Below are 72,089 nucleotides of genomic sequence, written 5' to 3' on the forward strand. Positions count from 1 at the left end.
GAAAGGCTGTCATGCGAACCTTCCAGTAGTCATAGTTAGTACCATCCAGAATGGGTGGCCTATTGACTGATCCTCCCTCCTTGTTATCCATGAGAACTTGAATAAAACTCCCTGGAGCTCACCCAACCAGAACAGGGTGCCTGCTCTGATGCCAATTGTAATTCAGGTTCCTTCTGATGCGATTGTTCTGCGCGATGCTGGGACAAGAGGTTCGACAACCGCTTAACAGTAAAACAAATCTGAACAACAGAAACAATAACACACAGTAATTGTTAACCCAGTTCAGTGAAAACTTTCACCTACGTCTGGAGGGTTTGCACCCAAAGAAAGGAAATCCACTATCTCAAGATTCAGGAATTACAGACACTCATGAACAACTCAGTTCATAGTTCACTTCCTAATCTACCCAGTGTATTTCTACTTAGAATCTCAACCTAAGTATGAGAGCCCCTCTCACTTTCTCTCAATCACTGCCACAGTGATTGGTAAACACAATGAACAATCAGAGTTTGAATGTAATCAAACAACACAGAACCCTTCTTTGCTTTATAGAATCAGTGAGCAAAGAGGATTCACAAATAACAAAGAACGAAGCACAATAACAAATCCTAAAACATTCGATCTCTCTCTATCAGCTTCGGTCATCTTCACGTTTTAGGTCTTCATCCTTTTATAGACTTCAGCAGCGGCAGCATGGGCTTTAGGGTTGACATGGGCTGAAGAAACAGATTGCAGTAACAGCAATTCAAAAACGCAATCTTGATAGATTCGGTTTCTTATTGCACAAGATAAAGATAGAAACCAATCTTTTAACAAAGATTGTTTCAAAAAATAACAACCCAACAAATAAACCCTTCTGGAATAGCTACTTGCTCCTCAAGTAACTCAAAAAACATATCTTCAGTAAATCTTCAGAGGGCCCACAATAGAAACACAAGCTGAGAACTGATGCCCTAGCTTCACGAGATCTGATGCCACGGCATCTGCTTCGACAATCGGTTGTTTTGACAAAATGCACGACAACATGTTCCAACAAGATGCTTGATTGGCCCCTTTTAATGTTGTTGAAGCCATGATGAGCTTTCGTGATGTTAGCACAACTTACAACTCTGGCAGAGTCGGTTTAGTTGTTTTATGGGAGCGCTGATTAAAGATGATTTATTTTCTTCGCTCAGAAGCCAATCAGTTTATCTGGGTTTTGGGGTTTTTAGGCTTTTGTATGACTTTTAGGGTTTTGCATCATGTTTCTTTGCTGGTATGTTAGCTTCGAGTGTGCATGCTTGTTCTTCATTTTTTGATGTTTGTGTGCATTGCTGTAACACTCTTAGAAAGTTGTTCTCGCATGTTGTAAGTGCTGTTTGGTAACCCTTGAGGTTTTATTCTATGCATTAGGCATCTTTGAAAAAAAAAACATTACGTCAGTACATATTCTTGGTCTTCTTACAAGCAGCTCATACAAACATTTCAACGACTCCAGAGCCGTAGCCCGTAGGCACCAAGAAAAACCAAACTGACTTGAGTTTAATTTACAAGCTTACACAACTTGGACCCGTAATTCTTCGGTCCTGCCACTTTCTGATTAGTTCTTGCTCTTTTCTTCAATATATATAGTACTAAATTACACTCTTATATGCACTTTTTTTCTCCGGAACTAATATCTAAATAGGTTTGTATAAATCAGAACCTCCTGAGATGTTTCCTCCATGGGAAAAATCATATGCTGAGTGCTGACGTTGGTTGTTTTGAAATTTGAATACATAAGATTTTTTATTTGAGGTCCTCTTCCACGTTTGAATGTGCCCACCAGAATATACATTTGAGTCAAGACACCAAATGCTACCAATTAACCACCCAATACCCATGTCCCATGCCATGCTATAAAAAGGACTCCCTCCTTCACAAGTATCACTCATTAACTACCTACTTCACAAAGACCCAAAATTTGAATTCTTAGTCTCTATAATTGCCTTCTTCTGTTTTCAATTTTACAAAAGAAGATGACAAGCACAATCCTTAAAACTCAGACCTACTTTGTTCTCTTCCTGTTCATGAACCATGTCTTCATGGTCTTAGAAGCTCGTCCATTGAGCATAATTGAGAAAGAAAACTCAGCCACAGGAGAAGAAGTGGTGGTGGATTTCTTTGATTGGTTATCTGTGGGATTAGGAGAAATCAAGCAATCTGGGCCAAGTCCTGGTGTGGGACACAAATTCACCAACAGTGACACCCTTGGAGGGATTAAGGATTCAGGTCCAAGTCCCGGAGGGAAGGGTCATGAATTTACTGACAGTGAGACCCTTGGCGGAATTAAGAACTCTGGTCCATCCCCTGGCAAGGGACACTAATTAATGTGTTCCCTGCACAGGCCTGCCACTTTTAGCAGCTGATCAAGTTTCTCAGTCAGATTAATTAATTGATTCATTCATTTGTTTTTTGTTTTTCTGTTATCTTTTTTTGTTACTTCACTATTCAATTCATGCTGTAACAGTCCAATTAATGTATACTTTAGATGGTTCTGAGTTCTGACGAGGTTTAACTAATGCTTAATGACTCAACATTTCACTGGCACATCGATTAATTATAGTAACTGAAAAGCAAAACTAGATTTAGTTTTGATAAATTATCAATCCAAACATGAATTTGTTGCTGTTGTAATTCAAAAGTTAGCATAAGCCAGCCCGCTCTAAAAGGGTTAAATTACCGCCGACTTATACGACCAACATCAATGGAAATTGGAAAGTGTTAACTTCAAGCTGTTTAACATCACTCACAATGCCAACTAGGGATGGCAATGAGTCTCGGACTCATAAGGTACCCGCTAAAAATACTCACAATGGGTAGGTAAAAACCCGCTAGATGGGTATGGGGTTGGGTATGGGTAATTACCCGCAAAAAATAATGGGTACGGGTGCGGGTATAGGTACTATAGTACCCAACCCGCCCCATACCCGCACACACTTTGTTAGTTATTTTTATTATAGATACTACACACTTGGAAGTATATATATCAACAAACTTAATTAAAGTTATAACTTTCTAACTAACTCTTTTAAAAATGAATGATTTCAGTTATTAAATATTTGAATAGTCTTTTGTATTTAATGCTCTTTGTTTTATAATAGCTGTTATATTATTTTCTATTTGGTGAATAAAAATTGTATTTTCGTTAACTATATTGCGGGTAATGGGTATGGGTACGGGTATATAGGTGTCAAGAGGGTACGGGGACGGACATTTAAATTGTTACCCACACGGGTATGGGGACGGGTACGGGTATCTTCTGAAAATGCGGATACGGGAATGGGTATTATAGTACCCTACCCAAACCCTACCTATTTGCATCCCTAATGCCAACGCTAAAATGTCTATAACATCAATTTTTGTATTGTTAACCTAAACTTTCAGCTTACATTGTTGTGTGTTTTTCTTTTAGTCTGAATTCATCTTATCGATGAAGCGATAAACAAAAATACCAACATCCAAAATAGTATAGTTAAGTTATATCCCTCTGCTATGAGTCCTTCCAGCTATTGCAGGAAAGTTATTTCTCTCATGAAAATCACGACTTGAGAAAGTTGACTTTATATCCATTTGATAAGGTCAAAAGTCAAGTGTCCCTTCTATTTAAGAGAATCATTGAGTGATGCAAGAGAGATCGTCTCTTTGTATTCAATAGCTTCTTTCTGTGTAATAAAGAAATCCACGTTTCCCTTGAAGCTTTTTTTTAAAAAAAATCTTAAACACCTATTTAAATCCAATAGATTTAGAATCATGAAGAAACTTCGGTGATAGTGGTAAGAGCTGAGGACATATGAGTTAGGGAGAAAAAAGTCTAGAGATCGATGTCTGGAAATGTAATTTATTTTTCCAATGTAAAAAAAATCATGATAAAGCACCCATACCATTATTCTTAGTCCACTCTTCAAATAGATTATTATAAAAAGTCTAAATGTAATTTTTATTTGGATGTGGCGTGCATCTTATGTTAAAACTATTATCTTTCAAAAAATAATAATTATAAATAATGGATAGATCTTCTAAATCTTTGTGAGTGTCTACTGGAAGAACATTACCACATCACTAATGCATTGATTAGTTTATGAGAGAAAAACAGAAATAAAAGATGAGCAAAAGAAAAAGAGAAGAAAAGGATAATTTGTAAATTATTTAGTGTGATGAGAAGTATTAGCAACATATTTTTTTTAACACAACTTACACAAAGCTCTCTATGATTAGTATATTTACAAATTAGTCAATATATTTCTCCCCCTTATTAAAAATTTAGGCTTAAATACTCTTTTGGTCCTTGAAATTGTAAAGGGAATCAAATCTGATCCCTGTAAAATTTTCGCATCAAATTGGGTCCCTGAAATTGTTTTTTTAATCTAATTAAGTCCTTTTGCTCAATTTTGACTAGTCAACGGTCCAGTGGAAAGCCTAGTCAGCTAAGGATGGCCACATGCACTTTTTTCACATCAATTTTAGTCCCTTAAAAAATATTTTAATCAATTTTAGTCCTTGTTCTTCCACCTTCCTTTTCCACCTTCTTCCTCTTCCTCCATAACTCAAATCCTTAAACCTAGAAATTCAAAACCCTAAAAAAAACTATATGTTTATCACATTCACCTTGTTCTTCCTTTTGAATTTATGTGATTTGAGTTATGGAGGAAAAGGAAGAAGGTAGGGATGGGAATGGGTCTTGGACCCATAGGGTACCCGCAAAAAATACCCACTATGGGTAGGGTAAAAACCCGCTAGATGGGTATGGGGTTGGGTATGGGTAATTACCCGCAAAAGGTAATGGGTATGGGTGCGGATATGGGTACTATAATACCCAACCCGCCCCATACCCGCACACACATATTATTATTATTATTATTATTATTATTATTATCATTTTATTTTTTTTATTTTTTTTTAGTATTATATGAACAAATTAACTTAAGCTATAGCTTTCAAACTTAATTATTTTAAAAAATAGGTGACTATTTAAAGTATTCATAATCATTGCTAATTTACTCCCACTTATTTTTAAAAGGCTTAAATACTCTGTAGGTCCCTGAAATTGTACCCCGTATCAAAATAAGTCCCTGAAAAAAAAATTTCCGATTCCGGGTCCCTAGAAAAATTTGTTTGATCAAAATAAGTCCCTACGCCAGAGAAGACAGTGGTTGCCTCCTCATTGTTTCCACAAACCATGAAATAACATGTTTAAAACACTCCTAGACCTTCATATATCTGATCTGGGCGAAGAAATCGCAAGAAACAAAGCTAAAACGAAGAAACCGAGAAGCTCCATAAATTCCGGCGAGAAGAAATCAACTTGCGACTGGCCTTTTCTCTTCAACTGTGACGACCCAGCCCACGAGACCACCACCACTGAGTTCCTGAGGACGAGACGAAGCCGGCCCAACACCCTGGTCGTAGCGCCGCCATGACCGTCGTCGTCAACCACCGTCTTCTCCGGCGTAGGGACTTATTCTGATTAAAAAAACAATTCCAGGGATCCGGAATCGGAAAAAAAATTTCAGGGACTTATTTTGATACGGGGTACAATTTCAAGGACCCCTAGAGTATTTAAGCCTTTTTAAAATTAGTAAGTTAATAACCTACAACTTTAGGACTATATTATAAATCCAAAATTAAAAATTAAGTTATATCTTTCTTGCTTATTCGCTCTAAAAAAATATATTCTTAGTTGAATGATTTTATTTGTTACGTAGATAATCTTTTGTATTTATATTAGTGTTTTTTATTTAAAAAGTTAGTTGTATTTTTTGTTTTCTATTAAAAAAAATAGTGAAAAATATATTTTGGTTAGCTAAATTGCGGGTAATGGGCACGGGTACGGGCATATAGGTACTCAGAGGGTACGGGGACGGGCATTCAAGTTGCTACCCACGCGGGTATGGGGACGGGTACGGGTAATTTTTTAAAACGCGGGTACGGGGATGGGTACTATAGTACCCTACCCAGACCCTACTCATTGTCATCCCTAGAAGAAGGTGAAAGTGGAAGAACATGAAGGTGGAAGAACAGAAACTAAAATTGATTAAAATACGTTTTAAGGGACTAAAATTGATGTGAAAAAATCCACGTGGCCGTCCTTAGCTGACTAGGCTTGCCACTGGACTGTTGACCGGTCAAAATTGAGCAAAAGGAGTTAATTAGATTAAAAAAACAATTTTAGGGACCCAATTTGATGCGAAAATTTTACAAGGACCAGATTTGATTTCCTTTACAATTTTAAGGACCAAAAGGTTATTTAAGCCAAAAACTTATTAAAATGTGTGTTGACTTTTGTGTTTGAAAAATGTGTTACTAGCATTCCTCTCCTTCTGTTTAGTTGCATTTGATTGATCAGCAGCAGGAGAGTGAGTTCTTCGCCGGTGATCTGAAAGCTTGGGTTATGAAGAACCTATAATCAAATTGTCTGCACTCGCTGGGCAGAAGCGGCCCTCCAGAGTTCGCTCTCCTCCTTTGGGCAATATGGAAGTCGCATGCAAATTTTGTCTTCCAGGGAGCTCCGTTTGATTTGAGGTGCTTGATACCTGTGGCCATGAAAACAAAGCTGGACTACGCCCATAGCTTGCGTGTTCTCCAGGATCCAGTCGCGGGTAGCGCTCGTCGTTATGAGATGGTTGAGATTGGTTGGGATCCCCCGCCTGATGCTTGGCTAAAATGCAATGCTGATGGTTCTGTTCGTGGTCCAGCCAATTCAGCGGGTTGTGGAGGTGTGTGTCGCGACCACCACGACAACTGGGTGTTTGGTTTTAGTCGGAACCTGGGCTCATCCAACGTCCTTTGGACTGAGCTTTGGGCGATATTCACCATGGTGACTCTGACCTGGGATAGAGGTTGGCGTAGGATCATGGTTGAGAGTGACTCTCTAGTTGCAGTGAATCTGATAAATGAGGGTTGTGCTATCCTTCACCCGTACGCGTCCCTTGTGAATCAGATCCGTGTCTACCTGGCTCGGAATTGGAATGTTGTTTGTGTTCATGTCCGACGTGAGGCGAACCAAGTTGCTGATTGCCTGGCAAATGCTTCTCATGCCCTCAGTTTGGGGTTACACTGCTATGAAACCCCTCCTCCTAGTTGCTTGAATCTCTTGTTATTTAATCGGTTGGGGATCACTTTCCCCCGCACTATCTTAGTATAGTCCTTTTTAGCTTTCGGGCATAGCCCTCCATGTAACCAAAAAAAAAAGTGAGAAGAATGAATGTTACCTTGAGGAAAAATGATTTTTTACAATATATTTATAAATAAATTAATATGTATGATTGTAATAGAGAGATAAAATGGATATAAGTGTATGAATTTATACTCTCACTCATTTCTCCAAATGAAACCCATAAAAAAGTGTAGTGTACACCACATATCTCTCTCATATATCTTTCTCATGGATACCAAACAAGAGTGATGTCATTCACACTTAGAAACACTTACACCTACTGGGCAAAAAAAGAATTAGTACTTCACAATCAATTAAATGAGTTGTCTAAATCACCTAAACTAAATATAGTGTTAAATAAATTATCCTAATTTTAGTTGGCACAATAATATTTTAACCTGTGTCATAAGCAAGAATTTCTATGGCGTTTGTCATATATTGGCCCACCTAAGAGATGATAGTTTTAACCAAAGTAAATCTTTGGTGATTTCAATCCTTATAATTAAAGCCTTTTTTTTGATAACCTTATAATTAAATCCATAAAATCTATATCTATATACTTTAGAAAAGAGGAAGGTTGTGAGCCCCACTTAGCTGATTTGGCACTCCAAGAATAACTCTCACCCAACCTCCCTCTTTGCTTGACAAGTGTCAATCCCTCCTTCATTCTGAGCAATTTATTACAAGCCCATTTTCTTTGATTTAGGTAGTGAGGTCCATCATCGACAACCTTGATTTTGCTTGATTTTTTGTTTTTAATGCTAATTTTTTTTTTCATTTAAAATATAAATTAGAATTGATTACATTTAATGCTTGACTTTTTATTTATTAAAAATAAAAACCGTGAAATTGAATTTGAGATTCAAATTCATACAAGTTTTATTTTTGAAGGTTACAAAATTTAATACTGATATTAATTATGAGAATTTGATTTGATTTATTTGATTAAAACTGTTTTACTTCTCTAAAATAAAAATTCAAATTTGAATAAAAAGAATTAGAATTGATTACATTTAATGCTTGACTTTTCATTCATTAAAATTAAAAACCATGAAATTGAATTCGGATTCAAATTCAGACAAGTTTTATTTTCGGATGTTACAAAATTTAATGTCGATATTAATTATGAGGATTTAATTTTATTTATTTTATTAAAATTGTTTTAATTCTCCAAAATAAAAATTCAAATTTGAATGAAAAAAAATTGGGAATGTTCAAATTTGAATCAAAATATTCTTTTAATATTGTTTTAATTAGCATTGATTCCATTTAATGCTATCGAATTTGAGCATGTTCGAATGAAAAAAAATTCAAATTTAGTCATCATATTCAAATAAAGACATTGGAATGAAAAAAATATATTTTAAATGAAAAGTCAATGGAATATTCTTTTCACCTTTAGTCATCGTTAACCCTAATTTCAACTCAACTATATATACTCCCTTAAGCTGCCCCTCTCCTCCATCATTCCATCTATTTTACAACACTTGATATCTTTGAAATTAACCTTTTTTCTGATGGCTGCTAGAATCGACGATCTTGCCAGAATCGGCGCCTCCAAAGAGAACTAGACTATTGTTGCAAAGGTGAATCGTTTATGGCTAAGTCCGAGCTTATATGGTTCAAAGCTTCCCTTTTCGATGGACATGGTTCTTATGGATGACAAGGTATAGCATTTTTTTAATTACGCACCCTGTTTTAATATCAATTTTTTATGGTTGGCAAATCTCTTATCTTTTTTACTTTTTAATTTCCAGGGTTGTGAGATTCATGCTTCAGTTAGGAAGACTCTGATTTATCGATTTCAGTCTTTGCTAAGTGAAGGACGCGTATATCAGATTCATGCTAAGTGAAGGACGCGCATATTTCACGCTTTCTCCATCTTTACTAAGACACTAGCTGCGGGAGAAATTGTCTTCTGAAATATGAAATTAGTTGAATAAATTTCTCCATCTCTACTAGGCATAGCCCACAAATTTTCTGGTATGTGAAATTAGTTGAATAAATTTCTATCTGTTCTATTTGATGACTAATTTCAACTGTAGTAGTTTCACCAAAAGAACATTGGTGCTCACATTTTAATATTTTCTATGGCTTTAGTTTAAAGCAATGAGAGTTGGTGTTCAACATGAAATATATTTGTTGACACATGTCAGAAGCATGTGAAGCCTTCATAATTTAAATAAGAGGAATGCATATATAGATTTTTTGGTTCACATTTAGTTTCAGGAAAGCATTTTGAAAGCTTAATTTGATTTTGGTTTCTGTTTAGTCCTACTACTCTTGCTTTGCAGACTAAAAGTATTGAGGGTCCTAGGTGCAAAATTTTCAGCTGATTTTGTTGCAGGAACTCTAGCAAATGGATCTAAATGTTCGTTAGAGTTTGTTTGTTTCTGTAGATTTAGAGTTAGTGTGTCACTGAAGTTTATCGGTTTCTATTTATCTCTTTTCCCGCACAAACTTTAGAGACAAAGTTGGGGATACAAAGGTTTTGCTTTGCTCATATATGCTTTTCATTTAGAAAATTGAATTGGTATAGTTGAGACGTTCAATTGATATATCTGATTATGGATATTCCACTTTCGGATATGCCTTGTCTAAGTATTTTTTCTTTTACGGATATCTGAAAAACTCCTAAAATTTTCTATCTTTTAGGATTTTCCTATTTTAAGAGCAAACACTAAGACTATTTATTTCTTTATTTGCAAATACAAGCACACCAGCTTCATACTTTTTCTTATGTTGTTCCTTTCATTGTGAAATTGTTTTTGTGAAATTGTCCTGGATGAATATAACCATCACTTGAATTGAACTGAGGGTGTTTAAGCTACATATTAGGCAAGGAACTGGAGTTGAAATAGAGAAGTCATTGAAGTGGTGAAGAGAAAATACATTGAGGATTATGAGAGTGCTTGGCTTGGAGGAAAGAGTTTGTTGCTGACAGCCTGACACCATTGTAGAAGAAGATTTTTGGGGTTTAATGAGCTACAAGGAAGATTTTATCAAAATCGATGAAGTTATTTAATAGTGTAAAACAATAAATTTCAGTAATTGGCATTAAATATTTTCACTGAATGCAAATTTAACGGTGGGAGCCTTGACAGAAGGCATTCACCTCCATGTTATGGACTCTTTTCCTTTTGTGGGTTTCAAGGTATAAAAAATTTAATAGTGTAAAACAATAAATTTCAGTAATTGGCATTAAATATTTTCACTGAATGCAAATTTAACGGTGGGAGCCTTGACAGAAGGCATTCACCTCCATGTTATGGACTCTTTTCCTTTTGTGGGTTTCAAGGTATAAAAAAGATGTGAATGAATTATTTACCCCCATGTTAGGGACATGATAAAGGTTGAAAGATGAATTAATGAACTGTAGTAGTATCTCTTTTTTACAGTGTTTGTGGTGCTTCCTTTTTTTTACCGTGTCTGTTAGTGATGCTATTTAATTTCTGATGCTATCTAAATTGAGGAGCTGAAAAGGAAAATTGTGCTACTTGGGGAGTTAGAAAAATAAACAAAGAGGAGGTTAAAAGAATAAACTGGATAGTGGGTTAATAGAATATTGAATAAACTAATAATTGAAAAATATATTTAAATTAATGTTATAATTTTTGGAATATATATCTATCTATCTATAATAATATTCAAATGAGAGGAGGTTAGAAGAATAAACTAGACATGTGCATTTTCCACAAGGATTCGGCTGAAGTGTCCCTTCCCCAACAAATGAAAGTTTATTTTTCATTTGATTGAAAATATATTTTAATAATTTCAGTTTTATAAGTATTTTCAAATTTTAGAGCGTGTCCATATTCAAAATCTTATTATTTATTTTTTCTTTTAAATGATTTTTTTTTCTCCTCAATTGTAAGGAAAAGTTCTCCATGCATTGCGTACCAATCACATAATGTCGTAAGAGCATTAAAAAATATTAATATATAACATATTTTTATTTATGTTTAGGTTACAGGGTGTAAAGCTCATAGAGGGAATATTTTAAATAAAAAATACTTTAGTGTAAGAAAAAGAAGCTTTAATATAATTTGTTTTTTTTAATGTTTCTATAAATAATCTTAAGAGTAAATATATATTTAAGTATGAAATTTTAATAATAGAAATATGTTATAAAATATTTTTTTATTTACGTTCAAATTACACGGTAAAAAACTCATACGGGAATAGACTTTATACAATATTATTTTCAAATTTATAAATAACTTTAATATAATTTCACTCATTTTTCATAATTATTTACTAATGTTAGATGTGTATGTGAATATAAGTATTTTCTAATTTCTTAAGTGCATTGTTTTCTTTATCAATCATGTGAAAAAATTATGTGCATTGAACGAGTAAAAATGACCCAAATTGATTGACAGTGAATTTGCTAAAGTAATGTATAGGTACATGTTTAAAAGACAAGAGAAAATTATCCATGCAGGGTAAAGAGTTAATACATATTATATTGTTTTATGTTTAAATTACAATGTTATAAGTTCTAATGGGGAAGAGCATTTTACATGATAATACTTACATGTAAAAATTAATAGGAAAATAAATTTTGATAATATTGCTTTATTTTACAATGTAGTTTCATATTAAAAGTGTTTTGCATAAAACTAAAGTCTATTATTATTTTAATTTTTTTCAAATTACAGGGCAGAAAACTCCCATGAGGAAGAACATTTTAGCACAAAAATGCTTTAATGTTAAATTTAATAAGAAAATAAAATTTCATATCATTTAATAACACTTTTCATACTTATTTTGATAATTTCAGGAGTAAATTTATGTAAAAAAAAATTAGATTTTGTGTCGGTAGTATTTCATATATTATGGCGTGGTGTTGTTTTATTTTGTTTTTACAAAAATGGTAGAACGTAGAGAAAATACAGGGCAGGGCGTCAGTGCCTTGCTGGAGAGGCTAGTAGAGGCCCACTCCTAGAAGGAGCGTCGGTGGATCTCCCCGAGGAGGGTTGCCTACCAACTAGAATTTTACTGACCCCAGGGGATTATAACCCTCGATCTTTGGGAGGTGAGAGCTAAATCTAGAACCTAAAGTCAGTTGTGCCAACCCATGTTGGTTGTGGTGTGGTTTTATTGAATACTCATATTTGTCATATTTTAATTCCATCAAGTTAAAATCTCAGCAAAATTGAGTTTTTAGCATGTCAAATTTGTATAAACCTATTTACTAGTCCATGTCCCAAACACAAGAGAAAATTTCAACGTGCAACACATGGGTAAAATAATAAACAAAGTGGCAAGAGACTTGATTTTATATACACATCAAATTCCTTAATCTAGGGGATTTATGATTTTATAATCAATTTTCATCTATATTGTGCCAACCCATTTTGGTTGTGGTGTTGTTTTATGGAATACTCATATTTGTCACATTTTAATTCCATCAAGTTAAAATCTCAGCAAAATCGAGTTTTTAGCATGTTAAATTTGTATAAACCTATTTATTAATCCATGTCCCAAACAAAAGAGAAAATTTCGCCGTGCGTTAAAAATCACTAGTAACAATATAATTTTCATAAAACTTTGCATGACTAATAACCTCAAGTGTCTTCTCTTTCTTGAATGTGATTCAGGATAGACACAATGCTTGGTTGTCCGCGGTGTTTTATATCTTTGGCCTTGAGAACTCTTATCTTGCATAAATCATAGTTAGTGGAGAAGGGTTTGAAAAGCGTATGCTCTTGGTCACTGAGAAATTCTCTGCCTTTCAGATTGTCTAAATGTCGTAGAGGTTTTCCAGTCGAATGTGGACGTGTCTACATATTGGGCATGAGATATCATCACTAAAATTAAAGTCATGCTTGCTTGAGGATGGAATGTCAGGAGGATTGAGGGAAAAGAACAATGCATATGATTTCTTGACCAGACAAGCTTCGCGTGAAGACACTCTGCCTCGTGTATGGAGGCTTTCTCTGTCTAATATTATTGTGTCCTTGATGCAATAGACTAACTTTTTGTTTGTCTTTTAATCTTCCTCTTATCACAAAAAGAAACTCTAAAGTATCTTCATAAATCAATACAATGAAATCTATACTCTTAATATTTGGATCCGGATTCTCTTAAGTGTTAATTTTTCAAGTTTCCTCAAATTGGTATTTTGTAACTGTTTCAGTATTTCTCTTCATGTCTATTATAAACTCTTTAGATATTTATAAAAAAAAAATAGACACAATATTTTCCTTGACAAGTCTTTATATTTTAATGGTATAACCGTGGGCAACATGAAAATTGGACTTGAGCTTTGATTATCAACTCATACAACTTGGACCCGTAAATTCCCCCCCCCCTTTTTTTTTCTCTTTTCTTCAATAAGGATACTCTTTCTTGAATAACTATACTCTTATATACCCTTTTTTTTTCACCAGAACTAAAATCTAAATTGATTTTGTGAAATCAGAACCTCCTAAGATGTTTCCTCCATGGGAAAATTAGCATGCTGACGATTTTTGAAGTTTTGAATAGATAAAGACCATTTATTTATTTATTTCTCTTTACTTCAATAAGTATACTCTATTTCTTGAATAACTACTCTTATATGCACTTTTTTTCACCGGAACTAAAATCTAAATTGAATTTGTGAAATCAGAACCTCCTAAGATGTTTCCTCCATGGGAAAATTAGTATGCTGACGATTTTTTGAAGTTTGAATATATAAAACCATTTATTTCAGGTCATCTTCCACGTTTGAACGTGCCCACCAGAATATACATTTGAGTCAAGACACACCAAATGCTAATAATTAACCATCCATGCTTACCATGCTATAAAAAGGACTTCATGCTGCACAAGTACATCATTCATAAACTTCCTTCTTCACAAAGACCCAAAATTTGCAATATTCTCTAATTGCCTTCCTCTGTTTTCAACTTCAAAAAAGATGACAAGCACCATCCTCAAAACTCAGGCCTTCTTAGTTCTCTTCCTCTTTATGAACCATGCCTTAATGGTCTTAGAAGATCGTCCACTGAGTGTAGTTGAGAGAGGAAACTCAGCTGCCGGAGGAGAAGTGGAAGATTTCTTTGACTGGTTATCTGTGGGATTGGGAGCAATCAAGCAATCTGGACCAAGCCCTGGTGTGGGTCACAAATTCACCAACAGTGACACCCTTGGAGGGATTAAGGATTCGGGTCCTAGTTCCGGAGGGAAGGGTCATGAATTTACCAACAGTTACACTCTTGGAGGGATTAAGAACTCTGGTCCATCCCCTGGGGGGAAAGGACACTAATGTGTTCTCTGCACCCTTCAGTTTAGTGACACCGCCTTGTCTTGCTTGCAAGCAAGTTTAAGATTCATTCATTCCTTAATTCCTTTTGTCTACAATTAATTCTTTTTTTTTTCACTTCACTATTCCTTATGTAATACCTCGAGACACCAGTAACAAATTGTGCTTTTGATAGTTCTTGGTGAATGTAAAGAATCAAGCATAACAGACTACATAGACCGAATTGCTTGCCGCTTTTAAAGCAATCACTGCAGTCATCTAATATGAGACTGTTTTTTATGTCATTTTATTTTCAAATGGACCCAAGTTAGGTTTCTTACAAATTTAATTCATGGCAACCGTATATTTTGTTTTTAATTGTTGTGATCTGGGAGACATCAAGCTACCCGTTGACAAGGGGTAGGAGAGGATGGATCTGGACGTGTTGAAGGCGCTCCAAGTAGGCAAGGTCCCGGGAGGGGCTCCTGCAAGACACTCCGATGCTAAAGTCAGTGAGGGGAGTTGTAAGAATGGTGAAATTGGAGAGAATACGTTACCTTTAGATAGAAGGAGTGTTCCCTTTATATAGGAGAGGCAGGATTAGGGTTGGAGCCATGCAACGTCATGCATGGCTCGTACATGGGGGCATGGATCACCGTTGGATCCCCTGCAGAGGAACAGTGATCCAACGGTCTGGGGGGCCCTACGGATCTGCACCAGCCAACCTACTCCTAGGGTAGTTGGCCTAGGTCAACCCCTATGTAGTGGGCCCCGGGTTCCTTGTCCTCACCCTTAGTGGTGGGGCTCGGGAGTAGGGGGCTCTTGGCCTCCCCCAAACGGCCCCTTATCTGGGACTTTTGGTGGGTCCAGCCCTGTCCTAGGTCCCCTGTCCGTCCCCGGTCAGGGTTCCCGGAACATGTTGCAACCATTTTAACTTTGGGTTGAGGAGTAAATAGGTTCATTGCATAAACCCTATAGTTTCCTTTGCTTATTGTTCTGGGACGGGCAGAGCGCGCAAAGGGACGACCGGTCACCCTGAAGGGTCAGTGCCCGATCAGGGTTACCCGGGGAAGGTCCCAAGGGGTTGACCGGGGTAGGATGTCCGGGCCCTGTACCACAAGCAGGACGGCATCCTCCCCTGACCCAGGAACCTGGACCCCACCACCTAGGGGTTGACCTAGGCCCACCACCCTACAAAAGTAGGGTGGTTGGAAGGTGAGTCCCGAGGTAATCTAAGTCGTTGGATCACTGGAAACAACAGAAGGAGCAGAAGGATCCAACGACCCTTAGCCCACCGGTACGGACCATGCATGACGTTGCATGGCTCCAACCCTAATATCCCTGCGTGTATATAAGGGGGGCAACACATCCACTCCAAGGTACGTTATTCTCTTCACCTCACTACTCACTTACTCGATTCCCCTACTCACTTTGGCATTGGAGTCCCTTGCAGGAGCCCCTCCCAGGATCGCCCAGCTCGCCAGCACGCCAGTCCTACTGCCTTCCTGACTGCCCCAGCACCCCGTGATCTTCCCGATCACTTATGAAAGCAACTCTCTTTCAAAGTTTGACATATTCGCCTAGCTCTTTCTTTACCCTTCTTAGAAATCAATTTTGTTTTTAAAAAACCACTTTTCGATTCACTAATAAATTATTTTCTAAGTTTGTGCCGTTATAAAAACCAAATGGACGCATATGTTTGTGTGTTTGTGTTGTTTATCACGTAAAGGTGGACTCTTGGGGAAGATGATTGTTGTACCGAAGACAGTCATCGAATGGATAGGCCTAGTGAGTGCTTCCAATACAAGTGTCCCTGGCATCTAATTCTTCTGAGAGTTAGGACTGTCGTTCTCCTTAGACTCGACGACGGTGCTCGGCTGTGACTCACTTGAGAGTGTGGTGGTGCTAGCGTTGAACATCGAAAGTGCCTGCAAAAGAGACTCTAACGCTCAAGTACTCAGTGAGTGAGTAAGGAGAGAATTCATGAGACTTAGAAGAACTCAAGTAATGCTAAGAATGAATATCATGTTATGTAAATGAACAATAGAACCTATATTTTTAAGGTCGGTATTTGTGTCCAATGTTTCCATAGATGTAGGTGAAATCCTTAAGTGGAGCTTTCGGGGGCATGATTGACTTCGTGTCGTCATGCTTTATGTGTTTCATCTCAGCCCTTTGTATGGCCCGCTCGAACATTTTTCCAATTGGACTAGGGTGGTATGTTCCTGAACCAAGTCATGCATGTCGCCCTTATGGTGTATGCTTAAGAGCAAACCCTTATGAGTCGGCTACAATGTCGTCGACACTTATGGCTTAAGAGTCAACGGAACAACAAGAAACCGCAACAAATAATAGAACTGAAACAACATTAGTTTTTCTAAACCGGCTCAAACATGGTGGCTCAAACAACTATTGGAGAATCTAATGCCGAAGGTCACAACAATAAGCGATGGTTGAAGCCAAATGCAGGCTACTTGCTTCACGTTCAATGTCGATAGGACTATTAAGAGCGGTAATACTACTAGTTGTGGAGGAGTTCATTGAGATGATAACGACGAGTGGACCACGAGCATTTGTAACAACCTGGGTACCTCTAACCCCCTCTGCACTGAACTTTGTGCTATCCATACAACTATACATACTATACTAGAATATACCTTACCGCAAGTTGTGATCAGGAGCGATTGTTTGGAGGCAATTCAGTTGGTCTAACTCATTGCGATTTGATCCTTCGTTACGGGGATATTATTGGTCTCATTGGCCAAGAAACCATTATTCATGAAGGAATCAAGTTTACTCACACTCCAAGGGAGTTCAATTTGTAGCTGATTTACTTGCTTGTGACCCTTTGCACTTACCATTCGGAATCCATATCTTTTTCTTCTTCGTTTGGTGGTTACCATTGTTTGCTTAGTTTAGCTTTGGGAAATGATTGTCTCCTTTGTCGTGCTTAGTTTTTTTCTAGGAACTTTGCCGTGTCGGGTTTTTAATGATTACTATTCTCATAAAAAGGTTTGGAATTTATTACTTAAATTAATATATCATATTTTATCATGTTATTAAGATTTTTTTGTTTGGTACATCAGAAAGATAAATTGCACATTCTAGGAATTGATCATTGGACCTCTCACACCTAACTCATACGTCTCATAACTCTTACCACTTGTGTTATTATTCGAGAACGTGAATATGACTATATAAGGAGAAAATTGCACTAATACTTTGTCAAGCAAGATATTATGAATATTATAAAAAATTAAGAGTTTAATTTCTATGCATTGATACACCGTCAACCAATCACATTTCAAGAATGTGAGAAAATCTATCTTTTTATTTAATTTTATTAATTGACGTGACATATCCTTAAAATCTTATTGGTTGATGGTGTAAAAAAACTTTACACTGTTGGTGCATCATCATTTTTCTCAAAAATTAATTAATTTTGAGTTTTTTTTTTGTCAAAATGGAGTTTGGGAGTGGGCCTTGCATTCGGCTTGGCCCAACCCAAGACATACACTCAAGCCGAAAACCGTCGAGCGCGTGAACGCGAGCGAGTGAATATCCAAAAATCCAAAACTCCCCCTAAAGTCAGTTGTTGAGTCCCAAATTGAGTCACTTCACTGTTTCTCGAACAAAGCGTGTGGTTTCCCGGTTCCCGCCCACTTCATTTTTCTCGTTCCAACTCCGCCATGGGTAACTCATCCAAGGACGATTCCGCCACCTCCGGCGACGCCTCCGCCGGCGACGGCGACGTTCAGCCCTCCAAACCCCCCATCTACACCGAGGGCGAGAAAGTGCTCGCCCACCATGTTTCTCGCTTCTACGAAGCCAAGGTACCTCTTGCCTCTCTCCCTTTTCCAATTTTTTGCGCAAATTTCTTCTTGAAATGCTTTGTTGTCTCGATTTGCCTCTTCTTCTGGATGTTTCTTGTCTTGAATTTGTCAATTCCAGTGGCGGTTATGAAACTGAAACTTTGCAGTTCATCACTGTTCAGTAACCGTTCTGCGCTAGGTTTTTTTTTTGTATGTTAGGGATTTGGCTTGCGTTTTCGTGCTCTTATTTGAAATTTTTTCGTTTGAATAGCCAATTTTCTTCATGTAGTGCCTGAATTGTGACTCTATGCTTTTCTCGTGAAGGATAAGTTTTGAAATGTCATTTTTTAATGGTTTTCATCATTTTCCCTAATTTCTCTTGTGTTGAGATGCTTGAATTTTTGTTGGTGGTCAATCCGGTTTGTGTACCGATCTGATTTCTTGGAGATTGTAATGTTAGAGAAAAAAAATTAGGAGGTCAGTGTTGGAAGCAGATATGTTTCTCTTTTTTGGAACCGGTTTGTGGGTTAGGGCTGTTAAAGGGTTTTTTCAGGCACCATTGCATGTATGCTAAAGGGTTGTCTCTGTATTTCGTTATGTTGGATAGCAAAAGAATCTTTGATTGCCCACAGACCTAAGTCACATTAGTGGAGCCGCATATTTCGCTATGTAATTCTCACTTACTTGCGTTTTACGCTGCTCTTGCCATAGCATTTTGTTTAGTTTAATCTGTAAAATTTTGGTGTTGATTTTATTGTTGTGATTTATTTAATCTTTGATCCTGGGATTTGTATGATCACTTTTCATGCCATTAGACAATATTGGATTACTGTATGATTTTTTATTGACATTATTTTTAAAGTTCTTTCAATTTATGCCTTCTTCTATCATGCATACATAATTCAAAGCTTCTTACTAATTCATTACTATCTTGGCAAAGTGTGTTCTATACTTTCTGCCTGTAGTCTTCTTGTGATAATGATCTAATTTACTGCATGTTTTGATCATCAGGTGCAGAAGGCTGAGATCAGAAACAAAGAATGGAAATACTTTGTTCACTACCTTGTAAGTTCAACTGTGATATTCCTTCCACATAGATCATTTTTAAGGACTTAAGTCACCAATATCGGTTACCTCATTTTTAATTTACAGTAATATGTTAGCTTTGACAGATTTGAAAAATTCGATCACTTTGATTGTTAAAATGTGACTAGTGATTACAGGATATACTATTGACTTTTTGGTTGCTTTGCTTTCTATTTTGCAGGGGTGGAATAAAAAGTGAGTTTCTTCTCTTTTCGTTAATTTTATTTCAAGTAACAGAGATACAATGACTGTCTTAATGATTATTTTCCAATTTTTAATTTTACAAGACATGTTCTGAAATACTAAAGTTGTTCTTGTGTGACCTAAAATTGGTAAAAATCATTAAGTAAGAAGCAGAGTCATGTTAAGGTACTTTTGGGAACTTGTTGGCAATTTTTTTGTAGGCTCTTGTAATGATTAATCTATAGTTTTTGGAGAGAATCATCTTAGTCTTATTGTGGTTATGTCACCATAAATGTTTACTATCAATCACATCTAAAAGGTTTCACAAAATCTTTATCATGGCTTCAACATATTTCCAACAGTTGGGACGAATGGGTGCCCGAGCCCCGATTAAAGAAATATACTGAAGAAAATGTAAGGAAACAGCTGGCCCAAGACAAGAAGGCAAGTGCAGAAAAGAATGCTAAGTCTGGACGCTCATCTCAAGGAAAGGCTAAAAATTCTATGGGTAAGTAATTGTTACAGTTACTTGAAGCTTTTGTTTTTCTAGTTTGTACATAATGAGCCTCTCTTTTGGCAAGGGGTTCTGGAGTCCCCTAATTCATGATTGAAATTATATAAAGTTAGCTATTCATTATTCTCTCTAGAATATTTTGGTTGTGCATTCAATTGTTTTGTCTCTCTTTTTACTAAAAGCTCGTTGCTTATATCTGATATATATCAGTTGCAGATGTGGACACCTTAAACATTTATTTTCCATTTTGGTTCGTTTTTTTGAGAGTTTCACAGTATTAGAATTCTAGAGAGAGAGAATTTTGGTAAATCTTCTGTACATTCACATTACTATAAATCTGGTACAAGAGATAGTATGTATATAAGTGGTTGTTTTGTATTGGGTAAAGGATATCTGGCTTTTCAAAGTGAAAAGAACTGTGAGATAGAAATCTATATTTATCAGGTGCTGGGATGAAAAATACTAGTATAAGCGCATATAATATAGCTTGTTTTAATAGCATACAAAAGTATGTTTGACTCCCTTCCAACTACTGGGAAAATCAATCTGAGTGTCACTTTTGCCTGAAATTAATCCTAGACCTTCGGTACAAGCAGTGAAACATTTTTTAAACTGCTTCTGAGATTTTTACAGATTATGCAACCTTATATAGTGTGTTATTCTATTGAAATCAATTTCCCCCTGTTTTTAAATACTTGACAATATGTTTGTGCAGTTGCACAGGTACTAAATCTTCATTCTGCTATTTTTCCTGAACTGTTAGACTTGGAAAGATTGTGGTTAGAATTCTTCATTTTATTAGCTTAATAATTTTACATTTGCTTTGGATTCTGTAGATGCCAAAGTGGATAAAGAGGACATCAAGAGTAATGGTATTTATTATACTTCTCCAATTTCATCTTTCATTTTCCTATTTTATTTGACTTTTTTCTTCATGATCTCTATGATTGAATTTCTATTGCATCTTATCTTATCATCTTAAAGGTTTATATCAGATTCCAGTATTCCACAAGTAACAACTGTTTCAAGAATTAGACTTAGAGCATTTTGGAATTAATATCTGAATGAAAAATTTGCCCCCCTTGCTGCTTATTATATACTACCTGATTGTTGAATTAATAATTTAATCTACACGAAAACATTCTTACCTATATATCCATGAAAAAAAGCAACAATATTCACATAATAAGAGGGCTATGACTGCTTGTTAAGGAGAGAAATTTGCAAATTAAGAAAGCCTTTATATTGTTTGGCATCAATCTTTCTTGCCCATGTTAATCCTTTTCTAAGGTATCAATTACCATTACTTGTTGCCTTCACAAAATTATTGATGGTGCATTTAGCTTCAATTTTTGTTATTTCAACTATAGTTAATACATTTGGGTCGTCAATGCCTGCACATCCCAATCTACTAAATATTTTAGCTATTTAAATCCTATAACTGCAATATCTCCCTTGTTATTTAGATCTTTGTATAGAAACCTCAACTGCTTTAAGTTTAATATGATAAATGACGTTACCCTTCATTAGAGGAGAGGCCGTTATTAAGTTTGATGCCTGGTAAATACCTGGCCTCTTATTTGGGCCTCAATTGTTTACTATAACTATAATTTGGGCCAGCCCAGGTGAATAAATTTGATCCAAATCAACCTGTAGTGTAATTTTTTTTATTTAACCGATTATATTCATTTTCTTTAATTTTCAATATATAAGTTTCTTCTCACATAAAAGTAACTTGTTCTTTATTTTTTATGTGCATATTTATGTAAAAAATCTTCATTTGTTGTTTTTGTTTGGTTTTTGAAAAATTCTTATTAGGCCTTGAGCCATCTCATTTTTTCAGGCTTGGCATAGGCTAGCCAATATTTTTTTCTTATTCGATAAAAAAGCCTAACTCCATGAGCACCATCTGGCCTTCATTTTCCTTACATTAAGTGCCGTAATTAACAAGTTGGACCTCTCAAATTCTCTTGTTTGAGCAGTGTTGTTATTGATTAGTTTAATTTCATATCTGCTTGCCATATTACAACTTGTGTGTACTAATAAGTTTGAAATGTTGAACTCTGCAGTGTCAAAAGGGAAGAAACGAAAGAGTGATTCCGGAGCTGAGGTTTGTGATATGGATGCTTTTTTGAGACGCACAATAAGTAAAATAATGAGGGGGAATAAAATTAAAAGATGGATTTCTTTTAAATTTTATTTATTCTTTTTCGGTGATAGACAGACTTTGTTCGAACAATATTTTATTTCTTTCCTTATTAGTTGGTATGTGATTATTTCTTTTCTTATTAGATAAGATCTGATGATTTCTTTCATTATTAGCCTGGATCCTATTTCTTTCAATCATGTAATTGTTGCTTTGAATTATGGACCTGATGTTACCTCTGTGAGTGAGTTGGATGCTCAACTTCTATCCTACAAGGTGCTCCTTGAAAAATCAAAGAAGGATGCTGTCACAGAATCCTTATTTGTTAATCTCACACAAGGAGGAAATGTTCCTTCCTCAATTTCGTAGTTTTCTCAATCTGTGAATCAGGCTCAGCATATGCCTTCTCACAAGCCAGCAGTGCCTTAGGCTGGTTATAGCCCTGGTGGTGATTTCTCCAGAGGCCGTGGAGGTCAATTTGGCCATTTTTGAGGGCGAGGTGAATGTTTTGGTGGTAGATTCAACGACCCATGCCAGATCTGACATTTTCTTGTACATGATGCAAGTTTGTTATTATCGCCATTATCCTCAATCATCTTCTGGTTATCCTTCTTACACTAGTCAACGTCCGCCATCCTCCTATTCACTAAGGCCTTCCTCATCCCTAACCTCACCTACTTCAACATAGGTTCAAGCTCCTATGTATCCTCCTCCACCTGGATTTGCTACTCTCTCTTCCTATGCTACTCCTATAAAACATCGAACCTCCCCTGCACAGGCTTTTTATGCTGGATCTGATGGAGGAAATATTCATTTTTTTGCTGCGTCACTAGTGATCACCGCGTCCGTGGGTGGATTAGGTACCTTGGGCTGAATATTGCTATAACACTTCATTTCATACAGCCCTTGCCACCACCCCCTCCCAATTTGTTTATGGCAGAGCACCCCCACGCCTCCTTTCTTTTTTAGGTGTGTCATCCCGAATTGAAGTTGTTGATCAAGTCCTCAAGGACAGAGTACTCGCAATAGTCTCATGCAAGCCCAGCAACAAATGAAAACTGCGTAACATTCCGGGCATAGAGATTTGAGTTCGCAGTTGGGGATTAGGTCTGGTTGCAGTTGCAGCCATACCATCGGTTCGCCATAGCTAAACAGAAGCGTCACAATCTACTTCCAAAGTTTTTCAGCCCTTTCCAGGTCTTGGCCAAAGTTGGCCTATTGCTTACAAACTGTCACTTCCCTCATAGAGTCGCATACATAATGTGTTCCATGTTGCTCTTCTTAGAGTACAAGGGTCCACCACCAGATGCTATTAGTCTATTATGGCTAGGCCTTGTCAATTCCTCTAGCTATTCTTCAAAGTAGAATCACCCTTGGCACCAAGCACTAGGAGTTTGTGCAATGGGTTGGGGATGCTGCTACGTGGGAACCCCTTAACGTGTTAGTGATGCACATTAAAAATTTGACCTTGAGGACAAGCTCAATGTCGAGGAGGGGATTCATAATTAGAAATGTTATTAGCGCAAGATAGTAGTGGTGCAGGGCAGAGTGAAGATCGCGTGTGACAGCGGCGCCTATAGCAGTGCGGTTCAGGATCGTGGCCGTCACAGCCGATTTAGCAGCCAAAATCGCAGCCTCCGCGATGCTATATCTCTGCTACAGGGAAATGTTCTTTGAGAGAGAAGGTTCAAGAAAATAAAAAATGCCATCCTAACAATTAGAACATTTAGGTTTTTTAGTTCAGGGTATTTTTTGGATTTCAGTTCTATTAGTTGGGGGTGTTTTTGGTTTTTCGGTTCTATTAGTTGGGGGTAATTTTGGTGGCCCCTAAAAAGACTTCCGTTTTGCACTGCCGCCTTTCTTCTCCCTTAGACCCTTGCTCCTGTACCACCGCCACTTGGACCACCTTCCAGCATCTTTCAGTGACTTTTCCGGCATCCTCCAGCCTCTTCTTCCTCCTTCTTCAGTGTAGCGGCCATCCCGCTGTGCGGTATACCACTACAGTGTTTTTTGGGTCATCCGCTATCCGGGATTGACAAGCTTGGTAATGATATGGATGATTTTATGGCACACACATATCAGAAACGAAATAAGCAGATTAATGTGGGGGAATAAAAGATTGATTTCTTTTAGTTTTTATTTATTCTGTTTCTGTGATAAGCAGATCATGTTACAAGGATATTTTATTTCTTACCTTATTAGTTAGGATCTGATTATTTCTGTCCTTGTTAGATAGGATCTGATAATTTCTTTCATTATTAGCTAGGATCCTACTTTTTCTATTTCATGTATTCGAGCCCTTTAAAGTGGGTTCCACAATTCAAGAAGAACCAATCGAGTTTTCTAAAGTACTGTAAAATTCTAAGGGGCTGTGTCAAGGATGAGTCTGCTTCTCTCTTGTTCAATATAGGTTGTAATAAGAATTCTTCTGTGTCCGGACTTGTGACTAGATCAAACGAGAAGGCTTTGGTTTACATTGTGGTTTAATTGTATTGCTAGCATATTCTTTTACTCTAATATCTTGGAAAAATTCATCATCTGCATTGAATTTCTCTGCATATCATAAATTTTACTTTCATCTTGCTTTAATATGATAAGGAAAAATTATCATAATAAATATCATGTATTTTGATGAAAAAACTCCAAAACTGAAAGTAGTAATAATATGGTGGAAATTGGATTTCAATCTTTCTTCTATGTTTCCTTTGAAATGCAGATATCATCCTGTTTGCTTGATATTTCATTTGAATTTCTCTGTTTTGCTGCCATTTTTTGAGTTTTTAATGTTCTTCTAAGAGTGATTCTAATTATTAGAAGGGAAGCGCAACTATTGAAAAGTTTGTGAAGATTCAAATTCCTGCAACATTAAAGAAACAACTCGTTGATGATTGGGACTTTGTTACTCAGCAAGATAAGGTAAATGTAAACTCTTAATTTCACTCTTTTTTGTTGTTATCCTCTGATATGTTTAAAATACGTTTCTTTGAAGTTAGATTTAATGCACTGACTGAAACCTGAAAGAGATATAACCTTGAGTTAAGTTGTTCCTTTTCCCCTTAAATTTAAAGGATCATAATGTGCTAGTACAGTTTTACGCGCCGCTCAGCAATTTGAAGTTATCTGACTGCAGTATGCCACAAGAGTGCTACGAAATCTGAGTTGTGTGACAATGACTTCATAGACACCAGTTCTGGTTCTTCTCTTGTGGTTAACTCATGAACCTCTTCTCAAAATTGCTTTCTTTTGTTTAGGCTTCCTTGACCCCAAAATGCAATGTGCTTAGTTTTTGCATATAGCTTGTGGTATCATTCTTTAAATTTAAATGCAAATATTGTGCTTTATTTTCTGTGCAAATTTAAGGGAATTGTTTCGCTTAAATTCTATGGTTGTATTATGTTGTGCCTTTGCTGCCTCTTTCAAATTCTCTACAATGCATATCTCAGCTTATCTTTTTGGGTTACGAAGCTTTTTTTATGGCATTGTATTGGTTCTTATGTGACTAATGTTTGTCTAATGATTGTTTAATTATCTCTTTCAAAAGTTATAACCTATTTCAATGTACAATTGTTTGTCTAACAAATGTTTTTGATGGCATATTAACTCTTCCACAGTTTTTTGATGGCATTGTATTGGTTGGCGAATGTTTGTCTAACAATTGTTTAACTTTTTTATTGTTTTATCATCTCTTTCAAAAGTTATAACCTATTTTAATGCACAAGCCAGGCAATCATGTGTTGATAATTCTTCCTGCAGCTTGTAAAACTTCCTCGCTCACCAACTATTGATGATATTCTTACAAAGTACCTTGAATACAAATCAAAGAAGGATAGCTTGTAAGAAATTATTGATTATGAAAAAAATTTCCTTCCTCCTTTTCTACTCTGGCATGTATGCTGCCGCCTTACTAATACTAATTGAAGGCATGTCCAACTTGTCTGAATACAGGGCAGCTGATTCAATAGGAGAAATTTTGAAAGGAATAAGGTGCTATTTTGATAAAGCATTGCCTATGATGCTCTTATACAAGAAAGAACGCAAGCAATATAGTGAATTAGTTGTGGATAATGCATCTCCGTCAACCATATATGGAGCTGAACATTTATTACGCCTCTTTGGTATGTTTGTTACTTTTTGCTGCTTCTAACTTCTAAGTGTATACTTAAAAGGAGGATACTCTGTGAGCACCAGTTCTTGCGTTTTGTCTTGGGATATATTTTCTTTCGTGAGTTCATTTGATTTAGTATTTGATGAATCATGAATGCTTTATCAGTTTATTGATGAAAACATTAAATTTTGACATCTCCAAACTTAATGTTCATGGCTAGTTGCAATAATACTAAGTTCAGGTTTTTACCCCATTAATGTGTTATCTGCTAAATAGTTATAGTTTTCTGTGGCATCTTTATTAAGTTACCTGAATTTTTAATACACCTGTAAAGTTTTCAAGTCTTGTATTGAATGGTTTCTTGGCTAGTTGCAAGTATGTAGTTTTACATGCCAAGTCCAATTCCCTTAATGTGTTATTTTTTGTATTTCTAGCCATTACATTGATGGAATATTATTGTAGACAGTTGCATATTGCTGTTACGGCCACGGGGTCGGGGGTAACATTTGAACATTACCCATGATGCATATACCTGACAAAATTTCATGTATGTGTTACTGCAAAACAATAATATATTTTTTCTTTTTCTGGCAGTTAAATTACCTGAGCTTTTGGCCTATGTGAACATTGAAGAGGAAACATTGACTCGCTTGCAGCAGAAACTACTCGACTTTCTCAAGTAAAAACTGAAAACCATCTCATTCAGTTTAGATACTGTTGTTAATGACAAAAATACTAAAATAGTCATATATGCACCCTGTCTACATAATCTTGTGCACAAGCTCATGATTACACTAGCTTTTAAGTGAATTTCCTGCTTGATATCCAGAAGAAATTCAATTTCAACATTTTTTTTTGTAAAGTAGGCTTTTTAGTAGTTTTTATTTTGGAGCAGGTTGGTCTATCAGGTACCTATTCAACTCAGGCTCCTGTTAATTTATCCTTGAAAAGAAAGAATGTTGCAAATATACCTATCATTTCATGATGACAATAAATTAAAAATGTCCAGTTCTCCAATGTTCACTTATATTTGTACTACTTTTGCAAATATACCTGGTATACATTGTTTTCTGTCAGGCTCATTAGTGATAAGTTTATTTTAACTGTTCTCTATAAGGTTTTGTTGCTGTTGGTTTGATAAATAAATCCATTGCAGGTTTTTGCAGAAAAATCAAAACACCTTCTTTCTCTCGGCATATGATGTGACTAAAGTCTCCGAAGGAAAAGGCAAGGGGAATGATGAATGAGATACTCCGTTGAAGTCTAGCCTTCTTCCTCATCTGTTGTATTATACATGACTGGCAAGGACAATATCATCATTGCCTTCAAAATTTCAGCTTAGAAAGTAGAAACTCATTGTTGTTGTAATAATATATATATCTAATTCATTCTTTTATTTTTCAAGTTTACTCAATATTTTACAAATTGAAACATTTTGATGCACATGCATTTCAGAATCAGGGTCTTAAGGGTCTCTTGTGCTTCTATATAAGCAGGCCCATGACTCAATAGATGTACTATGTTGAATGATATTAGTAATACTCTTATCTGTGTTTTCTTCTCTCTCTGTTCTTCATCTTTCCCATTTCTCTCGTATTTCTATTTCTGATCCTATCTCATTTTGATGGCTGAAGTACACACATGATGACCTCTTCTCTTCAAGTCTACTTTTTGGGATTCAAATACATGTTTTGGTCTGATATGAGCAAATACATGATTGGTCAAATCACGTTAGATTGGACTATGTGGTCTGAAAAAAAGTTTTGGGATTCAAAAACATGTTGTGGTCTGATATGAGCAAATACAATGATTGGCCAAATCACGTTAGATTGGACTATGTGGTCTGAAAAAAAGTTCGCATGAGCATGACCGGACCATTGGTTTTGCCTGCAGATCTAATCTCAAAAAAAAATTACGGCATTGAGTTAGTGGATAATGGTGGTTCTTGGTTGCAGTCGAGGCAGAAGTGCATATGGATGCCATTATTAATGAGGAGACTGATGGTGACCAGGAACACTAATTGTGTCTAAGGCTGAAAGAAAACAGATGATGACAAGGCTTCTCAAGTGTGGGTTTTCTTGCTTTGCTTTGAACGCTTTTGCCATTTTGGGATTTTAGCTAGGTGGTCAGCCTGTGGTCATGAACAAATTTGAATTTGAATACGCCCAGAAGGAAGGATAGTAGTATTTGTCGTTTAGACTTCTTTTTAATTCGTTGTTTATATTGGCTAACTGATATGCTCCCCTAGGGTTAACTCGACTAACAATATAAGGACCATCCCAATTTGGCGACTATTTACCGTATTTAGGGTCTTTAACCCCTAATAGGAAAAATAGTTTTCCGAACTAGGTCTTATTCGCCAAAAACTTTACTTTTGACACGCTTGTTGTAGGGTATTACCACCATGTTTTAGGATTGTCCAGCGAGCGGTTTCGAGCCGACGAAGTTAGTTTCGTCAAGTTAAAAACACCCCAAGCCCCAAGTCCGCAATCGTCCGATGTATGTATCATTTTTTACAGGTTGCGATTTGAATGAGATAGGTTGAACCGGGTGGGTTCATTCATATACACACAACTAGAAATTAAAAAATAACACAAATAAATCAAAGCAGAAATGGAGACAAGAGTTGGAAACAAAAATAATAAATTTCATTCAAATGAATATGATAAATGAGTCATCATACAAAAAAAATAGCATAAAAAGAGAGGAGAGTGGGAAACCCAAGAAATGTTCTTCAACAGAGTAGTTCAAATGCGATTGCTGACATTTCAAGTTGTAGTGGAGGATATCGGAGGTGAGGATGCGTTTTCGAGCACATGCACCGAAGCTTCTTCGAACTCCATGACGGTGGAACATGCAAAAGGGGTACTACATAGGATGTTGTTCGGCGAAGGCTTAATCTCGGTGCGGAAGAGAAGCAAGGAAGTGGGTTTCCTTATGAGTGGGAAGGGGTGAGGCTATGGTCCTAAGGCGCACTCGCGCCGGACCTGATGCTTGGAATTTTAGGAGCTTTTGGTTGTTTTAGTCGCGTTCGCGTCAGTGTTGAGGCGTGTTCGAGTTGTGGGTCATGTGGATTGCATCAGCCCCAGTCCTTAAGTGAGCGCGCACGTGTCTGACTGCTGGGAGTTCACACCTGTGTCCTGGGGATTTGGGTTTAACACCCCACCCCTTAGGCCCCACGCCCCACCTGAAGGGGCGAAATTACTAAAAAACCAGGATTAATAACGGTAAATGATTACCCGACACTATAACGGGTAATCATTTACCGATCGTGACATATAAACTCGACAGTTTGGGTTTTGAAACCCATTATTTTCAAAACCCAAATTTCCCTCCCCAAATCACACCCTCTTCAATCTCTCTCAAAGCTCGGTTCCACCACTTCAATCATCTCAAAGGTCGGTTCTAATCATCATCAAAGCTCCCACAAAGACCCATTCCATTACATTCAAAAGGTAAGTTTTGATTTCAATGATTTTCACATTTGAAGTTTGAATTAGGTCAATGGTTGAACACTAGGGTAGTTGATTGATGATTAGAGGTAGGTTTTGTTGTGTTTTGTTGCCTGAAATTCCATGAAACGAGTACGGGCACGAGTGGAGTGCATTTGGGTCTGTTTCTGGGTTTACTTTAATATCGGAAAATCAATTTCCGATATGATAATGGAAAATGATTTTCCGATATGGTAATGGAAAATGATTTTCCGATATGACAGTATGACAGTGCAGACTTCCAAAATTTATTTCCAATATTTAACCATGGCATGTATTAAGCTTCCAGGATTACTTTGCTGATTTGTTGAGAATTGGAAAAGATCAAGATAGATTTGATGTGTTGTGATTAGGAAAGTTGTTTATTGTTTATTGTTTATTGGAAAAGATTAAGCACTCAAATCATATGCTTCATGTGTTGTAATTAGGAAAGTTGTTTATTGTTTTTGTTTGCTTGTGATGATGGTTGCTTGACCTTAACACAGCTAAATTTAATTTAATCACATTCACATGCAAACTAACAACTAATTCTCTATATTTTCCTTTTCCTATGGTTAGTTGCTAAACGATTGATTGGAAATTTCCTGATTAAGTAAAAAAATGACTCAAATGATATGCTCATATGTGAAAATGCTTTACTTATTATGACAAGTATTGTTAAATTTGTTTGTTTTGCACAGATAGCGAGAATGAAGGGCGGGAGGAAGAGGTCACGACATGCTTCTACTAGTGAGGATCCAGCGGATCGACACGAGCGCTTGCATGCTTCTACCAGGCGCGGCGACCATATTGCAGCCACTCAGGCGGTAGAGGCTTCAGCTCCGTCTCCATCCCCATCTGCTACTCCGTCTCCATCCGCCTGCATGTGAAATGTATACTTTAAGTAAACCATGCTTAACTGTCCAAAAAATGAAGCAAGTTTCATGTTTAGGTTTCAGACCTTTTGGAGAACGAGAACAGATCCAACAGTTATGTCATTCGCAAATTCACTATGAGTAAATGCCTTGCGGTGGATGCTAGCATCAACAGCACCCGTGGGGTCCTAAATTTTTGAAATCGTTTGAGAAGTAAATTAGAACGGTTAGTCAAGGGGGGACCAAAAGCAAGGCCTTACAAAAGCAAGGACAAGACATACCTTGAGGGTAACTTTCGCATCTCCAAACCCATTGGGAGTGCAAGATTTGATAACAGCAACAACATTCTCCACCCTCTCAACGTTCGCTGTCAGAGAGCCCAGCGGAGTGGCTATTCCCCACTCTTGCAGGGCTGATAGCCAAGCATGTGAGTTGAAATCAGGATCGGTTTCGGTTGATCCATGATCTAGCACCCGCCTCACGATTTCCTGGGTCGGAATGAGTGGTGTGTTAGGGGTGGATCTACGGGCATACATGGCAGCCTGTATGGCGCCAGCCGGGCCAGGAATGAGAGAACGAGAGCTGCCAGAGTTGTTGCTTTGACCTTTGCAATGGCGGAGGAATGGATTTGGGTCTTGTTCCATCGTGTAGAATGAGGAGTAATAAGAAGAGGCAAGACACAATAGACAGGAAGATGAGGAATGAAGAGTAAGAAGAAGAGGCAAGACACAACAGATATTTATAGCTCAGGCGTGCGGTCAAAACATTTAAGGTGTACTGGTGGATGGTAGAAGAGTGGTTGGGGCTGGTGGTTGAGAGTAATGTCAGGGTTGGTGGTGGAGGGTAATGAAAATGAAAATGACAAGAGTACATCAAATTAACATTACCAAAAGTACATCAAATTAACATTACCAAAAGTGCATCAAATTAACATTACCAAAAGTACACGCATGAACCTGCCAATCTACGATGATGTCTAGATTTTCATCATTAACAACAACCTGTGATAAGGGTCACATTCTACCAAATTACAGAGAGTTTACAAATTAATATTACACAATACAAGAACATTCAATCTGTGGTGATGTCCACATAGTCCGCATGACCACTAAAAGCACCAAGCCAAGCTTGGAATTGTGCATCATACATGCCTAAACGTGGACCATATAGGTTGCGCCAGTATTTGGAGGCAAGATCAGCGTGCCAATCCCACTGGGGAGCAATAGTCGGCATAGGATGTCCAGGAGTTAATTGGAGCTGCATTTTAGAGAATAACCATAAAATTAGATAACTTCCACATACAAAAATTAATCGACAAGCTAGTAGGCAACTAAAATATTAGTGTATTTGGTCAAAATATACCTGTACCCAGTGATTTATCACATGTCCAATAGCTATAACAGAATGCTCATCTCGTGGGCCGGCTCCTATCAGTGGAAAGTATGTGTTACAACCCATAGAGGATAAGGATACGAGAACCAATTGGTACTTTGTGGCAACAAGGTATCCCATCTCTGGCAGTTGAAACCATTTGTCAGGGGTGGCCGGGTCACCAATAGGAAGAGTGAGACGATTATGTAAGCCATAAACAACATCTGTGCCCCACATCCTATTATACATTACCACATTGGTCTCAAGTTCTTGTATCAATGTAGCCCTAACCCAAGGCCAACCGTCCTGACCGGCGGAATGCCCCATTAATGCAGCAATGGATCTATAGCCACAGTTACCATCATCCTCAACATCTGTAATTGTGCCAATATATGGATGGAGAAAGGCTGGAAAGTTACACATGAAATGGCTTGTATCAGACTTCTTCACACGCTTCTTCCTCTTTGCTGGTTGTGAAGACTTCTTTTCCTCTTTAATCTTCTTGTCAGTAAGTTCAAACGCTGAAGGATCACGAGTCAAGGATCCTATTGCTCGACCCTTGGGTTGTTTGCTCTCCTTCAACTTAGGAGTGCGGTTGGACTTTATCCGAAGCTCAGGAGTACATAGTGTACTCCTTTTAGGACAATATATCGCTTGAAGCTTCCTCCTTACCAAACTCTGCCCTCCAGTATCCAAAGAATGGAAATAACGTGTCAGTGCCTCAACTTCTAGGTGCATCTCTCCATGGTTTAGTCCGCAAATATCTGAGCTGCCAGTATCTGCAACAGGTACATGCTCCCAACTTAGGCTCTTCCAGAATGGATGAATGGCCTCGTACGGAATCCTCTCATAATATGCAAGTTCACAGACATGTTACATTGAATCACAAATATAAATAATTGGAAGTAGTTGAGAGGAGAGTGGTTGACCGGTAACCTGCAAGTTGACAACCGCAAGGTAGTCCATGAGTCTCTCTCAATAAGCAATCGCATCTGCCGCCGCAGGCTCACATTCTTGTCAGTTCAGCATCAATGAGTTTCAGGCATTTGATTGACACAAATCCCCTAATATTTGTGTAGAAAGGGGTCTTGAAAAGGTGATCAATTTTATTCATACTGCGCTCAAACGATGCTACTATCTCAGTGTGGCGATTGGTGGTCAAACTATGTGACGCATCCCATGATGTGGCCAGGTCACCCTTACTGTTCCGCAACATCAACTTCAAGCTAACATGTGCACCTTCAGCCCTGCAAACCAACAACGCACATGTAAGAATTAATACTGTAATAATCTATGAAATGAAATACATATAACAAGTCATAACATAATTTTTGTACCTGTTACTTGTTGTTGTTCCAAAATGCATCACATGGTTTGTCCATGCCTTGGCAAATTTCTGCTTGTGGACCAACCATGTAGTAGAACAATAAGTGGCAAATTTCAACTTGTGTTTATGCTTGCACATGTTAAACAATTCAATCCAATGAGCTTCAAATTCTGGAACTGTTGGGGCATCTACCAATTCGGCCCACTTGTCCATAACCTCTTGAGCAAAATCATCCGTGCCAACATACTCTTTGCACTTTGCCAAAACACACTTGTTGATGTGCCACAAGCATAGTAAATGGGTGGTGGTGGGAAGGCTTTGTGAAGCAGCACTCAATAAAGCAAGATCTCTGTCCGTCACAATCACTCTAGGCAACCTGGATTGGTCGGAAATCAGAGACTTCATACACTCCAATGCCCAAATGTAGTCCTCTGTGGTCTCACTGCCAATGTAACAGAATGCTATTGAGTATGTTTTATCCGTGGAGGTCAGGCCAACAATCTCGAGCAAGGGTAGTTTGTATTTGCTGGTCTTGTATGTGCAATCCATGATCACTACATATGGGAATGTGTTGAAAAGTTTGACGGCATTCGGATGAGCCCAAAATATATCTCTAATCACTTCCGATCCGGGTTCATTTCGTTCGAAGTGAACATACTTCTCACCGTCCAACTTCTTCAGCAAGTATTGTATCTCTGTCAGTGACCCACGAACGGATTGTCTGAACCGCTTGCAAACACCATAAATTTGTTGGATGGTAGTCAAGTTTGAAGTTTGAAGGATCTTTTTCCTTCAAGGACGCCAACATCTTTCTAGGTGGAACCCAAGTCTTAGCCTGATTTATCACGTCCTCCTTCGCCTCACTATTCAGTCTACCAGCGTAATTGTGGCCAACTAGTGACTCAGCTGCGAGATGGATGTGTCTACCGTCCATCACCTTCAACCACCAACCTTTATCATCTTTCGTACGTCGTCCTTTTAGCCTAAAAGGACAACCTGTCTTTTGTGTTGACGTTCCTTCAACAAGATCCGGTTCTCTGTAGGGAATATACGCACCATGCTTCTCACACCCCAGAATGACATATTCTTTTCTTCCCTTCGCACCACTATCAGACTTTATTGTCACCAAAACAAAATTATTTGCCAAAGAAATGTCGCGAACCCATTTCATAAGATCATCTTTCAAAGGGAAACGCTGTTTCAGGATAAACAAGGCATAAGGCATAAAACAAGGCATAAACAAAGCATGCAAAAATTTGTGCAATGAGTACCTGATCAGTATGATACAAATGAGAGACATCTATAGATATAATCGGAGGTTCAGCTAGTGATGGTTGCTCCTCTGGATTATCATTTTCCAATCCAGCAACATGTATCAATTGTGATTCACCAAAGAAAAAGGACTCTGTCATCCCTGGAACAAAAACGGTAAATCAATAACCGACCCTATAACGGTAAATCAAAATCCGTTACTATAACGGTAAATCATATTCCGATACATTAACGAGAATTCATTTACCGATTCGGTTCACGATTCAGCAGCCTAAATTACCAACTTAACTAACTAAACTAACTACTTAAACTAACAACTAACTACTTAAACTAACTATAAATAAAGTACCAAAGCTAACAACACTTACCATAAGTTAAAAGCTTTCCCTTGGTGGTGGTGGTGTTGGTGGTGGTGGTGGTGGAAATGTGGAGATGGTGGTGGTGGTGGGAAGGTGAAATATGAGGGAGGAGTGAAGTAATGGTAGAATAAGGTAGTTTGGGCGAGTTATGGGGGGCTGGTGGGGGGTTGTTGGAGGGAGGAGTAATGGTGGAGGGGTTGGTGGAGGGAGGAGTAATGGTGAAAAGGTGATCAAACTGCCAGATTACCAATCGGTAAATGATATACCGATATCAATATAAGAATCGGTTAATGATTAACCGATATTGTTCTTCGTGTTCTGGGTAATGAGATAAAGGTGTTCATACTGAGGAACAATAACGGTAAATCATTTACCGATTGTTATTTTGACATCGGCAAATCATTTACCGATGGGTAGTTTTGGAATAAAAAAAAAATGTTGGGGCGCGTAGCCTAAAGGGTGGGGTGCCAAACCCAAATCCCTGTGTCCTGACGTGGAACATTAAAACCTTAATTTTTAGGCCTATTTTTTGTTGGTCAAAAAAGTAACCTCGGGCCATTTGGCTTGGCCCAACCCAAGTCATACAATACTGAAAAACCATCCAGCGCGTGAACAAGAGCGAGTGAAAAATCCAACACCCCCCAAACTCAGTAGTTGAGTTACTGATTTCTCGAACAAAGCGTAGTTTCCTGATTCCCGCTCAGTCCTAACTCGCTCGAACTCCACCATGGATAACTCATCCAAGGACAATTCCGTCACCGCCGGCAACGCCTCCGCCGTCGCCGGCGACGTTCAGCCCTCCGATATCGCCATGTACTACGAGGGCGAGAAAGTGCTCGCCCACCATGTTTCTCGCTACTACGAAGCCAAGGTGCCTCTCACCGCTCTCCCTTTTCCATTTTTTTTTCTGCAAATTTCTTTTTGAAATGCTTTGTTGTCTCGATTTGCCTCATCTTCTGGCTGCTTCTTGTTTTGAGTTTGACAATTCTAGCGGCTGTTATGAAACTGAACCTTTGCAGTTGAACCTTTTGCAGTGTCTCGATTTCTAGGTTTTTTTTGTGTTAGGGATTTGAGATGCTTGATTTTTCCCTAATTTCTCTTGTGTTGAGATGCTTGATTTTTTGTTGATGGTCAATCTGGTTTGTGAACCAATTTGATTTCTTGGAGATTGAAAATGTTAGAGAAAAAATAAATTAGGAGGTTAGTGTTGGAAGCCTATTTGTATGATCACTTTTCGTGCCATTAGACAATATTAGATTACTGTATCATGTATACGGGTAATGCGAAGCTTCTTACTAGTTCATCGCTATCTAACAAAGCGTGTTTTAAACTTTCTGCCTGTATTCTTCTTGTGATAATGGTCTAATTTACTGCATGTTTTGATCATCAGGTGCTGATGCCTGAGATCAGAAACAAGGAATGGAAATACTTTGTTCACTACGTTGTAAGTTCAACTGTAATATTTCCTTTCAGATAGATCTTTTTTAAGGACTTAGGTCACAAATATCGGTTAAAATGTGATTCAAGTGATTACAGGATATATTATTGACTTTTGGTTGCTTTACGTTCTATTTTGCAGGGGTGGAGTAAAAAGTGAGTTTCTTCTCCTTTCGTTAATTTTATTTCAAGTAACTGAGATACAATACAGTCTTATTGATCATTTTCCAAATTTTAATTTTACAAGATATGTTCTGAAATACTATAGTTGTTCTCGTGTGACCTGAAATTGGTATGAATCATTAAGTAAGAAGCAGAGTCAATACTTGAAAAATTTCATAAATCAACGTCTCATGTTAAGGTAATTTTGGGAACTTGTTGACAATTTGTTTATAGGCCTGTGTAATGATTGATCTATAGTTTTTGGAGAGAATCATCTTAGTCTTATTGTGGTTATGCCACCATAAATGTTTAGTATCAATCACATGTAAAAGGTTATACAAAATCTTTATCACGGCTTCAACATATTTCCAACAGATGGGACGAATGGGTGCCTGAGTGCCGCTTAAAGAAATATACTGAAGAGAATGTAAGGAAACATCTAGCTCAACACCAAAAGGAAAGTGCAGAAAAGACTACTAAGTCTGGACGCTCAACACAAGGAAAGGCTAAAAAATCTACGGGTAAGTAATTGTTTCAGTTACTTGAAGCTTTTGTTTTTCTAGTTTGCAGATGTGGTCAGCTTAAACATTTATTTTCCATTTTGGTCTGTGTATTTGAGGTAGTTTGACCTATCACGGGGTAGTTTGTTAAAGAATTGACTTTTATGTGGGGGTTTCACTTGTGCCATTATTTTAGTCCTAGTTGTATGTTCTGCCTTTTCCAGTAGTTTAATCCTAGTTTTATGTTTGTGAGTGATGAGTAATGAGGTTTTCGAAAGAGCATTCGTCAACTGACCAGTAACGTCTGAAACTTTTGGTCAACACTCAATATTATTTTGAATTTGGTTGGTTTTTATTGGGAAACGGATATCTGCCTTTTCAAAGTGAAAATAAGTGTGACATAGAAATCTATACTTATTAGGTGCTGTGATGCAAAATACTAGAATTAGTATATATAGTATAGCTTGTCTTATTTTAATAACATACTAAAGTATGTTTGACTCCCTTTAAACTACTTCTATGAAAAATGTCTGAGTGTCATTTTTGCCTGAAATCAATCCTAGACCTTCAGTACAAGCAGTGAAACATTTTAAAAAATGCTTCTGAAATTTTTACAGATTATGCAAGGTTATGTAGTGTGTTATTCTATCAAAATCAATCCCCCCTGTTTTAAATACTTGACAATATGTTTGTGCAGTTGCACAGTGTTGGGGTTCCAAATTAGAGTCAGTGGGCCTGTGGTGTTTGGGTTTGATTTTATCTGTTTGTTTTTTTATTTGCTTTGGTATTATGTTAGCTTTTATTATTTGAGTTGGGCCTATGTTGGGCAAGTGTCATTTACTTTTTAGGGTTAGGTTATTATAAATATGATTACTGTACTTAGGTTAGAGCATGGAATGAGTAATATAGTTTGTAAAGGGATTTTCCCTTGGAAGGGCTTCACCCTTTGAAAGAAGGTTCTCCTTCTTGTGAATCCATTATGATTGTTTACATATCCCTCTCTCTTCTTGTTTATTTTTCAGTTTTACTATACAAAAACAGCAAAAAATTCTATTACCTCTTCCTTTAACTTGTTGTTGGCTGTTAGGATTCTACAATCCTAACACACAGGCACCAAATCCTCATTCTGCTATTTTTCCTGAACTATCAGACTTGAAAATATTGTGCTTAGAATACATCTTTTTGTTAGATTGATAATTTTACATTTTCTTTGAATTCTGTAGATGCCAAAGTGGATAAAGAGGACATCAAAAGTAATGGTATTTATTGAATGACATCTTTCATTTTCCTTTTTTGTTTCAATTTTTTCTTCATGATCTCTAGGATTGAATTTCTATTGCATCTTATCTTATCATCTTAAAGGTTTATATTAGATTCCAGTATTCCACAGGTAGTAACTGTTTCAAGAGCATAATTTATAGCATTTTGGATTTAATATCTGACTTAAGAATTTGCCCACCTTGCAGCTTATTAGATAGTACCTGATTGTTGAATTAGTAATTTAATCTACACGAAATCATTCTTACCTATATACAAGAGGGCCATTACTGCTTGTTAAGGAGAGAAATTTTCAAATTAAGAAAGCTTTTATATTGTTTGGCATCAGTCCTTCTTGCCCACACTTTGTGATAGTAAAACAATTTCACAAATGTAATTGTCCAATAGTTGACTGCACTGTTTTTATGTTCATTAATCTTTTTTAATAATGAGTTATTTACCTTTTTGCAATAAGCTACTAAGGAGAGAAATTTGCAAATTAAGAAAGTTTTTATGTTGTTTGGCATCAGTCCTTCTTGCCCATGTTAATCCTTTTCTAAGGTGTCAATTAACATTACTTGTTGCCTTCACAAATTTTTTGATCTTGGGCCATTGATGGTTCATTTAGCTTCAAGTTTTTGTTATTTCAACAAATAGATAATGCATTTGGGTCGTCAATGCCTGGACATCCTAATCTTGTAATTTATTTCGCTATTTAAATCCTAATCTTATTAGATCTTGGGCCATCTCGTTTTTTTTATGCTTGGCATTGGCTAGCCAAATTTTTTTCTTCCTATTCACTGAAAAAACCTAACTACATGAGCAGCGTCTGGCCTTCATTTTCCTTACATTAAGTCCTGTAATTAATAAGTTGGACCTCTCCAATTCTCTTTTTTAAGCAGTGTTGTTATTGATTGGTTTAATTTCAAACAAATGTGTCATATCTGCTTGCCATATTACAACTTGTGTATACTAATAAGTTTAAAATGTCAAACTCTGCAGTGTCAAAAGTGAAGAAGCGAAAGAATGATTCAGGAGCTGAGGTTTGTGATATGGATGCTTTTGTGGGACCCACATATCAGAAACGCAATAAGTAGACTAATGAGGGGGAATAAAATTAAAAGATTCATTTCTTTTAATTTTTATTTACCCTGTTTCTGTGATAGACAGATTATGTTAGAAGGATATTTTATTTCCTTCCTTATTAGTTAGGATCGGATTATTTCTTATTAGATAAGATCTGATGATGTCTTTCATTATTATCTAGGATCCTGTTTTTAACAATTTATATGTATTCTGGCCCTTATAAAAGGGTTCCAGAATTCAAGAAGAAAAAATTGAGTATTTTCTAAACTACCGTAAATTTAGAAGGGGCTATGTCAAGGATGAGTCTGTGTTTCTCTTGTTCAATATATAGGTCATAAGAAGAATTCTCCTTTGTCCGGACCCGTGACTATATCCTACGTGAAGGTTCATAACAACTTGGTACAAGAAGAGGGTGTCATGGCGGACGCGGAGAATTCGGTAGCGAAGCTGAACGCTTTTATGTAACAAACTGATGCCCGACAGGGAGAAGAAATGAGTGAGAAAAAACCCATTGGGAACAGCGGAGGCGGATGTGACAACAGAAGTGCAGGGGATTCGTTTATACTGAGATATTTGAAATTGTAATTCCCGGTTTATGACAGCACAAACGATCCCTTGGGCTGGCTGAAACGATGTGAGAGATTCTTCCAAAGCCAAAGAACCGCCAAGGAGGTCAGAGTGGGCCTAGCCGCTTTGCATCTCCTGGGCGAGGCCCAACTAGGGTTTGGCCAAATGGATCAGGAAGAAGAGGAATTGGACTGGAAGTGCTTTAAGTAGTGCTTTCAAGTAAGCTTTTGGGCCACCCTTGAGTAACAAGCCCTCATGGGAACTCTCCAACCTTAAACAAACCGGAGCTGTTGAGGAATACCAACGTCAATTCGTTGATGGCGAATACCATCAGCAAGTGGACTTGTTCGCCGTTGGATTAATAGAAGAATCCAAGATCGACATGGAGATGTAACTACCTAGAAATCTCGAGGTTGCTGTGAACATGGCTCGGGCCTTGGAACGTAAACATAAGACGTTTCGAGAACTCTACCACGCCATACTGCGCGGAACTGTTATTCTACTGTCCCAACTTACGAGAACCAGATTATCAAGGGAGGCGGACCATTCTCTAAGCCAACCAGTGGTAACAACAAGTGGGGCTCTTCAGCACCTTTTTTTAAAAGGTTAAGACGAGCAGAAATGGCAAAATAATAGGGCCAAAGGGACGTGTCACAATTGTGATGAGTCCTATTCAATTGGGCATACGTGTAAGAGCATGCCACTAGTGGAACTCGTGATTCACATACCATGCAAAATGCTAGCAGAGGTGTCCGGGGTTACTGGTTTTGTCCTGATAGATTCTGGCAGCACACAACTTCTTGCGAGGGAAGTTGGTACCACGTGTGGGACTGGAAAATTGGAAATATGGAAAAGACTCCACCTATGAGTCTCTGTGGCAAATGGAGAACGAGCGCCATCATGGGTATTTGTAAGGCAGTAGCATTCCTTGTGGTGAATGACACACTGATTTTTACACTATTCTGCTAGAAGGCATTGGCGTGATCTTAGGAGTTAAGGGATTGAGCACCCTCAACCCAATTTTGTGGAGTCTTAGCTCTTTGATAATGGAGTTTGTGGCAAAAGGGAAGACAGTGTTGTGGCGAGGATACCCTCAGAAACAAAACCACTACTCATTTAATATAAGGAGAGCAATCGCCAACGATGGACTTAAACAAACTACTGGCAGAATTTGTAGATCAATTTGTGGAACCTACCAGCTTACCTGCTACTCGTGAATGTGACTACCGCATAACACTTGTACCGAGTTCGGGATCTTTTGTAGTACAACCTTACCGATACCCACCTTTTCAGAATGCTGAAATTGGACGACAATATTCCAACATGCTACAACAGGGTATTATTCGGCCTGGCAGATCGCCATTTTCTTCACCTGTTCTCCTACTCAAGAAGCACGATGAGACATAGCGCCTTTGTATAGATTATCAAGAGTCGAATGCCATCACTGTTAATGATTAGTTCCCAATTCCAATGGTCGGTGAGCTGCTGGATGAGCTTCATGAGGCGCAATATTTTACAAAATTAGATTTACGATCGGGCTACCACCAAATAAGGTTGGCTTTTTCAGATGAGCAGAACACTACTTTTAGAATGCACCATGGACACTTTGATTTTTTAGTCATACCATTTGGACTTACCAATGCCCCTTCAACCTTTCAAAGTCCGATGAATGAGATTTTTCGCCCTTACTTAAGTTCGTCCTAATTTTCTTTGATGAGATATTAAATTACAACAAAGCATGGGTCGAGCACATGCATCATGTCCGGTTAGCTTTTGAACTCTTGCGATCTAACCTGATGTTTTTAAAAAAGTCCAAGTGTCTCTTCAGTATGTTGCATGTTTCCGATCTCGAACACATCATCCATGGTGTCGGTGTGGAAGTAGATGCAACAAAAATTAAGGCCATCATTGATTGGCCCCTTCCTCAATCCGTTAAGGCTTTGCGAGGGTTTCTGGGTCTTGCAGGGTACTACTGAAAATTCATCAAATACTATGGACATATGGCATCTCCCTTAACAACCCTCTTGATGAGAAAGGCCTTCCAATGGAATGCTGAAGCTGTCTACAACCCCAATCCTCAAGTTACCCAACTTTGAGGAAGAGTTCGTAGTTGAGTGTAATGCTTCTAGTAGTGGATTTAGAGCAGTTTTACAACTACAGGAGCACCAGGTTGCCTTCTTCACCCACAAGATCGCAGAACGTCGCATCATTTTGGCAGCATATAAACGATAGCTGATTGGGTTGGTGCAATGGCTCATTGGTGGCCAACCTTTGGGGTCGGTACTTCCTCAAACAAACTGATCATTTCAGCCTTAAGTACCTATTTGAACAACGACTCACCACATCTCTGCAGCAGCGTTGGATCAGTAAACTGATGGGCTTTTATTTCATGTGGAGTATAAGGTAGATGCCCTTTCTAGACGTGATGAGGACACCCTTCAACTCATGACAATGTCACTTCCTCACGTGGCAATTTTTTATGCACTGCAGCAAGAGACAACTTCACCAGAATTATTACACTTACAACCACACGTTAAAAATGGGGAGTTCCGTCCAGAGTGGGTTGTACTTTATGGGGTGATTTTCTAAAAAGGTATGGTATACCTCCTGCCCACTTCTTCCATGATTCCAACCATACTTTTCGCCATTCACGATGTGGCACATGAGGGTGGGCTGGTGAACTACAATGCCTTCGGCAAGATTTCTATTGGCAAGATATGAAACTTGCAACGATAGAATTTGTTGAGAATTGTCTAACATGTCAGCACCACAAAATGACAAACCTTGCAGCCAGCATGATTGCTTCAGCCTTCAGCCCTTGCCGATTCCACAATAGATTTAGATATCTCTGGGTTTTATAGAAGTACCCAAAGGTTTGAGGAAAATCGTTCTAATGGTGATGGTTGACGAGCTTTCAAAGTATGCCAACTTTTCCCCCTGGCTCATCCTTTCACTGTAATATATGTAGCTATTGTCTTCTTTGCAGAGGTTTTATACTGCATGGCATATAAGAGTCCATCGTCCGCGACAATTTTTTTCTCAATCTATCTTGTAAAGAGTTATTTTGCCAGAGAGGGACCAAACTAGCCTTCTCTTTCATGTACCATGGATACAATGGGCTAGTGATCACCCACGTCAGTGGGCAGAGTGGATACAATGGGCTATTTCTAGAACATTTCATTTCCTACAACCCTTGGCACCTCCCCTTTCCAGTTGGTTTATGGCAGAGCACCTCCAACCCTTGCTCCTTCCAAAGTTTTTCAGCCCTTTCTAGGTCTTGGCCAGAGCTAGCCTATTGCTTACAAACTGGCATTTCCTGTAGAGAGTTTCCTACACGATGTGTTCCATGTTTCCCTTAAAGAGTACTAGGGTCCACCACCTGATGCTGCAAGGCAACTACCATTAGTCTGTGATGGCAAGGCCTTGCCAATTGCTCAAACTATTCTTCAAAGTAGAATTGACGGTGGCACCAAGGAGTTCGTGCAATGGGTTGGGGACCCTTTCAAAGATACTATGTGGGAACCCCTTCCCATTTTTAGTGATGCCTACCTAGAATATGACCTTGAGGACACGCTCAATGTTGAGGAGGGGAGTAATGATCAGGGATGTTAATAGCGAGCGATAGCGACTCAATAGCGGTGGTGCGAGGCAGAGTGGAGGCTGCCTGCGACAACAATGTCTGTAGCGGTGCGGTTCCGGGTCATGGCCGTTGCAGCCACTCTACCGGCCAAAATTGCAGGCTCCACTATGCGATATCTCTGCCATAGGGATTACGGTTCTTTGTAAGAGAAGAAGGTCCAAGAAAGTTAAGAATGCCCTCAGAATTAGAACCTTGGGGCTATTATTAGTTCTAAGTATTTTTGGTTTTTTCAGTTCTGTTTGTTGGGGGTATTTTTGGTTTTTTCATTCTTATAACCTAAAGAGGCCCCTAAAAGACAACTTCTTTTTTGTACTGCCGCCTTCCACCTTACTTTTCCCTTAGACCCTTACTCCTGCACCTCCGCCACTTGGACTACCTCCCGGAATCTTTGGGTGACTTCTCCGGCATCCTCCTTCCTCCTTCTTCAGTGTAGCGGTCATCCCGCTATGTGCCATACCACTTTAGCATTTTATGGGTCGGCCGCTATCCGGGATTGACAGGCCTGGTAATGATATGGACGCTTTTTTCGGGACGCACATATCAGAAATGCAAAAAGCAGATTAATGAGGGGGAATAAAATTAAAAGATTGATTTCTTTTAACTTTTATTTATTCTGTTTCAATGATAAGCAGATTATGATAGATAGAAGGATATTTTGCTTCTTTCCTTATTAGTTAGGATCTGATTATTGCTATCCTCATTAGATAGGATCTGATAATTTCTCTCATTATTAGCTAGGATCCTTTTTTTTCTTCCTATTTCGTTGTATTCCAGCCCTTAAAAGGGGGGGGGGGGGGGGGTTCCACAATTCAAGAAGAATCAATCGAGTTTTCTAAATTACTGTAAAATTTGAAGGCGCTGTGTCAAGGACGAGTCTGCTTCTCTCCTTTTCAATATAGGTCGTAAGAATTCTTCTTCTGTGTCCGGACCCATGACTAGATCCTACGCGAATGTTCATAACAGTTTGGCTTACATCGTGGATTTGTGGTTTAATTGTATTGCTTGGATGTTCTTTTACTCTAATATCATGGAAAAAATTCACCATCTGCATTGAATTTCTCTCCATATCATAAATTTAACTTTCATCTTACATATAATATGATAAGGACAAATTATCATAATAAATATCATGGGCTTTGATGGAAAAAGTCCGGAACTGATTGTAGTAAGAATATCAAGATAATTGGATTTGAATCTTTCTACTATGTTTACTTTGTAATGCAAATATCTTCCTGTTTGCTTGATATTTCATTGCAATTTCTCGGTTTTGCTGCCATCATTTAAGTTTTTAATGCTCTGCTAAGAGTGATTTTCTAATTATTAGAAGGGAAGCGTGACTATTGAAAAGTTTGTGAGGATTCAAATTCCTGTAACATTAAGGAAACAACTTGTTGATGATTGGGACTTTGTCACTCAGCAAGATAAGGTAAATGTAAACTCTGAGTTTCACTCTTTTTTGTTGTTATCCTCTGATATGTTTAAAATACATTTCTTTAAAGTTAGATTTAATGCACTGAAACCTGAAAAAGATATAACCTTGAGTTAAGTCGTTCCTTTTCGCCTTAAATTTTCATAGAAACAGAAAACAGAAGAGAGAGAGAGAGTAACTGTAACTGATTTCTTTATTAAATTTAAAGGATAATATTGTGCTAGACTAGTACAACTTTTTGCGCCACTCAGCAATTTGAAGTATTCTGACTGCAGTATGCCACAAGAGTGCTATGAAATTCGGGTTATGTTACAATGACTTCACACTTCACAGACACCAGTTCTGGTTATTCTCTTGTGGATAACTTATGAACGTCCTCTCAAAATTGATTTTTTTTATTAGGCTTCCTTGACCCCAAAATACAATCTGCTTAGCTTTTGTATATAGCTTGTACTATCTTGTTTTACATTTAAGTGCAAATATTGTGCTTTATTTTCTATGCAAATGTAAGGGTATTGTTTCGCCTAAATTCTATGGTTGTATTATAATGTGTCATTGCTGCCTCTTTCAAATTCTGTACAATGCATATCTTAGCTTATCTTCTTGGGTCACAGCTTTTTTGATTGCATTGTATTGGTTTTTATGCAATGAATGTTTGTCTAACAATTGTTTGACCATCTCTTTCAAAAGTTATAACCTATTTTAATGCACGTGGCCGCCAATCATGTTTGATGATTCTTCCTGCAGTTTGTAAAACTTCCTCGCTCATCAACTGTTGATGATATTCTTACAAAGTACCTTTGAATACATGTCAGAGAAGGATAGCTTGTAAGAAATTATTGATTATGAAATATTCCTTCCTGCCTCCTTTTAATCTAAGCTGCCACCTTACTAATACTAATTGAAGGCATGTTCATCGTGTCTGAATAGAAGGCAGCTGGTTTAATAGGAGAAATTCTGAAAGGAATAAGGTGTTATTTTGATAAAGCATTGTTTTCAAAAAAAAATTTGATAAAGCATTGCCTATGTTGCTCTTAGACATGAAAGGCCACAAACAGTATAGTGAAGCAGTTGTGGATAATGCATCTCCATCAACCATATGGAGCTGAACATTTACTATGCCTCTTTGGTATGTTCGTTACTTTTTGCTGCTACTAAGTGTATGCTTGAAAGGAAGATACTCTGTGCACACCTGTGATTGCATTTCGTCTTGGGATATATTCTTTTGCGAGTTCTTTTGATTTAATATTAAATGCACTTTGTCAACTTTATTGATGAAAATATTAAATTTTGACATCTCTTAACATCTATTAATTTAATGTTCATGTTTAGTTGCAATAATACTAAGTTCAGGTTTTTACCCCATTATGTGTTATCTGCAAAATAATTTTAGTTTTCTGTGACATCTTTATTGTTACCTGAATTCTTAATGCATCTGTTAAGTTTTCAAGTCTCGTATTGAATGGTTTCATGGCTAGTTGCAAGTATTTAGGTTTACATTCCAAGCCCAATTCCCTTAATGTGTTATTTTTACTTGTATTTCTAGCCATTACAATGATGGAATATTGTTTGACATTTGCATATTGCTGTTACGGCTACGGGGGTAACATCTGAACATCCATGATGCTCATACCTGACAAAATTTCATGGACGTGTTACTTCAAAACAATAATATATTTGTTCTTTTTTCTTGCAGTTAAATTACCTGAGCTTTTGGCCTATGTGAACATTGAAGAGGAAACATCGACTCGCTTGCAGCAGAAACTACTCGACTTTCTCAAGTAAAAGCTGAAAACCATCTCATTCAGTTTAGATACTGTTGTTCTGATCCTTACTTTTGTTCGGATACATAATGATCTATTCCTCCCGGCTGAAATAATGACAAAAGTACTACATAGTCATTTATGTATGGATGTACTTTATTTAATTGTCAATCCATCGTGTCTTCATAATCTTGTGCAGAAGTTCAGGATTACACGACCTTTTGAAGTGAATTTCCAGCTTGGTATCCAGAAGAAATTCAATTTCATTATTCATTTGTAAAGTAGGCATTTTAGTAGGGGGTTTTTTTTTTGGAGCAGGTTGGTCTATCAGGTATCTATTCAACTGAGGCTCCTGTTAATTTATCCTTGAAAAGAATGAAGGTTGCAAATATACCAATCATTTCGTAATGATCCTTAATAATAAAAAAGAATAAATGTAGCTATAGAAAAGAATTCCATTCCCATACATGCAATAGGGATCAGCATACATGTACAAGATGAGGTGTGAGCTCTTCTTTATTCCAAGGATTTGGAACATAATGTAAGAGACATTACATTACCCCTCCCTAATGTATTGGGCCATGATGTAACATTTAGACTTTGAAATTTTTTTATGAGTCAATAAATTAAAAAATGTCCGGTTCTCCAATGTTCACACTTTTATTTCTACTACTTTTGGTTGGGGAATTCAGTGTTTTCTGTCAGGCTTATTAGTGTTAAGTTTATTTTAACTGTTCTCTATAAGGTTTGTTGCTGTTGGTTTGATAAATAAATTCATTGCAGGTTTTTGCAGAAAAATCAAGGTACCTTCTTCTTTCTTTCAGCTTATGATGGAACTAAAGTCTCCGAAGGAAAAGGCAAGGGGAATGATGAATGAGATACTCCGTTGAATCCTAGTCTACTTCCTCATCTGTTTGTTCTAAAAGATGGGCATAAGGACAGTATCATCATTGCCTTGAAAATGTCAGCGGAGAAACTCATTGTTGTGGTAATAATATATTCTAATTCATTCTTTTATTTTTCAAGTTTAATTTATATTTTACAAATTGAAACATTTTGATGGCTGAGGTACACATGATGACTAATTCTCTTCTAGAAAGTTGCCCGAGCTTTCGTAGAGGCGGCCACACCTTAACATTTATATAGTTGAATCTATCAAGTGTGCACTGCAGTCACTAGTCAGGCACACCACTCACACATGAGCTATAGATTAACAACCTCTAGCGCTGTAGTATACACTATCATGAACCATAGGGATGGATTATCACAAAATTGGATAGTGTCTCAACAAATTGATAAGTGATTTGTTTTTACCCATATGAACCTTCATGGGATTTTCAATCACAAGGGTTGGGTTACCATCACTCTCAATTTTGGTTTTAGGCACATCATCTCCCTCGATGTATTCATCACTAGCTCTTTGCTTAGTGACTTTTCACAATTAATTGATCGATCAAACTCATCACAAATTAGGAATTCCCAACGAGGATTGGTTTTGGTGTCATCCCCTATTAGTTTTAATGCCACCCCTCTTTTTTTATAAACCCAAAGTACCCTTTGTTCAAATACAAATTCGCACTTATAAGTGAGAAATCATAGTGATTTTCACACTTAAAAGTGAGAATTTTATGTTGCACTTGTGATCCTTGCAGCACGCACTTATAAGTTCTATTTTAAGTTGATTTTTGCACTTTTAAGTGTGAAATCATGGTGATTTTCGCACTTAAAAGTGAGAATTTTATGTTGCATTTGTGATCCTTGCAGCATGCACTTAAGTGCGAATTTATGTTGATTTTCACACTCTTAAGTGAGAAATGATGGTGATTTTTGCTCTTAAAAGTGAGAAAATATATCACAGTAAAAAAATGTGTGTTTTGCACCGACTACGGATACGAAAAAAAGATGTACCTAGCAAAAAAGTTCAAAAACACTAAGAAAAAAGGAGTAATTGCGAGTCCAACCTCGATGGTGAAGATTGGAAGAGTTGACGATGATGGGTAAGATGAACAAGGTGATTGTGGTTGATGTAGGTGGGTGAGATGACGAAGACGATTGTGGGTGAGGTGGGTTTAATGTGGGAAGAGGATGGTGTAGAGAATGTTATGATTGATGAAGAAAAGGAAGAGGATAGGCAAGAGATGAAAATTGTTAGTGAAGGATACAAAGAGGATGATGGTGGTCAGGTTAGTGAAAGATAGGAAGAGGATGATGGTGGTGAGGTTAGTGAAAGATATGAAGAGGATAGGTAAAAGATGAAAATTGTTTTTAAGGGTATTTTAATAAAATGCGAAAAAAAAGGATGACATGAGAATTAATTGGGGTGGCACCAAAACTAATGCCCATTCCCAACAAATAGAAGCTTTTATTTTCTTTCTCACTATGACCACATAAATCATTGTATGAATCTCAAAGGTATATAGCAAAAATTGCGCTTCACAAGTTAAACATATATGAATATCCATTATCACAATGAATAGATCTCATCAAGTCTATTAAACTTGGCTTCCACAATAGTACTTGAAGCGACAACATCTCGGCCAAGCATAAAAATTAAATCTAATCACAGATTTGATCTCTTTATCAATTCAACCACATATAAACATCATACTCATCTTATCACTGAACAAGTATTCTCATAATTCCCCATGTCACAATTTACAAAATTAAAAGGAGTCTCTCTTGTTTAATCAGCAAGACTCAATAAAACAAACAAATAATCGAATGTGTGGTTCATAATACATGAAAATTTAATTTGAATGGTGGGGTTGGGAAAAATTTCAAGGTTTTGTGAGGAAATTGGGGTTTTGTTAAGAGTTGGGCACTCAGCCCCTTTCTGACAGCAAGACAATCCTTCTCTTGTTTTTCTGGATAGTTGTGGGTTTTCGATCAGTGGGAGGGAGTTTCTATGTTTTTGGGTGTAAGGGTTGGTTTATGGGATTTTGGTGGTTGAGAGTGATGGTGGGGGTGGGTTGTGATTGGGTTTTGGGGATGGGGGTGTGGGTGGGTTGCAATGGGGTTCCGGGATGTGGCCAATGGGGTGGTTTTATGGGATTTGGGGGGGGGGGGGGGGGGTAGGGGTTGGAGGTGGTTGAATGATGAATATGAAGAAGATGAAGGCAATGAAGATGAATAATAATTATACACTTCAAATTTTTTATGTATAATTTAGTGTTAAATAATTTGTGTCATTTTAAATTTTGACTTTATTTTATTTTAATTATTAATTACACTCTTGGAATTAAAATTTTAATCAAAAAGTACATGTGGCATGCCACATAGTTGTTGATCTGTCACTAGACAATCTTGCCGGAGCTCCGCCCTTCGGTGAGGACTAATACCAAAATGCATGCAATCGTAGAGAGATATCGCTTAAAAAATTTCGGATAGGGATGAAAACCAAAACTCACTACAAAGACATGGATTAATTTGACCATTAACCCTATATTTTATCAAGTTACATTTTATATTGCATATAATATATATTATTTTAATATATTTTATCAAGTTATTATGACTATTAGTATTATCATAAATATTTCACTTTTATTATTTTAATAATATAAATATTTTCTAATAAATTTTATTTTTGACTTATTTCATTGTTCATGCACTCATTAATGCTTTTTCAAGTCAATTTTAATATAAATTTATATTATAAATATTATATAATGAATTTAATTTTTTTAATTGGAATCATAAACAATTCTCTCTTTATTGGTTCATGAAGTTAAATTTATTAATATTGATATAAATATTGTATTTAATATTTAATATTAATGATTCATGAAACTATTTTATTATTTTATAATATTTTACTTTAAATTAATGGTAATAACTACTATTTTACTGATAAGATTGTTGACAATTAATATCAAAGTATTTTTAATATTAATAAATTCATAATTAAGTTATATAATATTAAATATTATTAAGTATATTTGAAAGGTTTTTTTTTTGACAACAAGTATATTTGAAAGGTTGAATCTGAAGAAGTAATTAGTCAAACCTTCACTAAATATATTAAATTTATATGAAGTTATTATTGATTATTAGTATAAAGTTATTACAGGTCATTCAATATTTTAATAAATAAATATTTAAAATGTAAGAATTTTTTTAATGAATTAGTCCCTAACTTTTAAAGAAAATTTTAAATAGGTCCCTAGAAAAAATCCTAAAAAATTGTTTCATAAGATTTTTTTTATTTGCAATAAGAAGGAATTGCCTTTGTGTCATCAAGCAGAAAATTATCAATAATTTAATTCTTAATATTAATTGTTAAAAAAATTAAAATTATAACTTAATTTAATTGAGATATTTCTGAATTTAATATTTCTCTAAAACTTGAGGTCAAAAAAATCAATCTTGAAATTTAACTGTTAAATTATATTTAGGGTTAAATATTATTCTACTCCCCTAAAAAAGTGAATTATTAAATTTGATTTCTTTTAATATTTTCATTAACTTTAATCTCTTTAAAATAACAAATTATTAATTTTGGTCCCTCTATCCATCCATTTTTGTGATATGAACCAAACAAACTAGTGAAAAATCCAACCCCTCAAAGTCTGTTGTTGAGTCACTGCTTTCTCGAACAAAGCGTAGTTTCTCGGTTCCCGCCCAGTTCATTATTTCTCCCCCATGGCTAACTCATCCAAGGACGATTCCGCCACCTCCGTCGTCGATGCCTCCGTCGTCGATGCCTCCGTCGTCGATTCCTCCGTCGTCGATTCCTCCGTCGTTGATGCCTCCGTCGTCGATGCCTCCGTCGTCGTCGATGCCTCCGTTGTCGATGCCTCCGTCGTCGTCGATGCCTCCGTTGTCGATGCCTCCGTCGTCGATCCCTCTGTCGGCGATGTCTTTGACGGTGCCGGCTATGCCTCTGACGGTGCCGACGATGCCTCTGACATTGCCGGTGATCCCTCCGTCGGCGATGCCTTTGACAGTGCCGGCGATGCCTTTGACGGTGCCGACGATGTCTCTGACGTTGCCGACGATGCCTCTGACAGTGCCGGTGATCCTTCCGTCGGCGATGCCTTTGACGGTGCCGGCGATGCCTCTGACGTTGCCGACGATGTCTCTGACGGTGCCGACGATGCCTCTGACAGTGCCGGTGATGCCTCCGCTGGCGAGGTTCAGCCCTTCAATACCCCCACCTACTCCGAGGGCGAGAAAGTGTTCGCCCAATATGTTCAGCTCTACGAAGCCAAGGTCTGGATTTGCCTCTTCTTCTGTGGCTGTTGTTTGTTTTGAATTTGACAATTCCAGTGAAAACTGAACCTTTGCGGTTGCTCGCTGCTCAGTAACCGTTTTCTTGTTGGTATTTGATTTTTTCTTCGTTAGAATAGCCAATTTTCTCATTGTTTTGCTTGAATTGTGACTCTGTGATTTTCTCGTGAAGGATAAATCTTGAGAGGTCATTTTTTTTTATGGCTTTTATCATTTTCCAATTTCACTAATTTCTGTTGTGTTGGGATGCTTGAATTTTTGTTGATAGTCAATCCAGTTTGTGAACTGATCTGATTTTTTGGAGATTGAAATGTTGTTGAAAAAATAAATTAGGAGGTCAGTGTTGGAAGCAGAAGGCTTATGTATCTCTGTATTAGGGCTGTTAAAGGGTTTGATCAGGCACCATTGCATATATGCTAAGGGTTTGTCGCTGTATTTTGTTATCTAGGATAGCAAAAAGAATCTTTGATTACCCACAGACCTAAGTCACATTAGTCGAACCATGTATTTCTCTGTGTAATTCTCACTCTCTAATCTCTTACTTGCGTTTTTTGCCGCTCTTGCCATAGCATTTTGTTTAGTTTGATCTACAAAATTTTGGTTTGATTTCATTGTTCTGATTAATTTAATCTTTTCTCCAGGGGTTTGTATAATCACTTTTCGTGCCATAACACAATATTGGATTACTGTATGATTTTTAATTGACATTATTTTTAAAGTTCTTTCAATTTATGTCTTCTTGTATGGTGGTGTATACGTAATGCAAAGGTTTTCTTACTAATTCATCACTATCTAGGCGAAGTGTGTTTTATACTTTCTGCCTGTAGTCTTCTTGTGATAATGATCTAATTTACTGCATGTTTTGATCATCAGGTGCTGAAGGCTGAGATCCAATACGGAGAATGGAAATACTTAATTCACTACCCTGTAAGTTTAACTGTAATATTTCCTTCCACATAAACCTTTTTCAAACTTAAGTCACTGTCACCGATATCGGTTACCTCATTTTTAATTTAAAGTAATATGCTAGCTTGACAGGTTTGAAAATTTTGATCACTTGGAAAGTTAAAATGTGATTCGAGTGATTACAGGATATATTATTGACTCTTGGTTGCTTTAATTTCTATTTTGCAGGGGTGGAATAAAAAGAGGTGAGTTTCTTCTCTTTTCGTTAATTTTATTTTAAGTAACAGAGATACAATGATAGTCTTATTGATTATTTTCCAATATTTTATTTTACCAGACTTGTTCTGAAATACTACAGTTGTTCTTGTGTGACCTGATATTGGTAAAAATCATTAAGTAAGAAGCAGTGTCAACACTTGAAAAATTTACTACATTAACCTCTCATAGTTTTTGACCATTTGTTTATAGGCCCTTGTAATGATTGATCTATAGTTTTTGGAGATAGTCATCTTAGTCTTATTGTGGTTATGTCATCATAAATGTTTACTATCAATCACATCTAAAAGGTTACACAAAATCTTTATCATGGATTCAACATATTTCCAACAGATGGGACGAATGGGTGCCCGAGTACCGCTTAATGAAATATACTGAAGAGAATGTAAGGAAATTTCTGGCCCAAGACAAAAAGGCAAGTGCTGAAAAGAATGCCAAGTCTGGACGCTCAACTCAAGGAAAGGCTAAAAATTCTATGGGTAAGTAATTGTTACAGTTACTTGAAGTCTTTATTTTTCTAGTTTGTACATAATGAGCCTTTCTTTTGGCAGGGGGGTTTTGAGTCCCTTAATTCATGATTGAAAATATATAAGGTTTTTTATCCATCATTCTCTCTAGAATATTTGGGTTGTATTGTGCATTCAATTGTTCAATCTCTCTTTTTACTAAAAGCTCTTTGCTTATATCTGATATATATCAGTTGCCATTTATTTTCCATTTTGGTTTGTGTTTTTGAGGAATTTTGGACTATCATGGGGTAGTTTGTTAAGGAATTGACTTTTATGTGGGAGTTTCACCTGTGCCATTGTTTTAGTCTTAGTTGTATGTTCTGCCTTTTCCATTAGTTTAATCCTAGCTTTATGTTTGTGAGTGATGAGTAATGAGGTTTTCAAAAGAGCATTCGTCAACTGACCAGTAACCACTGACAATTTTGGCCAACACTCAATATTATTTTGAATGTGGTTGGTTTTTATTGGGAAAAGAATATCTGCCTTTTCAAAGTGAAAAAAAGCGTGATATAGAAATCTATATCTATATTTATTAGGTGCTGGGATGCAAAATTCTAGAATAAATATATATAATATAGCTTGTTTAAATTTTAATAACATACTAAAGTATGTTTGACTCCCTTTAAACTACTTCTAGGAAAAAGAAATCTGAGTGTCACTTTTGCCTGAAATCAATCCTAGACCTTCTGTACCAGCAGTGAACCATTTTTTAAACTGTATCTGAAATTTTAACATCCTTATATAGTGTGTTATTCTATCGAAATCAATTCACCCTGTTTTACATACTTGACAATACATGGGCCAGGTCCAGGTCAATAAACTTGATCCAAATCAACTTGTATAATGTTATATTTTCATTTATTTAACCTAGTATATTCATTTTCTTTAATTTTCAATATATAAGTTCCTTCTCACATAAAATTAACTTGTTTGACTTCCTCAACTGTATTATTGTTAAATTTTTATATGCATTTTCATGTAAAAAATCTTCATTTGTTTCTTAAAATTTGGTTTTTGAAAATTTCTTATTAGATCTTGGGCCATCTCATTTTTTTATGCTTGTCTTAGGCTAGCCAATTTGTTTTTCCTATTTGATAAAAAAGCCTAACTCCATGAGCACCATCTGGCCTTCATTTTCCTTACATTAAGTCCTGTAATAAACAAGTTGAACCTCTCAAAGTCTCTTGTTTAAGCAGTGTTGTTATTGATTGGTTTAATTGCAAAAAAATGTGTCATATCTGCTTTCCATATTACAACTTGTGTAAACTGATAAGTCTAAAATGCCAAACTCTGCAGTGTCAAAAGGGAAGAAGCGAAAGAATGATTCATGAGCTGAGGTTTGTGATATGGATGCTTTTGTGGGACCCTCATATCAGAAACACAATAAGTAGACTAATAATGGGGAATAAAATTAAAAGATTCATTTCTTTTAATTTTTATTTATCCTGTTTCTTGATAGACAGATTATGGTAGAAAGATATTTTGTTTCCTTCCTTACTAGTTAGGATCGGATTATTTCTTATTAGATAAGATCTGATGATGTCTTTCATTATTATATACTATATAGGATCCTGTTTTTTCTATTTCTTTGTATTCTGGCCCTTTTAAAAGGGGTTTCCAGAATTCAAGAAGAAACAATTGATTTTTTTTCGAAACTACCGTAAAATTAGAAGGGGCTATGTCAAGGACTTTCTGCTTCTCTCTTGTTCAATATAGGTTGTAAGAAGAATTTTTCTGTGTCCGGACCCGTGACTAGATCCTATACAAAGGTTCATAACAACTTGGTACAAGAAGAGGTTGTGATGGCAGACATGGAGAATTTGGCAGCGAAGCTGAATGCTTTCATAAGCAAACTGATGCTCGGCAGGGAGAATAAACAATGTGAGAAGAAACCCGTTGGGAACAGCACAGGCGGATGCGACAACGGAAGTGCAGGGGATTCGTTTGTTCCGAGATTCGAAAATGTAATTCCTGGTTTATGACAGCACAAACGATCCCTTGGGCTGGCTGAAACAATGTGAGAGGTTCTTCCACAGCCAAAGAACCGCCGAGGAGGACAGAGTGGGCCTAGCCGCTTTGCATCTCTTGGGCGAGGTCCATTTATGGTTTGACCAAATTGAGCAGGAAGAAGAGGAATTAGACTGGAAGTGCTCTAAGGAGTGCTGTCACGTAAGGTTTTGGGCCACCCTTGAGTAACTAGCCCTCATGGGAACTCTCCAACCTTTTAAACAAACCGAAGCTGTTGTGGAATACCAACGTCAATTCCAATTGTTGGTGGCAAATACCATCAGCAAGTGGACTTGTTCGCCGTTGGATTAATAAAAGAACCCTAGATCGACTCGAGGTTGCTATGAGCATGGCTCGGGCCTTGGAACGTAAGCGTAAGGCGTTATGAACGTAAGGCGTCTCGCAGAACTCTACCACGACAGACTGCGAGCAACGGTCATTCTACTGTCCCAACTTACGAAAACCAGATTGTCAAGGGAGGTGGACCATTCTCTAAGACAACCGGTGGCAACAGCAAGGGGAAGACGAACAAAAATGGCAAAAAATAGGGCCAAAGGGACGTGTCACAATTGTGATGAGTCCTATTCAATAGGGCATAAGTGTAAGAGGCTATTTTGGATCGAGGTCCCAGATGATGGAAAAGGGGTCTGAGGAGGGCTCAATGGACGTTCTTACAGTTTCTCTCCATGCCATTAGTGGAACTCATGATTCTCATACCATGCAAATGCTAGCAGAGGTGTATGGGGTTACTGTTTCTGTCCTGATAGATTCTGGCAGCACACGTAACTTCTTGCGAGAGAGGTTGGTCCCGAGCTTAGGACTGGAAATATGGAAAAGACTCGACCTATGAATCTCTGTGGCAAATGGAGAATGAGTGCCCATCATGGGTATTTGTAAGGCAGTAACATTCCTGGGGGCGAATGACATGCTGATTTTTTCACTATTCTGCTAGAAGGCTTTGACGTGATCTTAGGAGTTAAGTGGTTGAGCACCCTTGACCCAAGTTTGTGGAATCTTAGCTCTTTGACAATGGAGTTTGTGGCAAACGGAAAAACAGTGTTGTGGCGAGGATACCCCCAGAAACAAAACCACGACTCAGTTTAATATAAGGAGAGCAATCGGCCACGATGGTCTTAAACAAACTACTGTAGAATTTCTATATCTATTTGTGGAACCTACCGGCTTACCCCTACTAGTGGATGTGCCTACCGCATAACACCGAGATCGTGATGGTTTCTAGTACGACCTTACCGTTACCCGCATTTTCAGAATAATGAAATTGAACTACAATATACCAACATGCTACAACATGGTATTATTCGGCTAGCAGATCGCCATTTTCTTCACCTGGTCTCCTAGTAAAGAAGCACGATGAGACATGGCGCCTTTGTGGTTGATTATCGAGAGTTGAAAGCCATTACTGCTAAAGATAAGTTCCCAATTTCGGTGGTTGGCTGGATGAGCTTCATGGGGCGCAATATTTTGCAAAATTAGATTTATGATCGAGCTACCACCAAATAAGGATAGCACTTTCAGATGTGGAGAACACAACTTTTAGAACGCACCATGGACACTTGATTTTTTAGTCATGCCATTTGGACTTACCAATGCCCCTTCAACCTTTCGAAGTCCGAGGAATGAGATTTTTCGCCCTTACTCACTCAATTTCGTCCTTGTTTTCTTTGACGACATTCGAGCACATTAACCATGTCCGGATAGTTTTTGAAGTCTTGCGATCTAACCTGATGTTTTTATAAAAGTCCAACTATCTCTTCAGTATGTTGCATGTCACTGATCTTGAACACATCATCCATGGTGTCGGTGTGGAAGTAGATGCAACAAAAATTAAGGCCATCATTGATTGGCCCCTTCCTCAATCCGTCAAGGCTTTGCAAGGGTTTCTTGGTCTTGCAGGGTGCTACTGAAAATTCTTCAAAGACTATGGCGTCTCCCTTAACAAGCCTCTTGATGAGAAAGGGTGCTTCTTTGGCATATAGGTTTCTTGGTCTTGCAGGGTGCTTCTTTGAGTCTCCACTTAGTATTCTCTAATTTTCTTCAAAGGTAAGTTATACCTCCTGCTCACTTCTTCCATGATTCCAACCATACTTTTCGGCTTTTCACCATTCACGATGTGGCACTTGAGGGTGGGCTGGAGAACCTACAACACCTTCGGCAAGTTTTCTATTGGCAAGGTATGAAACTTGCAACAATAGAATTTGTGTAGAATTGCCTAACATGTCAGCACCACAAATGACTAACCTTGTAGTCAGCATGATTGCTTCAACCCTTGCCGATCCCACAACAGATTTGGGCAGTATCTCTGGATTTTATCTCTAGCGATTACCCACATAAGTGGGCGGGTCGGATATCATGGGCTGAATATTGTTAGAACACGTCATTTCATACAACCCTTGGCACCACCCCTTTCCAGTTGGTTTATGGCAGAGCACCCCCAACCCTTGGATCCTTCCAAAGTTTTTCTGCCCTTTCCCGGTCTTGGCCAAAGTTGGCCCTGTTGCTTACAAACTAGTATTTCCTGCAGAGAGTCGCATACATGATGTGCTCCATGTTTCCCTTCTTAAATAGTACAAGGTTCCACCACCAGATGCTGCAGGGGAACTACCATTAGTCTGCGCTGGAAAGGCCTTTCGCCAATTCCTCAAGCTATTCTTTGAAGTAGAATCAAGCGTGGCACCAAGTTTCCCTTCTTAAATAGTACTAGGGTCCACCACCAGATGCTGCAGGGGAACTACCATTAGTCTGCGATGGAAAGGCCTTTTGCCAATTCCTCAAGCTATTCTTCGAAGTAGAATCAAGCGTGGCACCAAGGAGTTTGTGCAATGGGTTGGGGACCCTTTCGAAGATGCTACATGGGAACCCCTTGACATTTATAGTGATGCCTACCCAGAATTTGACCTTGAGGACAAGCTCAATGTGTAGGAGGGGAGTAATGATCAGGGATGTTAATAGCACGCGATAGCGACTCTAGCGGTTCAAGAAATTTAAAAATACCCTCAGAATTAGAACGTTGGGGCTATTATTAGTTCAAGGTATTTTTGGTCTTTTGAGTTCTATTAGTTGGGGGTATTTTGGTTTTTACATTCTTATAACCTAAAGAGGCCCCTAAAAGACAACTTTTTTTTTGTACTGCCGCCTTCCACCTTCCTTTTCCCTTAGACCCTTACTCCTGTGCCTCCGCCACTTGGACTTCCTCCCGGAATCTTTGGGTGACTTCTCCAGCATCCTCCTGCCTTCTTCCTCCTTCCTCAGTGTAGCGGTCACCCCGCTAAGTGCCATACCGCTATAGCATTTTATGGGTCGGCCGCTATCCGGGATTGACAGGCCTGGTAATGATGTGGATGCTTTTTTTGGGACGCACATATCAGAAACGCAAAAAGCAGATTAATGAGGGGGAATAAAATTAAAAGATTGATTTCTTTTAACTTTTATTTATTCTGTTTCTAGGATAAGCAGATTATGTTAGAAGGATATTTTGCTTCTTTCCTAATTAGTTAGGATCTGATTATTGCTATCCTTATTAGATAGGATCCGATAATTTCTTTCATTATTAGCTAGGGTCCCTTTTTTTTCTTTCAATTTCTTTGTATTCCAGCCCTTAAAAGGGGGTTCCACAATTCAAGAAGAATCAATCGAGTTTTCTAAATTACTGTAAAATTCGAAGGGGCTGTGTCAAGGACGAGTCTTCTTCTCCCTTGTTCAATATAGGTCGTAAGAAGAATTCTTCTGTCCGGACCTGTGACTAGATTCTATGCGAATGTTCATAACATTTTGGCATACATTGTGAATTTGTGGTTTAATTGTATTGCTTGCATGTTCTTTTACTCTAATATCATGGAAAAAATTCATCATCTGCATTGAATTTCTCTCCATATCATAAATTTTAATTTCATCTTACATTTAATATGATAAGGACATATTATCATAATTAATATCAGGTATTTTGATGGAAAAAGTCTGGAACTGAAAGTAGTAATAATATGAAGATAATTGGATTTAAATCTTTCTTCTATATTTCCTTTGCAATGCATATATCTTCCTGTTTGCTTGATATTTCATTGGCATTTCTCGGTTTTGCTGCCATCATTTAGCTTTTTAATATTCTGCTAAGAGTGATTTTCTAATTATTAGAAGGGAAGCGTGGCTATTGAAAAGTTTGTGAAGATTCAAATTCCTGCAACGTTAAGGAAACAACTTGTTGATGATTGGGACTTTGTTACTCAACAAGATAAGGTAAATGGAAACTCTTAATTTTCCTCTTTTTTGTTGTTATCCTTCTGATATGTTTAAATTACAATTCTTTGAAGTTAGATTTAATGCACTGGAACCTGAAAGAGATATAACCTTGAGTTAAGTCGTTCCTTTTCCCCTTAAATTTAAAGGATAATATTGTGCTAGTACAATTTTATGCGTCACTCAGCAATTTGAAGTAATCTGACAGCAGTGTGCAACAGTGTTGTCAAATAGCGGTTATAACGGCGCTATAGCGTAGCGCATTTTTGGCTTACCGCTACTCTGCTATTTTCCTCTTTAAGAGGGCTGGAAATAGCGGATTTTTTGCTTACCGCTATAGTCCGCGATCCGCAATTAACAACATTGGTATTCCACAAGAGTGCTATGAAATTTGGGTTATGTGACAATGACTTCACAGACACCAGTTCTGGTTCTTCTCTTGTGGATAACTCATGAACGTCTTCTCAATGTTGCTTTCTTTTTTGTTCAGGCTTCCTTAACCCCAAAATACAATCTGCTTAGTTTTTGTATATAGCTTGTACTGATTTTCTTTACATTTAAATGCAAATATTGTACTTCATTTTCTGTGCCAATTCAAGGGAACTTTTTTGCTTCTATGGTTGTATTGTAATGTGACATCCCTTCCTCTTCCAAATTCTCTAAGCGCGACTACTGAAAAGTTTGTGAAGATTAAAATTCCTGCAACGTTAAGGAAACCACTTGTTGATGATTGCAGCTTTGTTACTCAACAAGATAAGGTAAAAGGAAGCTCTTAATTTCACTTCACTCTTTTTTGTTGTTATCCTCTGATATGTTTAAATAATCAAATTACAATTCTTTGAAGTTAGATTTAATGCACTGGAACCTGAAAGAGATATAACCTTGAGTTAAGTCGTTCCTTTTCCCCTTAAATTTAAAGGATAATATTGTGCTAGTACAATTTTACGCGCCAGTCAGCAATTTGAAGTAATCTGACTGCTGTATGCCACGAAAGTGCTATAAAATTTGGGTTATGTGACAATGACTTCACAGACACCAGTTCTAGTTCTTCTCTTGTGGATAACTCATGAACGTCTTCTCAATGTTGCTTTCTTTTTTGTTTAGGCTTCCTTGACCCCAAAATACAATCTGCTTAGTCTTTGTATATAGCTTGTACTATCTTGCTTTACATTTAAATGCAAATATTGTTCTTCATTTTCTGTGCCAATTTAAGGGAATTGTTTTGCTTAAATTCTATGGTTGTATTGTAACTGTTAGACCATATTAGAAATTGGGAGGCCTATACTCAACCACAAAAGCTAGCTCCCAATGTGGTTGAGTATAGGCCTCCCAATTTCTAATATGGTATCAGAGCCTATCCTAGATCCATTTGTTGTGGAGACCACCCATATTTGGGCCACCTGTTGTTGATCCCACGTTCCAGTCTGTTCAATCCTGGACGTGAGGGGGTGTGTTAAAAGTCCCACATTGGCTAGAGATAAGGCCAATCAAGTGTTTATAAGGGTTGTGCAAACCTCAACTCTTGAGCTAGCTTTTGTGGTTGAGTATAGGCCTCCCAATTTCTAATAGTAACGTACTAACGTGTCGTTGCTTCCTCTTCCAAATTCTCTACAGTGCATATCTCAGCTTATCTTTTTGGGTCACAGCTTTTCTGATGGCATTGTATTGGTTCTTATGCGACAAATGTTTGTCTAACAATTGTTTAACTTTTTATTGTTTGATCATCTCTTTCAAAAGTTATAACCTATTTAATGCACAAGTCAGCCAATCATGTGATTATAATTCTTCCTGCAGCTTGTAGAACTTCCTCGCTCACCAACTGTTGATGAAATTCTTACAAAGTGACTTGAATTCAAGTCAAAGAAGGATAGCTTGTAAGAAATTATTGATTATGAAATATTCATTCCATCCTCCTTTTCTACTCTGGCATGTATGCCGCCGCCTTATTAATAGTAATACTAATTGAAGGCATGTCCAATATGTTTGAATACAAGGCAGCTGATTCAATAGAAATTCCGAAAGGAATAAGGTGTTATTTTGATAAAGCATTGCCTATGATGCTCTTAAACAAGAAAGAACACAAGCAGTATAGTGAAGCAGTTGCGGATAATGCATCTCCGTCAACCATATATGGAGCTGAACATTTATTACGCCTCTTTGGTATGTTTGTTACTTTTTGCTGCTTCGAAGTGTATGCTTGAAAGGAGGATACTCTGTGGTCTGTGCACACCTGTGCCTGCATTTTGTCTTGGGATATATTTTCTTGAGTTCTTTTGATTTAATATTAAATGAATGCTTTGTCAACTTTATTGATGAAAATGTTAAATTTTGACATCTCTTAACTTAATGTTCATGTTTAGTTGCAATAATACTAAGTTCAGGTTTTGACCCCATTATCTGTTAGCTGCTAAATATTTATAGTTTTCTGTGATATCTTTATTAAGTTACCTAAATTTTAAATGCATCTGTAAAGCTTTCAAGTCTTGTATTGAATGGTTTCTTGGCTAGTTGCAAGTGTTTAGTTTTACATTCCAAGTTCAATTCCCTTAATGTGTTATTTTTACTTGTATTTCTAGCCATTACAATGATGGAATTATTTTAGACATTTGCATATTGCTGTTACGGCCACGGGGGTAACATTTGAACATTACCCACATACCTGACAAAATTTCATGGATGTGTTACTGCAAAGCAATAATAGATTTTTTCTATTCCTTGCAGTTAAATTACCTGAGCTTTTGGCATATGTGAATATTGACGAGGAAACATGGACTCGCTGGCAGCAGAAACTACTCGATTTTCTCAAGTAAAAGCTGAAAGCCATCTCATCCAGCTTAGATACTGTTGTTATGTTCCTTACTGTAATCTCATTATTTTTTGTTAGTATTCTGATACATGCTGATCTATTGCTCCCGGCTGGAATAATGACAAAAATACTAAAATGGTCATATAACAACCTTGATTGATCCACACTTCAAACTTTTTACACTTCATTTCCACTCATTGTTATTTCTATCTCTTGATTAATGTCTTATTATATAACATTTTACATCTCATACTTTCTTCCTCTTAAATTCCAACATCTCTCAATCCTCCTACTCTTTTCCACTTAAAATCAGGTGTGAACACAACATTATTTGTCTTTATAATCTTGTGCACAAGCACCAGCTTTTAAGTGAATTAACCATAACGAAGTGTTTGGTAGAAGGTTGGGAAATACATTCTCCGGAATAATATTCATGGGAGTCTGATTGTTGGGAATATCATTCTTGGGTAAGACTTAAGATGTGTTTGGTTAGGATTTAGGATTCTCGGGAATATTTTTAATTTTTATTTAATTTAAAAGTTCAAAAATTCAAAATGATAAAAAAATATATGATGGAATTTGTGAGTAGTGGGAAGTTACATTCACTTTCTCATGGGAATGCAAGATTTCCAACCCATTTCATGAGAATCAAATGACGGAAGTTATGGAAGTTATGTCATTTCCGGGAATGTGTTATGCCCGAGCATCTAATTTCTAACTTTGTAACCAACACGGGAATATGATTCCCTACCATCACATTCCCGAGAATGTATTTCCCAACTTTCTACCAAACGCCTCCTAACAATTCACACGTAGCATTAGCCATAGCACGATACTCTCTTCTGTACTAGACCTTGCAACAACAGTTTGCTTCTTGCTTTTCCAAGAAGTTAGGGGTTTGTTTGATTAGTGTTTTTATAAATCTCCATAGATAGTTTCTAAAAACAATTTTAAATATAGAAAACTAAAACTGCAATCAATCAAGCCCTAGATTTCATCCAATAGGAACACAATAATTTGTAGTGGACCTCTTGTCATTAATATCCTTTGCCCAGTTTGCATCAGCATATATAATGACATTAGTATGACCCTTGCTAGTGTAAACAAGTCCCTTTCCAGGTGATCCTTTAATGTATTATAGGATTCGAATAACTACATTCCAATGAATATTACGTGGTGAACTAAGGAACTGAATCACAACACTGACTGAAAAGGCAATGTCAGGTCTAGTCATCATTAGATAATTCAACTTCCCAACTAACCTCTTATACCTCCCTAGATTAGGGTATGACTCTCCCTGATTAGGAAGAAGCTTCACATATTAGTAGTTATAACGTTCTCACTTACTAATTTAAAAGAAAACTATTAGTTCAATAATTTTACTTGTTAAGTATTTAAATGGGTTCTTATTTTTTTAATTAATGTTTTTTACTTTATTATAGTAGTGGTTATATTTTTGTTTTCTATTGAAAAATAAAAATATTGAAAATTATATTTTTGTTTACTGAACTATGAACTACGGGTAATGGCTATAGGTGCGGGCACATAGGTACATAAAGAAAACAAGGCCGAGCATTCAAGCTGCTACATACGTGAGTATGAGGACATGTACCGATAATTTTTAAAAACACGGGTATGGTGTTGATACCCTACCAAGACCCTACCCACTTGTCATCCCTAATTCTAGGAACCACATTTTTAGAGAGATCTTTAATCTTCACCACACCCGAGTTGGAATTGAGAGATCAATTTGCCAATTGAACACATTTTTTTCAATCTTATATAAAGTTACTTTTTTTAGGCTTAATAGCATTTTTGGTCCCTCACTTATTTGACAGTTCTGGTTCCTCAAGTAATTTATTAGCCTACAACGTCTCTCACGTTTACTAATAACTAGTTGAATACCCGTGCCCTGCACGGGTGACTTTATCATTAAATTTGTGTAGTATTATCTTTTTTAAGTTTTGTAATTTTAATTGCACAAATATTTTTTAAATAACTTTCTAATTGCACATATTTATCAATGTTTGTTAGAAATATATATTTAATGAATTAAATCGTAGAAAAAAATTTAGTTCGTTTACAAATTTATATATGAATATTTTCTTAAAAATAATAGATGTTAATGTTAATTTGGAAAGATCTTTAGGATGGTAATTTTACGTATGTTAAAATAACTAAAATTAAGGGGTTAGAATGATAAACTTGCTTGGTAATTATTTTCATAATTATCAATATATAAAATTGGTGTGACCTGCATTTATTCATAAGAGGAACCTGTTTTGTCGTTTGCTGACCATTCTATTCTTACACTCAGTCATTTATCTCTCATCCTGTAAGAACTTCTTTCTCTCTCTTCCCACCACGGATCGTGGTGTCGTAGCTGCCATCGGCAGCTTCACTTAGTCAGTTCACTTATAAGTTATTCAACAGTCACATTTCACTTATAAATTATTGAACACTCACATTTTCAGTCAATGTGTGATTTTTTAAAAGGTTTTTACTCACACTTGAATTCTAACACCGGGTGAATGAAGAATGAAGGGCTGGAGCGTGGCAAATCAATGGCTTCAGCTCAAGCTAAGAAATCTTTTGACAAAAAAAAACTCAGAAATCAGAAATGGCTTCCATGTTCTGGAACTCAGCGTTGAGGGTAGCTTCCAGGTCCCTCCCAAATCGTTCTATAACCTTCGTTCAGAAATCGTCGATTCCCTCTATGTTGTCTTCACCTTCCTTCGCGGGCATTTCTCGTGCGTCGAGGTACAACACAATGAACACACTTCAACTTCAAACTCTCGCCTTTTTTGCATTTCAATTGCTAGATTGTAAAGAAATTTATATGTTAAAATAAGAAAACATTAAAATTTACTTTAAAATATATTAATTTTTTTACATTAAATATAAAAAAAGGAATGATGATTTAGTAATGAATTGATTATAATAGATTAATTTTTTTTGGGAAAACAATTTATTAATTGATTTGAATCATAAGTAGGAGAAATAATATTGTGGGCTTAAAATTTTTGAATCAAAATCCGTTTGGATGTTCTTTCAATTTCTCTTGTAGTGACTTTTGGAAGTTTTTTTCGGTACATCGAAAAAGAGTGACTTTTGGAAGTTTAACCTGAAAGATCCTATTTTTCTTAAACACTTTATTGCAATTAAATTTCTTATATTTTCGTAAATTTTAAGAGGTATTACTACTGACAGGGGAAAAAATTCCGAAGTTGTAATTGGTAAAAAAAAAATTCCGATGTACTTTTAATATTTACGGGTGGATGGGTTTTTTGATTTTTTTTATACGAATGCAAATTGGTTTTAATATTTACGGATGAATATGTTTTTTTTTATATATAGGAATGTTATTGGTTACAAATTACTTTTAACATTCACGGGTGGATATGTTTTTTTTTATATATAGGAATGTGTTATTGTTTTTTGTTTTGGAGGGAATAGGAATGAATAACATTTTGTCGGTTAAACTACTTGCCACAACTACCACCATCACTCTTGTCACCATCGTCGTTGCTGACATCACCACCACCAGCTCTACCACAACCAGCTCCACTCCCATAATCACCACCGCTCACTACGACCACCGCCCTTCACCACCGTCCAGGGTTGTGTAATGGGTTAGACCATGAAGGCAAGTGCCTCAGGCCCAAAAAATTGTATCTATCATCACGCAGTCAATTTTATGATGGGTGGACAATGTGGTTGTTTAATTTTAAAGTTTTCAAAATTTAATGATATTATTTGAAATTATAAAACAATTAAGTTTTCAATATTATATATCATAATTATAGTCCACGAATGATAATTGATAGCTCAAGTTGTAAGCGTTAGGGACATAGGGTTTGAGATGAGGAGGTCCAATGATTGGAGGGTGTAATTTATCTTTCTGTTGTACCAAAAATATATCATAATTATATTAATTCATTTTGAATTACATAAGATCATTTTATGGTAAAATTTGAGAAGTGATTACCAAGTTTAAAATTAAAATATAATGCACATTTATTAGTAATGTTTATCTTTCAAATTATACAAAAAGATTTATTATTATTTTCGACTTCATAAGATCAATGGTAAAATTTAAGAAGTGATTACCCAAGTTTTAAAATAAAAAAAAAATTCTTTAAAAAAATTATATTTATTATTAAATGCACATTTATTAGTAACGACTTATCTTTCAAATTATACTAAATTTATTTGTTTCGCCCCTCCACAAAAAAAAAATTATTTGTTTCTTATTTCAATTTTTTTAAAAATTCTTATGTGCTAACCAAACAGAAAAAATTATTTATTGAAATATACTTATTTTAAAAAGAATCTATTATTTATTTTATTCAAAACATCATTATTTTATCAAATTAAAAAACTTAGTACTTCGTGATCAATTTCATTGGTTTTTTTTTTTTTGACATTATTCCAATAAGTGAATCTTGCTTAATTAATGCTGTGAATTTTAAAAAATTCTCGAACATTAATTTTTTATTTATTTCCATTACTATTTACTTTAATTACGTTAATTACTTTAATTAGGCTATTAGTGACTACCAAAGTTCAAAAGGGTGGTGGTGCGTTCTTTGGTATGGTGGCTCGAAATTATGAGGGGGAAGTTCTTGCTGCTGCAACGTCGACCATTGTGCAAGTTTTATCACCGAAGCTAGCAGAGCCAAAAGGTTTGCGTTGGGCTATGATCATAGCGAGTGAGTCTGGCTTTCGAAGAGTTTGTTTTGAGACAGACTGTCTTCAACCCTTCATCCTTCATCTCACCGAACCCTTGAGCTAACCTTCATGTACACTTTGAATTTATAGAAAAGCATGAGAACACCCCTTGTAAGATCAAGTTTTGATCGTGTAGTACAACTCTATGTTTTGATGATTACAAGTTAACGTTTTAGTATGAACAATTATGGTACTCTAACGTGTTTTCTAAGTGTGCTCTTAACAGGCTCTGACCTTCACATAATCTCACACAAATCAGAAGTACTCTGCTTAAAGAGTAAACCTAGCAACGCTTTCGCAATCTCTATGTTCAATCTGAACATTAGAAAAGCTTCAGAAGATTTGAAGTTAATCAAGCTCTGATATGGACTCAGTTCACTTGAAGTTCTGAAGATCCAGACGTTCTGATAACCCAGACACTCTGAAGGTTCAGAAGCTCTGATGGTGTAGAAGACTCTGAAGATCCAGAAGCTGAAAAGTGGAGACTCTGAAGTCCAGAAGCAAAATGGCTCTGAAGACCAAGTACTTCTCCTCTGAGTTCAGAATCAGAAGGTACAACGGTCAGAGGATCCATGCTTCCCTCTGACTCTGATCAACAAGCTTCACAAGTTCCAACACGAAGCATTCCTCTGATCAGAAGTCAACAAGGTTAAAGGTCACATCACTATCCAAAGTACAAAAGCAAGTGTACTATCCTGACGACCTAACCTAACATTGTCAGCCACAGCAGAAGCTGGAAATCCGAGATCTGCCCTCCAACGGTAGCATTCCCATGCAATGTTCAAACCCTAATCCTTGGAGTATATATAGAGGCTGAAGACTGAAAGATGCGGGTGGAAGAAACATATACGCGCAAGCAATATTCAAATCTTCTAAGCAATCTTTCTTCATCGAATTCATTGTGTTTACTACATGCTTTTCAGAAGCAATCTCTTTGTAAACAATATCTTTTAAACAGTTGTTTAGTTTACCTTTAGGAGATCAAGGTTGATCGGATCCTAGAGAAGACTAAGAGAGTGAATCTTAGTGTGAGCTAAGTCAGTGTATTGTTAGTCACTTGTAGGTTTCAAGTGCAGTTGTAACAAATCTCTGATTAGTGAATTGTCTTCATTCTAAGAAGGAAGAAATCACCTTCACGGGTGGACTGGACTAGCTTTAGTGATTCATCAAGTGAACCAGGATAAAATCCTTGTGTGCTTTTCTCATCTTTTATCTTAAGCACTTTACTTGTGTTTCGAAAGATTTGTTAAAATCTTAAGTGAGAAGTTTTTATTCTGAAAACGCTATTCAAACCTCCCTTTCTATCATTTTTCATACCTTCACCCCTCTCATGCAATAGGAAAGAAGGAAACCACACTTCGAGCTAATGCCTCATTAAAACCTTAGGAAATACCCAATAAATTCAAAAATTGCTATTTAAAACCTATTAATAACCTAATTCGACTTTGTTGAATTAATATCCATGCATTAAGTGGATTTTTTTATCTTGTTGGCTGAACATTAAAAAACATTATTTTTTGTTTGAAAGTAAAATTCATTATTAATGAATTATATATTTTAGCATTAGAATTCTCAGCCCAAATTATAAATAATTTCTAATTTATAATGGGAAAAATTAATTTGAATTATCGATGTGTTGAAAATAATGGGTTAATTATTTTTTTATTCCAAGAATTTGCTTATTTGTATTGAGGTTTTGTGCATTCTTTGATAAATTGAAAGATTAAATTTTAATCACCACCCATTGAAAATAATGGGTTAATTATTTTTTTATTCCAAGAATTTGCTTATCGATTGTTTTTTGCATGCAAAATTGATTAGCTGGTTGCTCATGTTGTTGTGGTCCACAACTATTATCAGCAAACCTATCCCATTTATGTTAACCTGAATGCATGCTTTTATCTTGCTCATGGTGCTGTAATGTTGTAAATGTTGACGCCTACCAGTGCCACCTTTTTTGTCTGTTTTTTATTTTATATAGATTTTCACCTAATGCAATTTTCTTTGATCATAGAATTTTTAACAAATACCAAAATCTAGCTATTATTTTTCACTCATGAACCAAGACTCGGTTAAGGAGAGAGTTATAAACCTAACTATTTTATTATCAAGATGAACATTCATAATATAATAAGTCATCCCTATTTTATGTAGGTGTCTAACCCTAGATACATGAATTTATAATTTCTCATACAAACATAATCCGCTCGTAAAAGTGGGTGGGTCACCTAAGCCTGTAAAAACATATATCACTATTATGAGATAAATAATACACGAATCACTAACATGACATAAGAAATACATAAATAGTGTGAGACTATGGAATAAGGTGAGTGAGTCAAGATTAATGGTTCGCCACATGTGAGATGGCTCACGTGATAAGGATTTGCTCGTCAAGTCAACGGGGTCACACGCCAGGTAGTAAGATCGCTCGCCTGGTAGTGTTAGAGTCGCCTAATTAACAAAATAATATCTAAATATGAATTTCATTGTTCATATAAATTAAAGTAAAATATAGGAAGTATGAATTAAGAAAGAGATAATTCACTTATAGTTATTCCGTGAAAATATTGAAAACATGTTGCACTTTCCATGTGTTAATGAACATCTAAAACAACACAAACCAACAAAAGATCAAAATTTTACAAAGAGAAAGCAACAATACTCTTAATAGTGAAATAGGAAGATGAAGATTTCGGATGTGAAATGCGAAAGTAAAATATAAAAAGAGCACATAACCTTTCTCCATCCATCTCACAAATGCATTCTTTCCAACCTTGCCTCTCAATGTATCAGACCTTTCATAAAGCGTCAAAACATCCCTCAAGCACTCCTCCCATCCATTTTCAAAATAAGTTGAGAAAACATTAGTTTGAATAAAAATAAAAGAGAGTTAAGAAGGGATTAGAACAATTGATAAACTTACTCATGCAATATATAGCACCAGAATAAGACAAAGATGAAGTTGGATGGGACTTTCAAACCGACGACATAAAGGAGGTTGAAGAAACAAACTGTGAGAGATTAACATATTTGTAAAGATAAAAAGAGAGGAAATATTTTATTTTTGGCACGGATATGTTTTTACAAATAAAATATAAATAAAATATTCACAAATATTGCACTTTTTTATATATGATGGACATATTCAAAGTTAAGAAAAAATTAAAAATTTACGGATGGATGGGTGGATATATATTTTTTTTAATGCAGATTTAATATTGAATATGTATTTGTATATTTTTTATTGGGATGATATGAGGGTGACACGTGACAAAACCTTCTAGAAAAAACATTCCTTTAGTATATTATATAGATAGATAGATTGTTGCAGTTTTGATTTTCCTTCAATTTCCAACCAATATTTAGTGATTTTTTTAATAAAAAATCAATTAAAAAAACCAGAAACCATTAAATTGTTAATCAGAAAACATAAAACTTTTCTTGAAGCATTATTTTTAATTAAAAATTGTTAAATATTGGATGAAAGTTGACGAAAAACCAAAATTGTAACGGTTAGTAAACGTGAGAGATGTTATATGCAAATTTCTTAAAGGACAAGAACGGTCAAATCGTTATAAGTGAGAAAAAAAAAAACTATTAAGCCTTTTTTTTATAACAACAAAAGTTACCCTTTCAATTTCACTGTGATGAATTCTATTAAATTATGTTAGCCCATAGGCAATTTTACCATACCAATAATATTGGAATGAGCACACTATGTGGTGTGGATGGCATAACAACAAAGTTCTGGTTCATTTTCACTCTATAGGGACCCCATAATGAAGAACCAGGACAACAAGTAAGTAACCACTAACCACTGCGTCAGTGAAATAGATCCCAAGAACCAACAAGCTCTGATTTAACGACGATGGCCTGAACCAACCATCAAGCTTCTTCTCGAAGTTTCAATCTCAATATGGAAGCAGTTTCTTATTCAATTCCCTCCTCTACCAAATTCCAATCACTTCATATTTACACCAAACCCACTCGCTCCAAACTCACTCTTCGCCCGCATCAAATTTCAATCAAACCTTTCTATTCTTCCAAATTCCTCATTCTCCACCACCACCGCCTCCGCTGCGTCGCCGCCGAATCCACCAGTAACCACCACCACAATCATAACCACCATGACCACCACCACGACCACGAGCACCACCATAATCACCACCACCATCATCACCACCACTCACACGGCACCGATGACGCCAATCTCACGGGGCCGCAAAAAGCGATCATCGGGTTCGCCAAAGCCACTAGATGGATGGACTTGGCGAATGTCCTGAGGGAGCATTTGCATCTATGCTGCATCTCCGCGGCTTTGTTCGTCGCCGCCGCGATTTGCCCTCACACCTTGCCTAAACCCTTGATCAAGCCTTTGCAAAACACACTCATTTTCATGGCTTTTCCTTTGGTTGGGGTGAGGAACATTCTCTTCTCTCACTCGTTTATATTGTTCATGTCTTTAGAATTGTATTAGACTCACTGAATTGTGACTTAGGCCCTGTTTTGAAGAGCTTATTTGATCTTAATAGCATAAGCGCTTATGTCAGTGTTTCTGAGAGCTTATGCAAATAGCGGATGACCTACCCTAAGCTGTTTTGAGCT

At 36.8% G+C, this 72,089-nt stretch overlaps 3 protein-coding genes and 1 pseudogene across 3 annotated transcripts in view; 3 read left to right on the forward strand and 1 right to left on the reverse strand.

Moving 5' to 3' along the window:
* The first annotated feature begins 18,005 nt into the window (after nt 1–18,005).
* Nucleotides 18,006–27,812, forward strand: LOC130711941 (protein MRG1). The gene is made up of 11 exons (XM_057561734.1): nt 18,006–18,238; nt 19,229–19,282; nt 19,485–19,498; nt 19,849–19,994; nt 20,837–20,872; nt 22,070–22,110; nt 24,961–25,062; nt 25,900–25,979; nt 26,092–26,261; nt 26,846–26,930; nt 27,408–27,812. The coding sequence occupies exons 1-11, from the start codon at nt 18,095–18,097 to the stop codon at nt 27,496–27,498; spliced, it is 963 nt and encodes a 320-aa protein (XP_057417717.1). The 5' UTR covers nt 18,006–18,094; the 3' UTR covers nt 27,499–27,812.
* A 3,773-nt stretch (nt 27,813–31,585) lies between these two features.
* Nucleotides 31,586–32,626, reverse strand: LOC130714533 (uncharacterized). Its single transcript, XM_057564441.1, has 2 exons — nt 31,959–32,626; nt 31,586–31,853 (listed from the first exon to the last, which is right to left on the reverse strand). Exons 1-2 carry the CDS (start codon nt 32,388–32,390, stop codon nt 31,668–31,670), a joined length of 618 nt encoding a protein of 205 aa, XP_057420424.1. The 5' UTR covers nt 32,391–32,626; the 3' UTR covers nt 31,586–31,667.
* Nucleotides 32,627–35,539: 2,913 nt separating this feature from the next.
* LOC130712336 (protein MRG1-like) lies at nt 35,540–53,578 on the forward strand (annotated as a pseudogene).
* A 17,659-nt stretch (nt 53,579–71,237) lies between these two features.
* The window catches only part of LOC130711018 (probable cadmium/zinc-transporting ATPase HMA1, chloroplastic), an 8,614-nt gene continuing 7,762 nt past the window's right edge, over nt 71,238–72,089 (forward strand). The window contains exon 1 of the mRNA XM_057560453.1: nt 71,238–71,901. Coding sequence (XP_057416436.1) covers nt 71,401–71,901 — 501 coding nt within the window. The 5' untranslated portion in view covers nt 71,238–71,400. The remainder of the gene's footprint in view (nt 71,902–72,089) is intronic.

The sequence above is a fragment of the Lotus japonicus genome, chromosome 4 (genome assembly GCF_012489685.1).
Source record: "Lotus japonicus ecotype B-129 chromosome 4, LjGifu_v1.2".
Lineage (NCBI taxonomy): Eukaryota > Viridiplantae > Streptophyta > Magnoliopsida > Fabales > Fabaceae > Lotus > Lotus japonicus.

Excerpts from the sequence above, each read along its gene's own strand:
- LOC130711941 (XM_057561734.1), top strand. The coding sequence starts at position 18,095 with ATGGGTAACTCATCCAAGGACGATTCCGCCACCTCCGGCGACGCCTCC. Across the intron at positions 25,063-25,899 it reads TTGTTACTCAGCAAGATAAG|CTTGTAAAACTTCCTCGCTC; the intron begins GTAAATGTAAAC and ends TTCTTCCTGCAG. Across the intron at positions 26,262-26,845 it reads ACATTTATTACGCCTCTTTG|TTAAATTACCTGAGCTTTTG; the intron begins GTATGTTTGTTA and ends TTTTTCTGGCAG.
- LOC130714533 (XM_057564441.1), bottom strand. The coding sequence starts at position 32,390 with ATGTGTAACTTTCCAGCCTTTCTCCATCCATATATTGGCACAATTACA. Across the intron at positions 31,854-31,958 it reads TGATAAATCACTGGGTACAG|CTCCAATTAACTCCTGGACA; the intron begins GTATATTTTGAC and ends TCTAAAATGCAG.